The 72,089-nt window shown below is 36.0% G+C and overlaps 1 protein-coding gene across 1 annotated transcript; it reads right to left on the reverse strand.

Annotated features, from left to right (window-relative positions):
• Positions 1-11,711: 11,711 nt before the first annotated feature.
• On the reverse strand, positions 11,712-44,612 carry LOC103998396 (uncharacterized). The gene is made up of 12 exons (XM_065083501.1): positions 44,316-44,612; positions 44,123-44,207; positions 42,627-42,678; positions 42,525-42,545; positions 42,379-42,432; positions 26,870-26,920; positions 25,210-25,272; positions 24,391-24,456; positions 24,198-24,236; positions 21,996-22,118; positions 21,722-21,814; positions 11,712-12,119 (listed from the first exon to the last, which is right to left on the reverse strand). Exons 1-12 carry the CDS (start codon positions 44,407-44,409, stop codon positions 11,898-11,900), a joined length of 963 nt encoding a protein of 320 aa, XP_064939573.1. The 5' UTR covers positions 44,410-44,612; the 3' UTR covers positions 11,712-11,897.
• Between the last annotated feature and the right edge of the window lie 27,477 nt (positions 44,613-72,089).

Raw genomic sequence — 72,089 nt, forward strand, 5'->3', positions numbered from 1 at the left:
TGACCTGAGGAGATGTAGTAGTGGAAAGAATTCCATCGGAAGATAACATTGCAGATCCACTGATAAAGCCGTTGTCTCAAATTGTCTTTAAGCATCACAGGGGTCTGATGGGAATCAAACACATAAGTGATTGACTTTAGGTCAAGTGGGAGATTGCTAGTCATAGGTGCCCAATAAGCCAATCATGTGAGTGATGGCATGTGTGACTTGACACGGAATCTTTTTGCTTATTATATTTTGGCATTTATCATTTTATATTAACTATTGCATATATGCATGTATATATCGTGATGTCCTTGGATCTGTGCAATGGGAATCGGATCGTGATGAGATCACGATAATGAGATCGATTTACCTTTAAACACAGATCCTAAATAATCCCGGTTATAAGTTACTCGAGAGGGACATCGTGATAACAGGACAAACTGGTGTGCTATATACCCGTCCATATGATTGATGCAGTTGGTCTCATAGCTACTTGTGTGGGGATACAGTACAGGTGCTCATTGGAGAATGAGTTCACTGATTAATTCGCTTACGGAATGCTGGATGGTTGATGATGCCTTATTGTCAGATAGTGATTCCGTAGTCCTAGTGGTGTATCTGGTTCTTAGACTTGAGACACCAAGGATATCTTGTATGAGTGCTCTACTCTTTGATACTAGGCTTATAGGTTTAGATGTCCTAGATCTAGTACAGCTAGACATTAGGAGTGATAGTCGACCTTACGAGGGCTATTGAGTGTCGATAGAGGATCATCCACTCTCGATATTATGAGAGGAATATCTCATGTATTATTGCTCAAACAAATCCCTTGCCAGGGTCATTCGGATTGAGAGAGAAAGAGTTCTCCAGGAGAATCCAATTAGAGCGAGACTCGAGAAGAAACCATATGGGTATGATAGCACCATGCCCAATATACGGTCTCTGGGATATTAGATGGATGAGGAACTATAGGTATATGGTAACTGAGGACAGATAGGTCTAATAGATTGGATTCCCCTGTATCGTCTAGGGATTACAGCATAGTGGTCTAGTACATCGATAGTTGATGAGTCGAGTGAATTATTATAAAGATAATAATTCACTAAGTTAGAAGGAGTTCTGATAAGTATGACTCACGGCCAGTTCGATATTGGGCCTAGAGTGTCACACACATATGGTAGGCATTGCGATGAGTAGAGGTTCAGATATGAGATATCCGCCGGAGCCCCTATCTTATTGGATATCCAATAAGTCCCTGAATTATTGGATCTCATGGACGAGATCCAATAAGAGCCCATTAGAGATTATTGGATAGAGATCTACTAATCTAAAAAGCTTAGGTAATTGGATGCAGATCTAATACCCACTAGGGGAGGATCCATTAGGGTTTGATAGGGTACCTCTATAAATAGGAGGGATTCAGTGGTTCATAGGCTAGAGCCTTTGCTTGCCTCTCCTATTCTCCACCTCCTCTCCACCTTAGAGCAGGCTTGGAGTTTTGAGGAGCGTCATCATAGCCATATTATGTGGATCACCACTGGAGAAGAGGATGCTTGACCTCCTTCACCCTCTCCTAGAGATCTGCAAAGAAATAGGGATATACGATCTCCCTAGGTAACACAATCTATTCTATACGCAGTTTGTTTCATAAATTTGTGCACACCAATCTTTGCACGACGACGAACATCTTTTTGGAAAATTGAGGATTTTGTTTTCTTGTTCTTCCACTGTGCATGTGATGTCGCCCCCAAGATTTTCCAACATGCGCAACGGCCATTCGTGATAGAACGTCCGAACTTCCGACGAACTCTCAAACTCCCAACGAAATCTCAATCTTTACTTTGGCACTTTGTTTTGCTTTATGCCTTGATTTCTCTCTTAGTTAATCCTATACACTTTTCTTAACATATATATTTGATCAAATAATTTATCAATTGATTTCATTATCAAAATCCGAGATTCAATAATCTCTTCCTTTTTTGTGATGATAATTAATTGATGACAGAGTTAATCTTAACTCCCCCTATCTATATGACATATTTGAGAAAAAACACTCTTGAATTCAAGGCCTTTGAATTCAAGCATCAAACTAATAAGTTATATTCATTTAAACTTATCAACATGTACATCATGATACTTATCATGATTTACCAATTCAAAATATGATACTACGTATTTATCAATAAAAATGATATCAAGGCATGACATCCATTTTCAAGTCTAATATAGAGAGATGATAAACAATCATCATTTTCGAGTATGATACAAATTTTAAATATGAAATTTAGTAAAATTTAAATTTTAAAAATGATAATTCATCAATATAAGGCATGATATCAATTGTAAGTAGAAATTAAAGCTCATGATACCTTATCATAATGATAGATAATTATCAAGCATTTATAAAACATTTCAAGTATATATGATGCATATGAAATATATTTTGATATATTTAAAGTATTTGCGATGTGTTGTGATGTATTTGACGATTCCAATCATATTTTAAGCATTCACAAAGCATTTATAATAAGATACATTTTACACATTTATTTCAAACATTCATAAAGCCAATTTATCATCAATTTGTCACATTTTCTCCCTCTTTGTCATCAACAAAAAGAAGAACATTTAATAAGGCAAGTGTTTAAAAAACACTATTCAAGTAAGTTCAACATCAATTTATCCAAGTTAGCAAAAATGAGAAGTTAAGCAAAAACTTTGCATGATAACTTCTTTTGGATAAGCTAACATTTTTACTTTAGATGTACAAAAGCTTTTGGTTCTTCTTGATACGTGGAAGTTTCTTTCTTCCTTTGTCATAAAAAATAAGAAGAAGAGGAAGAAGAGAAAGGGAGGAATTTATCAAGAACCAAATTCATGAAAAGATTTGAACCAAGTCAAATCCAAAACAACAAATGAGTTTCATCAAATCAAGCTTCTTTTTTAACAAAGAGAAAGGATTCATTAAAAGGATCAAGATGTCCATACAAAATCAAATTCTTATTCTTGCAAGTGATCGCCACATCCATAAAAATTCTTCTTTCATGAGAAGAGTAAGGAAGAATTCATGGGAAAGGAGCATCAAATGAAAGATCAAAAATTCACGAATGAAATCCATGAGAAATGTATTTGTCAATGTAATCCATGAGTGAAGGGACTAAATATATCAAAAATCATTATGTGATGGAGCAAGAGTATGAAGCAAATTTGATACCAATTAAATTAATATTCCAGATTTCATGAAAGCTTTATTTATGAAATAAAATAATCTCATGAAAGCTTTATTTAAAAAAATCAAGAAAAGTTCGAAAAGGATATACAATAAAATTATATATTCAGACAATTTAACATCCCTAACTCTCTTCTAATAAAATCAAATTGTTCTTCATTTAAAGGTTTTGTGAAGATATCAATTAATTGATGTTTCATATTAATAAATTCTAAAGATATGTCATGGTTATTAATATGATCTCTTATGAAATGATGCTTAATTTCTATATGTTTAATTCTAGAGTATTGAATAGGATTTTTTGTTAAACATATTGCATTTGTGTTATTACATTTTATAGGAATATTCTTAAGGTGAATCTTATAATCTTCTAATGTATTTTTCATTCATACAATTTGTGCACAACATGCACCAGCTACTATATACTCAACTTCGATTGTAGATAATGCAACTGAGTTTTGTTTCTTAGAAGATCAAGAGACAAGCGCATGACCTAAGAATTGATATATTTCGGATGTGTTTTTTCTATCTTTTCTATATCCAACAAAATCTGCATCAGCATAAGTAATTAATTCAAAGTTTTCAGATTTTGGATATCATAAGCCTAGATTAGAAGTTCCTTTAAGATATCTAAGAATTCTTTTAACGACTTTAAGATGAGATAGTTTAGGACTAAATTGAAACCTAGCACAAAGTCCTATGCTAAACATGATGTCCGGTCTAGTTGCGATGAGGTATAGTAAACTACCTATCATACCCCTATAAATTTTTTTTATCAAAGCTTTCTCCACCTTTGTCCATGTCTAACTTAATGGAGGTACTCATAGGAGTATTGATGACCTTTGAACCATCCATATTAAATCATTTTAGCAATTCTAATGCATATTTGGTTTGATTAAGAAAAATGTCATTACTAAGTTGTTTGATTTGTAAGCCTAAAAGGAAGGTTAGTTCACCCATTAAACTCATTTCAAACTCTTGGCTCATACTCTTGGCAAACGATTCGCATAATGATTCATTTGTAGAATCAAAAATAATATCATTAATATAAATTTGAGCAAAAAAAAATTTATTTTTAAAATTTTTAATAAACAATGTAGTATCGATCTTACCTTTAGAGAAATTATTTTGGATAAGAAATAAGCTAAGTCTCTTATACCAAGCCCTCGGGACTTGTTTTAATCCATAGAGAGCTTTAGTTAACTTAAACACATGATTAGGAAAAAAAGAGTTCTCAAATCCGGGTGGTTGTTTAACATACACTTCTTCGGAAATAAAGTCATTTAGGAAAGCAATTTTAACATCCATTTGAAATAACTTAAAATTATTACTACTAGCATAGACAAGGAGCATCCTTATGTCTTCTAATCTTGCCATAGGAACAAAGGTTTCTTCATAATCGATACATTCTTCTTAGTTGAAACCCTTGGCCACTAATCTAGCCTTGTTTCTAACCACGATACCAAATTCATCTTGCTTGTTTCTAAAGACCTATTTAGTATCATTAACTAAATAGTCACTAGGTCTTGAAACAAGCTTCCACACCTCATTTCTCTCAAATTGGTTCAACTCTTCTTGCATTGTAATAACTCATGAATCATCTTTCAAGGCTTCATCAGTACATTTTAGTTCAATTTGAGAAAAAAAACGATGTTGGTACAAAAATTTTTAAAAGAAGAATGAGTTTGAACCCCCTTTGATGTGTCTCCTATAATTAGCTCCTTGGGATGAGTATCTATATACTTATATTCCTTAGGTAAGGATATTTCGAAAGAAGATATATCTAAGTTGTTAGTTGGAGGAGAGGGTTCATTTAAATTCAAAACATCAAAATTAAGATCATCATCAAAATCATTTTTCTTAAATTCGGAGACTTCATTAAAGACAACATGAATAGACTCTTCTATGACCAAAGTTCTTTTATAAAAGACGCAAAAGACTTTGGAATAGAAGAATAATTAAAAAAATACTTTTATCGGATTTTGCATCAAATTTTCCTAAGGCATATTTTTTATTTAAGATAAAACATTTACAACCGAAGACTTTAAAGTATAAAACATTAGGTTTTTTGTCATTCTACAATTCATAAGGAGTTTTGAAAAGTAATGGTCTTACTAGAATCCTATTCATGATAAAGCATGCTATATTAACGGTTTTAGCCCAAAAATATTTGGGTAGGCTATATTCATTCAACATTGTTCTTACCATTTCTTATAAATTCCTATTTTTTTCTTTCTACTACTCCATTTTGTTGAGGATTTCGAGGAGTAGAGAAATTATGGTTGTATTCATTATATTAACAAAAATTTTAGAAATCATGGTTTTGAAATTCGCTATCGTGATCACTCCGAATTGATGAAATCATAATACTTTTTTTATTTTGAACAAGTTTACAAAACTTAGAAAAATACCTAAAGCAATCACTTTTGTGTGCCAAGAAGTATGTCCAAGTGTATCTACTATAATCGTCTACAATTATAAAGGCGTATTTGCTACCTTCTAGGCTTGCTGTGTCAATTGGTTCAAATAAATCCATATGAATCAATTGCAATGGTCTAGAGATGCTTATTTGATTCTTTAATTTGAAACTATATTTTATTTATTTTCCTAGTTGACATGCATGGTACACATTATCTTTAACAAACTTAATGTTAGGAATACCTCTTACTAGTTCTTTGGATGGGACTTGAGAGATTAGTTTTATGCTAGCATGATCTAATCTCCTATGCCAAAGCCAAGCATTATCATTTAAAACCGAAAAATATATTTCATTAGAAAGATCATGAATGTCAATAGTGTATATATTATTTTATTTTAGGATAACCATAGATTTGTTTTTGTATGGTTATTCAATAATGTAAGCATTGGATTCAAATCTAAAGATATATCCTTTATCACATAATTGACTAATGCTCAAAAGATTATACTTTAATCCATCAACCAATAACACATCTTTAATCAAAAAGTTGGATTTGTTACCTATGGTTCCCTTGCCAATGATTTTACCCTTGTTGTTGTCTTAGAAGGTGATCTACCCTTCGTCTAGGCTAGTGAGTTTAGAGAATTTCGATGGATCTTCGGTCATATGCCTTGAGTATCCACTATCAATGTACCATCTTTTGCTCCTAGCTTGTAATGGTAAATATTTCTATAAAAAAGGGTGATTTTTAGGCAACCATTTGACCTTGGGTACCTAAAAAATCGATCTACTCAACTTATCGTTTTGCATAGATTTCTTTATGGTTCTTTAGGAACTCAAATCAATTTGTATGGATTATATCTCTTAAGTAGACATTTATAAGCAATATGTCCGAGTTTGCAACAAAAGTTGCATTTAGTGCGGGGTGATATATGCAAGGTAGAGCCTTTAACAAAGGTGGTTGGATTTTGGTGAGAACTACTCACAAATCCGATTTTGCCTCTTCTATGAATGTGACTCTTATTAGCAAGAATTATGTTCAAGGACTTGCTACCAATCTCAAATTTTTTTAAAGTTTCTTTGAGTAGCAAGTTTTCCTTCTCAAGTGTCTTTAAGTATTCACACTTAGTGCATGAAGGCAAGGAAGGATTATCATGCTTAAAATTTTCAAAATCAATATTTAGAAGGGCATGCTCCTTTTTTAAAGAATTATACTTTTTACTCAACATTCTACATTCATCAAATAATTCATAAAAAGCACTTAAAAGCTCATTGAAAGATAAATTTGTATCTAATGAACTACTTACCTCATCTCCGATAGCAATTAGTGTGTAGTTGGCGATCTCCTTGTTGCTTTATTTTTTGCCTCCGGAATTGCTCGAGTCATCCTACGTCACTTTGAGCGCCTTCTTCTTCTTTGGTTGCTTCTTCTTTACTTGGGGACATTCGCTTTTGAAATATCCCAACTTCTTGCATTCGTAGTATATAACTTATTCTTTCTTGGGTTCAATTTTATTTTTAGTGTCATTTTTAGATTTATTTCTTTTTATGAATTTTTTGAACTTTCTTGTCAAGAGTGCCAAGTCATCATCATAGTCCTCATCACTTGAATTTTCTTTCAAGTGGTCTTCATGAGTTCTTAGTGTCATATCATTCTTATTTTTTAGAAGATTGTTTTAAAGCTCTTCATGAGCATTGGAAGTCATTTCGTAAGTCATCAAAGACCCAATAAGTTCTTCGAGCAAAAAGTTGTTCAAGTCCTTGGCTTCTTGAATTCCCATTACTTTAGGATCCTAACTCTTTGGGAGAGATCTTAATATTTTATTAACAAGTTCGAAATTAAAAAAAATTTTACTAAGTCCTTTTAGACCATTGACGATATTTGTAAACCGGGTGTATATGTCTCCAATAGTCTCACTTGATTTCATCCGAAATAATTCATAAGTATGGACTAAAAGATTAATTTTGAACTCTTTTACTCTACTAGTGTCCTCGTGAGTGATTTCGAGTGTATGCCAAATATTGAAAGTCGTTTCATAAATAGACACTCGATTGAACTTATTTTTATCTGAAGTGCAAAACAAGACATTCATAGCCTTGACATTTAAAGCGAAAGTCTTCTTCTCCAACTCATTCCCAATTGTTTATTAGAAGTGAATACTTTTGAAAGTCATTTTCTACAATGTTCCATAACTCAAAATCCATAGAAATTAAAAAAATCCTCATTCTAGTTTTTCAATAGGTGTAATCCATCCCATTGAACATGGGTGGACGTGTGATTGAGTGACCCTCTTAGTTATCGACAAATATCATCTCTTATAGTTTTTAAATCAAAATAAGTCTGATCTTGCTCTGATATCAATTGTTAGGATCAAGAACGGCACTAATAGGAGAGGGGGGGGTGTCTTGGGGGTGGGTGAATTAGTACAATGAATAAATTACATCGATTTGAAAATCTTCATATGATAAAATTTGATTCCGACGAAAACCATTTCAATTTTATTAAGTGAGTAGAGAAGAGGGGATTGGACAGTTTATAATGAAATAAAGTTAAATGCAGTAAAGAGATTAAATAATAAGAAATGAACATACTAGAAGTTATAGTGGTTCGGTCGTTGTGACCTATATCCACTTCTGATTCCTCCTCCATCAAGGTCACCAACGTCCACTAATGATTTTCCTTCAATAGGTAAAGACCAACCACCTCTTTACAGTGCTTTCTCCTTTTCACAGGTTTAGGAGATAACCCTTACAAGCCTCACATCTCTTCTTGAATGATTACAAAGCTGAAAAGAGGGAGGAGGACTCTTCTCACTTTTACAACACTTTTAACACCCCAATACTTAGAATTTTTTTTCACACTTTGATTGCACTTTGTTGCTCTTTCATACAGAAAAGAGTGGAGTATTTATAGGCCCCAATAGTATCAAAATTAGAGTCAAAAAGTGTCTCATCCCGGATTTTTGAGATACTAGGGGTACCACCGCCAATATTGGGCAGTACCACTACCTGACACTCTGACATTGGGTGGTACCATCACCTGACAGAGTCTCGGATACTGAGCTTTGGCAGTACCATTGCCTGATAAGGTGTTACCACCGCTTGACAGGTAATAACTACCGATAGTACCATTGCTTATTCTGGGTGGTACCACCGCCCAAACCACTTGGACGACTGTTCCCTAGGTAGTTCCACCACTAGACAAGGTCCAGCAACCTGGTTAGGCCTTGAATCAAGCCCAAATTAGTCCAATTACGGGCCTAGTTGGCCCCTAACTGAGTTAGTGGGATTACATCCCAAACCTAACCCTAATTACGTGCTTACTACAATTCTTAAGGCATACACTAAGCAAAACAAGTCTGATTAGTTTAAGTTTCTTCCGATGAGCTTTCGGCGATCTTCTGGTAAACTTTTGATGATCTCTCGATAATATTCCAATGGACTCCCGGTAAGCTCTTGGACTTCACGACGATCTTCTTGGCGAGTTCCGACGAGCTTCTTTGACAAACTCCTGGACTTCTTGGTCAATTCCGACAGAACTTTCGACGAATGTCCGGACTTCCGACGAACTCTTGAACTCCTAATGAAATCCCGATCTTTACTCCGGCACTTTGTTTTGATTTATACCTTGATTACTATCGTAGTTAATGTTGCACATTTTTTGATCAAATAATTTATCAATTGATTTCATCGTCAAAATCTGATATTCAATATTTGATTCTTGATTAAAGAGTGAAAATACCTAGTATTTTTATCTCTACTCTCTATCCAAGTAATGTTAACCTTATTCCATAAGAAGAGATGCTATTGTCTATAAAGGATTTCTATCCTATTGTAGAGATTTTATAGAGTGATTGATTCATTCTCGGATATGAGACTCTCACTCTCTTTACTTTTCAGCTTTTAGATGCCCTGAAGGGTGTTCTTGATAGCATGGTTTAGGTCACCACCCCCTTTCCTATTCCATCTACTCAAAGCCAGTCCTACTCTATTCAATTTTCCACTCACAATAGTACAGGGATCAATATAGGCCACTTCCTCCCCCTAGATCTTGCTGACTAGATCCAGCTTTTCTATAGTCAAGCTAATGAAGTTCAAAACAAAACCTCTTCATCTTGGACATCCTAGGAGTACCAATCAATAGAGGGTCATGGTCCAAAGCAACTCTCAGAAGGTGTTGGACCACTTAGAAGGAGAAGCAATCACACCATAAAGGATTTGTATAAGATCTAACAAAGGTGAGCAAGAATACGGATAGTCCCCTTCCTCTTATTAGTCTAAGTAAACTTAAGCCTTTTGAATTCTAGGTTAATCAATTTAGATCTAAAAATAAAATATCAAAAAAGAGTGACAAAGTTATTGAGAGTAAAGGTCTATTACTTAATTTGTCCTTAGGATTATAAATGATATTAAAATAATTGCATATTAACTAAGGAATATCACGTAGATTAAGTTTAGAAAGCTAAGGTCACAAAGCATTCAGACAAGTATGAGCCTAAACAATAGTTAAAAGCCAGTGAGGTGTACCTGATCCTTTAATAACTAGAGATATCAGTTGGGGCAATTTGCATATTATCGTGACATGGTAAAGAGATGTCTTTCATGTAAGAGCGATGCTTTATATCTAACTTCAGATTTGCAATAATCTACTAGCTAGTATTTCCCCAGCTTCTTTTTTAATTTTTCATATTCTTCCGACCGTAGATGAGTTTCCAATAGCAACAACATCAAGAGATTAGATTGCCTCAGGAGAGAGAAGAGGCTTTCGTTGTTATTGTTGTATTTCCTAAGTCCTCTCTGATACCACAATAGACAATTCATAAGTTTGTAAAATTTGGATCCCTTCCCGCCTCTATGGCCATTGTCAACCTTCCTCTACCCTCGCACTTTTTTTTTTGTTACAGTGCTAGAGATTCTTTAGAAATATTTGAAGACTTTCCTAAATAGGAGTCCTTTTGGTCTTGAGTCTCTTCTCATTATTCCTCTTTGTCCACTCCTCATCTGCCTAATCGATGAGGAAGCACTCATCCTGCTCTTCCACCATTGTCACGACCACTTGGAATGCCTTTTCTGCCTTTTTAACATTTTGGTCAATCTCCTAGGTTTACCCTCGGTTCGCCCCTTTTGCTTGCTAGCCTCAAAGATGAATGATGCATCATCTCTACTCAATTCTAACTCTTGTTCCTCATTCTCCTCTATGTCATAGAGTATAGCAAAGGGGTTGGAGAGCAAGACACCTTTAGAAAGATACCTTTCACACACCTGAGGAGCCCCTTCTTTCTTAACGGAAACAAGGACTCGGCTAATTGTGAAATACCTATCACTAGATCTTGCTCAATGGCCCATTGCAGCAACCACGTCACCAATCTCTTCTACCCTTGAAAGTACCTCCCTATCTTATGGGCTTCTACCATGGTGCCTCCTCGAGACAAACCTTGCCTTTGACACATCTCTTATAACTATAGAAGAAATGGAACCCTAGAATCATCCTGTTGGCCCATTAGATGCTGAGGTCCTAGTACTATTAGCATTAACATATCCTTTCATGGAAAGTGGCATAAAGAATATTGAATCCAATCCTAAATGTGACCGTAACCCATGGTTCAAACCCATCATAGGGCTCGAGGTCCTTGGTTGAATCAAACTAGGTGGGTCAGGACCTATTCCAAGCTCAAGTACAATCATTCCCCGTGCCACACCCTTTCCCCTAGCTTGGTTAACTAGATCCATCTTGGTGGGCCTAGCCCATGATTTCCTTTGGACCTAGAGGAAACAAACATTCCAATACTCTTGTTTGTTCCTTTCTTACTCTAAAGTCGCAAGAGAGAGATGTTTGTTTTATTATTATATGTACAAATATAAGTAAGGATGAGAAATCACATATATATATATATATATATATATATATATATTTCAAAGTTTTCCAAATTTCAGATGAAGCAACCATGTACTGATCCCCAATCAACTAAAACAACGTATTAAAACCTGCAACTCTTTCAAAGTAGAAAGCTAAAGTTATCTATATAATTATATATATATATATATATATATATATATATATATATATATATATATATATATATATATATATATATATATATATATATATATCCCATACTCCACAATAATTATCTACAACCGCTTTGCACTGGAAAGCGAAAGCAATACAAGTGCATTTTTTATAATATAGCTAAAGGCTTTCACCACGGTAACCCTTAAAACAACTACTACGACTGTATAGTACTTTCAGCTGCTCATCTTGATTTATTTCCCAGGATCCATGGTGAAGGCAAGTAGTCCAGTGTCAACTGAAGATTTCTGTCGCAGAAGTTTCGATGGTTTGTCATCCACCAAGAAAGGAACTATGTACTTTTTTATGTCATCCTCAGAGATTCTAAGATGGTTCCCCTGAACACTGATGAATTTGACTCGTCCAGCATCATCCAGAGCTTTTAGACCGATCCAGTCTTCCGTGTATAGAGTCGTCTGCAATTTCATTTCTTTGGTTAAAAGAAGCATTAAGCTTGAAGAAAGAAGACAAAACTAACAATCAAGATTGATTGATTTCTGTGTCTTTCCAGATAAGGCGACTGTGATCATGACTCACTCGTATTAAATATTTGTGACAGGAGAATACACAATATAAATAAATAAATAAAAAAGAAACTCGTAGGGCAATTAACAAGTCATTGTGATGGTCATCATAGTCCTTCACAACAAAATGTGGTCACAGCATATTATTATTCAAGGAACAACACTAACATTTTAATACATTTTCCAGTAGCTCTTGAAAATAACAGTAAAATTTACAAGTGCGAAGGACAACCTGATACCAACCTGACAGACTCGACACACTCAAGATGACTGACATAAATATCTGAGCTCATGGAACGTTGAGACTAAAAATTTGAGTGTGTCAGTGGGTTGCATTCTTCAGCGTGTGTGAGTGTGAGGCCTTCTTTGATATCTCATCTGACAAATTCTTGGAAGATGTAATAACTCATCTGACAAATTCTTGGAAGATGTAATAACTCATTCGACAAATTCTTACAAGGTGTTTGGTAACCTATACAGTAAAGAATTTTAGACTGTCGAATGTTTTATCTCAAACTTCCCGATCTATCTATCTAAACCAATCAACTAAATTCAACATCTTATACTCAAGGTTTCAAAGATTGGTCTGACTGGTATGTAACGACCAATATTTATCCGACCAAAGACCAACTATGGTTTGGTACATTTCAGATTATTTATTTGTTTTTTTAATAATACCACACCGACATTTCAATCTTGCTTGCACTTACCATTTAAATTCAGGACATTAGGACAAATTGAGCAATGACATCCTGCACTAGGCTTTTGAAGCTATGCTATTCAGAATGTCCACAATCAGCAGTCCTTTCTACAACGGATGGACTGATTTAAAGGCAATTATTTCAATGTTTTAATATTTTAACACAAACGAAAACTGAAAATAAGAGTAATTTTTATAATGCAGCTTTGTGTGTAGTCTTTAACAACATTTAAAATAGCAAACCTAATCAACCAACTTACTGTCATCATGATTTCCAACCAGTTATGTACCGTCACAATCGATTGTCACAATGTTCTCCCATAATATCCTCATCATCATCATCGGCATAACCCAATTATCATGTCAGTGATAATTGGGTGAATAAAATCTTTTTCTCATAACTGAATTACTCAATTGATATCTAGAAGATCAAACTGTGTGCGGACTAAAAAACCTCTTTACATATCTAAATAATATATAAATATATTTTAAAAACATTAACACATCTCTTACAACAATGACAAATTAACAAATCCATTTTCACCTCCGATAGTCCTTTACTTCTAACTTTTGATACCACATTAGCTTCAAGTTTCATCTGTAGGTTTTTTTTTTAAAGCACAAATGCCCGTAGAGTTCATATGCAGAATCAATATTAACAAATGTAAAAGCCTATGCCATGTAAGAGTAGAGGATCAAGAAAAATGACAAACAGATTAACAAGAAATACTCACAACACTATCATATCTTGCTCCTATATTGGTATAACAAAGATCATATCGACCATGCATGATGCCTACTTATTCATGCATTTACTTCAATTATATTTTATATGTCATGGAGTAATACCATTTTAATAAGGGATATATCATGTTTAATACATATCACATAACAAGTTATGGATTAAATTCTTCTTACATATCATACATCTTTCCCTATTTTTTTTCCTTTTATCTTATTTTCATATCACATCATATTGAGTATATATTATGGAAAATCTCATAATTAAGCGATTTTCAATCCTATAATTAAGGGTTTCTATAATCCCATAATTAAAAAAATCTATCTCCTATATTGGATCACTCAATTTAACCATATCAGTCTATATTATAAGAAATAAATTTAAATGAAATATTATACAGAATCAATTTTCTTAGTTGTATAGTTTATTATCAGCCTATATATATCTTACTTTTTATACCAAAAAGAGGATAAATGAAAAAAATCATATTCTTTTATGTTTTTGGTATCAGGGCTTGGCTCCTATAGGAATAGTTTTTCTTCTTTCTCTCAACCTTAATTGCTGTTATGTCACTTTTCGAATTAACCCCAACTATTTTCTCTTTATTGTTTGCTTGTGAGAAACTTACGCTACTATGTCTAAATGAGAACATGAAACCAATGCTTCCATCTCCAACAAACAACTTAGATGACAATCCATCATTATTAATTACTATGCATAAACTCAATGGATAAAACTTTCTTTGTTGATCTCAATCCATAAAATTATATATTCGAGGAAGAGCAAAGATCAACTATTTGACCAAATCAACAATGAAACTTGTAGAGGATGATCACAAGTTCGAAGCATGAAATTATGAAAATTTCATGATCATATCATGGTTGATAAACTCTATGAAACCCGAAATTGACCAAACATATATATATTTTTACCAATAGCAAAGGAGTTATGGGATGCTATGGTCGAGACATATTTAAAAATAAAAAAATTCAGCTTAAGTATTTAAGATTACAAATAAGATCAGAGAGCTTAAACAAGGTGATACTAGTCTTATAAAATACTTAAATACCTTGAAGACACTTTGATAAGAGCTTGATTATTTTTTATGATTTTGAGTAGTCATGTGTTGCTAATAGTGCTTGATAAATAAAAATCCTTGAGAGGGATCAAGCCTTTTAATTTTTGGTAGGTTTAAATAAAAAACTAGATGAAGTTCATGGATAGATATTGGGGAATGATTCATTAACATCTCTCTAAGCTATATTCTCCAAAGTTATGAGAGAGAAAAATGGAAGACAAGTTATGAAGGGATCTTCTACTCCATCTATCGTTGCAGAAAATTATACGCTTATTATGATAGCTAAAATTAATTCTTTTGTTAATGTTGTGCAATATAATCAAAGATAGGGAGTTGATAAAAATAAACCAAGACACACAAGAGAAACTTACTAGAAGATACATAGAAAACCAGAGCAATCGAGTTTCAGATAAGGCTAATACCCAAGGCTTTCAAGTAGGCCATCAATCTGCCACCACCACTAAAAGAGCTGAAACGCCTTTATTCAGTAAGGAACAAATTGAGCAATAGTTTAAAATTCTGATCCAGTCTCAAAATCCTAATCCTTCTCCTTCATCATCTTGCTCTTTGGTCAAGAAAGGTAATTGCTTCACAACTTTGTTTACTTCTTTTGATCTCAAGGCTCCTTGGTTCATAGATTTAAGCATAACAGACCATAACAGACCTTGGTTCATACTTGTTTTTCTCTTACACATCTTGTCCTTAAAACTCTAAAATAAAAGTTGCCAATGGATCACTTTCTTCTACATCAGGAAAAAGGCAGAATTGTACTTTGCATTAAATTCTTTACTTCATGTTTCCAACTTATCTTGTAACTTATTGTCTATTATCAAACTCACAAAGGATTTGCATTGTATTGCAAATGTCACAATTGTATTGCTGAATTTGAGGACCTGTATTCAGGGAGGACAATTGATAGTGCTAAAGAGAGTGAAGGATTTTATTATCTTGAACAGATGCTACTTGAAATGGACAATCTTAGTTGACAATAAATAGTAACACTCTATACTAGTAGTGAAATAATATTGTGGTACTATAGCCTACACCAGCTAAGCTTTTCTTATTTGTAAAAGCATGTACCTTAATTATTCAGAAACAATAACAGTTCTCTATTTTAGTGTGAAATAAATCATTTTGCTAAACAACATCACACTATTTCTCCTTCTCAACCATACAAAAAATCAAAACCATTTAATCTTACACAGTGACATTTGGAGACCTAAAGTGATAAATATGTTTAGAACCAAGTGATTTATAATATTTATAGATAATCATACAAGAGTATGTTGGGTACCTCTTAAAAGAAAAATCTAATTATTGAAAATCATCCAAAATCAATTCCAAGCAAAAATATAAAATTTGAGAACTAACAATTATAGAGAATACTTTAATACTATTTTCAATTCCTACTTGTTAGAGCATGGAATACTCTATCAATTTTCATGTGTTGATAGCCCCTAAAAAAATAGTATTACAAAACAAAAAAAATAGACACCTACTTGAAGTAGTATGCTCTTTTTTATTTACCACTTATATTAATAAATATCTTTAGGAAATGCTATTCTTACTACTTAATATTTGATTAACCGAATGCCTACTAGAATATTTAATTTTCAAATACCTCTTGATCGTTTATCCACCATTTATCCACATGTAAAACTATTTAACCCTCTTTCACCAAAGGTATTTGGGTGCATTGTATTTGTCTATATTCATAATTATCATTGAAGTAAAGTTGAACTTTGTGCATTTAAAGTGTGTTCAATGGCTACTCCATGACTCAAAAGGGCTAGAAATGTTATGATCCTATATCGAAACAAATATTTATCACTATAGATATTACATTCTTTGAAAACAAAATATATTTTTAAAAAAACTCCTCTTCGAGGGGAGAATTCTACCTAGAAAGATTGCTTTTGGGAACTGTCTCTACCAATCCCTATTTTCTAGTCAAATTCATTAACTACTTTCACTCTATCAAACTTATCTAGCCAACAACTAACTAGTTCTATTGATACTCCTAAACCCAAATCTTCGACACCATAACATGCTATTGAATAGTTTAGTTCAGGGGGAGATATCACTATTATTAAACATTAGCTTTATGTTTATTCAAGATAGAAAACTTTAGAAAAAGGTCAATATTTACTCTCCTTAGTACAATCAAAAGTCTTAACCAATAACAGATCCAAAGACAAGTAACCCTAATCCTTCCTTAGTTCTTGATATTTTTATTACCATTAGAAAATGAATTGAATCCTATATCTAAATGTGTTATATTATAAATTGTCTCTAGCTAAGAATACCCATTGAAACTCCTATGAGATTATACTATGATATTAAGGCTGCTATTAATATTACCCATAATTCAGTGCACCATGATTAAATAAGGCATGTCTAAGTAGATAGACATTTCATAAAGGAGAAAATTAAAGAATGAATTATTTGCATGTGTTGTAATCCTACAAAGAAGCAATTGATAGATATTCTTACCAAAGAGCTTCCAAAATTTTCTTATGAGGATCTAACTAGCAAGTTGGGATTGATTGACATTTTTGAGTTAGCTTGAGAGGGAGTGTGAAAAATCTCATGATTAAGAGATTTTGAATCCGATAATTAAAGGAATCTATCTCCTATTTGGGCCACTCAATTAGGACTAAATAAGCCTATATTATAGGAAATAGATTAGAATAAAATATTGTATAAAATTAATTTTCTTAGTTATATAGTTAGTAATCAACCTATATATATATATATATATATATATATATATATATATATATATATATATATAGTTCCTTTGTATACAAAAAAGATGATGAATGAGAAAAATTATATTCTCTTATGTTCATATCACATCATATTAAATATATATAGAATCTCTTATTCATAAAAGAAAATAAAAATGTAATCTCTTTTCTCCGTGGATAACATCCTTATGGATTTAAACACCATAGCATGTATTGGTTAATAGATTTACTATCTAATGGCACATTTCTTATAGGATGCTAGCGAGTCACCACTGTTCACATAATATTCATAAAAATTAATTCATTTTAGTAAAAGTATTTTTTTTACTAAAATAAATTAATATTATAAATTTTTTTTTATTTCATATCATATCATTTTTACTATGTACTAGACCTATAGGAAGTAACCCTATCTTATAGATAACTTCCTTGGTGGACTTAAATGCTTTCACACATATCGTGCCATGGGTTTAATATCTAAGGGCACATTTCTCATAAGATAACACATCACTTTTGTTCACTTAATATTCATAAAATAATCTATTTTAGTAAAAATAATTTTTTAATCCTTTTACTAAGACTACTATTGGTTATAATTTATACTATCCCATCATCTCCACCTTGATGAACTTGAATACCATCCCTTCGTCAGTTTGGAGGTTTACTATCACTGGAATCTATAATGGTATATAAGCCTATGGTAAAATAATTATTAAGAGCCTAACTTGAAATTAAAATTTTATATAATAAATACAAAATACTCAATCATAATTACCTCGTATCAACACAACATACTTATACATTTTTAAGAAACACTAAATCATGATTCTTGATTTTTTTTAACATGATAATAAATTAAATAATTAATTATTTAACTATCTAATAACTTAGATGATATAAATATTTATTATATCACGTATCAAATAAAATAAAATTAATATTTTAAACACGAGATTCAATTTATTCAAATGACTCATCGGATATATGCTTAACAAAAAATTAATACCAGGATGTCAACATGGTATGAAATTAATAATTGATCACGTTGGATGTCATAACAAATTAAATATGAATATTTATTACTTTATAGAACAAGATTAATATTTCAAGAATAATAAATTTTTATACAATGAAATATATATGCTCAAACATTATGCTTAAAATGACTAAGAGTTAAATATTGCTGGAGCCTATGTTTCTATTTCATTTAGACACTTTAAGCATTACCCAAGAACCTGTGCAACTTATTCTAATTTAGTCCTTTATTTCCTGTTTCATCCAATTATATGGATTATAAATACTCTTTCAAATAAATCAAGTATTGCTTGCATGTCATTGGCAGACTCTTAGTTTAATTTATCAAAATCACCCTTTTAAACACCATTGAAGCCTAATTTTAGTATATGATTTTTTTGTCTCTTAATAAGGATGTTCACATAAATTAAGGATTTTTTGAATATTTTTTGTCTCTTATCATAGGAGTTTTAAAGTTAGCTTGTTGTTGGACTCCTTATGGGTAGAAACTGTGTTAGCTCATCAGTCCAACGTACACTAGACCACATGGTTGGCTAACATTCAATGAACTAGGTCAATCAATGCTTATGGACCAATTCCCTGAGCCGATGAGTATCTATCGATTGATATGTGTAGTTGTAAGTTAACTGTGTTTTAGTTACTTGGTTTCAGATATATTAGGTTTATCGTAACTCAACTAATGTTTTTTGTTTCCCTATAACAACTTCACTGTGACTATTTTCACAAATAAGTCTATTATAGATTGCTTATTTTATTGAGTATTCTAACTAGGAACCTCCTACTCCATTCATTTAGCATATAATAACATGCAAAATGATTCCCTAAAAAATTGTTTATTGTCTAATGTCTCTAATTAATCTAAGTGAACTTTTAAAAAATTATATTACACTAGCTAAAATTGTCTAAATTATTTTTCGATGCAATATTATAGAAGTAAAATGTACCTTTGAATCCATTCATCAGCCATTACCTTTCTTCCTGTTATTTGCTTATCCAGCTAACTTTACTTAATTTTATGTTTATGCTAAGAAGAAGTGCATCAAGATAACTGAATTCTTTAAGATCATGTATATATAGCTGAATTAATAAAAGATGGATATTTTATGAAATTAAATAACTGTTATCGTGAAATTCTAAAGCTAATTCATAGAAGGTCAAATTACAAAATCAATAAGCTCTTGAGGGTTACAATAATAACAAACATATATCGTAAATTTTAAAAGGAATCTGACAGTATCTAGATCCTTAAATTTGGATTCGAAATGGGAAAAGATATAATTTGATTTGTAAATCAGTCCTTAAAAACTCCAAGTGGATCCTCAAAACCTTACAGATTAGTCCCTGAATATTATGAATCAATCCTCGAATATTATAAATTTGTTCTTATGATAATACAAATCATTCTTGACATAATTTGGATAAATTTCCAACATTTAACAATTCTTTTGAATTAGATTGGCATTTAATTGATTTGAATAAGTTTAGTACTTAATATAAGTCTTTCAATTAAATAAATCAATTTGTGTTGTCAAACTTACAAGGACTATGCTAACTTCCACATATGACTAATAGAAACTAGGATAAAGAGTTGCCTCACCAGCTGTAGAAACTCTTAGACTAGTAATAAAAATTAATTCAAATATCTTATGTTCTAAAATCCAAAATAGATTTATTTTTAAGAAATAGATATGTTCATACATAATCTTAGTTTTACACCAATATCCACAATCAGCAGCAAAATCAAAGATAAACTTCTACATATAACTTATGTGTACATTAAATAATAATATCGATTCGTGGAATGTATTTATATCGATCATAGTAAATAATATAAGCATCCACAAATTGAAGAAGAAAATTTTAAAAAGATTAATATCAAGGAGATAGAAAGGAATAACAAGGTATTAAAGAGATGATCCCTATTGCTTCTACCTAACTGTGATAGAGAGTCATGCTCTCTATCACAGTTAGGGAGAAGCAATAGTGGCAATAAGTAAAAAGGGAGAGGTTAACCCTAATCCTAGGCTTCACTTATGAAATCCGATTACAATAGTACCCCTAATTAAAAAAATTAGGGTTTTTCAAAATTCCAAATAGCAGACCTAATCAAATCAACCATTTTACTGTCTCCATGATTTTCAACCAGTTATGTGCCCTCACATTCGATTGTCATGACTTTCCCCATAACATCATAGGGGCAGAACCAATCATCATAAGCATCAAAGTTCTGACAGGTCTAATGTCTTTTCAACATTTGAAGTAACCGATGCGCGAAAGTTTTTCTAAAGGATAAAATGGACATCGGGTCCTTTTTCTGATTCTAAGTTTGTTGTTTGGCAGTTGGCACCAAGTTGAATAGCAAGAGAGAAAAGAATTGAACTGAATTCCAATGGGGGTTGCACCTCATTGGACTGAAATTAAAGGACACCAGCTGCTTACTATATTGTCTCAGCTAACGAGCAAATGAAAAGATGGACTTAGCAGTATTAGAGAGATGCGGGTGAGAGAGAGAGAGAGAGAGACGAAAGAAGGGGAGACAAGAATATTACTTTTCATGAAAGATAAAGAATAAGCAGATAATAGAGCGACAGGATGTAAAGTCAAATAGATCTTTCTACTTTTCTTTTCTAATTTTCCTATCGTACAACTTTATAACTGTAGCTATATACCTTCAATTAGGCAAAATTCTACTCAAACAAGATACCTATAAGCATAAAAATAAATTGGTTGATAACCAAGATCAAAAGATATAGGCAACTACTTATAAAAAGTTAATTCGACTTAGAGCTCCTAGAAGAGTAAACACAACAAATGATGAAACCTAAAAGAAAATTTCTCAAACACAGCCTAAGATTCATCTAAGAGAATGCTTCTAGAATAACATAAGATATAGCAGTTCTGTATCTACTAGAGACTCATTGTGGAAAGGATCAGTTTTTAGTAATTACTCAATCCCAAGAAGGACAATTATAGTTTGCATGTCAAATGCAGTAACAGAAACATAGCCAATAGTTGTGTAAAATAATCAATTTGAAGAAACCATGACGAAGAACCAAATTATTGCAAGTGCGTTCACCAGTGTTAGATATCTACTATACATACTCTTATAGTAAAAATTTGTCCAGAGATCTGTCAGCAGCTTATCAAACAACATGGCAGATATTAAAAGATAAAACATAAAACATATACCTGCTGTGGAGGCAAAACAGCACTGAAGGCACCATCTGGATAATACCCAAACCAAGATGTCTCTGGGGGAATCAAAATTGTGTCATGTTCAAACTGCAAAGAAATTGAGGACAAGTGAGATTTACAGTACCATTTAGAGATCAATATGCAAAATAAAGAACAATTCCATTTAACTAGATATTCAGGAGCACCATATTGGATAGTCCTAACCAATGAGAAATACACCGATCAAAATAGAAAGCGAACAGGACAACTGAAGATTTTCTAAACTCACCATTATCAGAACCAAATTCTGTAAGCTACTAAATCTTTCCTTGTATGTAGAATTCCGTTCGGTGGGCAGTTCATTGTTAAGCTTAGGAAGAAACTTGCATCCTTCCAAATACTCTTGGATATCCTTGAAAAAATGAGATGCAGATTTTCAGAAATGAAAGGCAATTAATTGATGGTTGCTATATGAGTACTATCAAGGCAAAACAAAGAAACTGCATGACAGAAAATTATAACTAAAATAAATTAGTGAATATCAAAAGCCACATGCGTTTGGGTTCAGTCTCAATCTACTTGTGCACCTTAATCCGATGGCAACTTCAAAAAGTTGTCACTGACAAAAAGTGAATTCTTATTGACGAAATAGATCTAAAAAATGGTTCCTTTAAGTTCCATGCTATATAGCTTGTATCAGGTATGACAAAATTCAGATTTTAGCAAATGACATGTTTAATATTCTAAGGCTATAAGGATATGAGGCCAATCTTGATGCCACGACAGGATTACTCCCTTGTGACCTGTCTAACTATAATTCAAAATTCATCTTATTTTCAGGATGCAGGACATAATCATCCTGTTTTTTGAAAATGGTATGCGGATGTGAGCAAAAATTATAAAGATAAATATATGAATATTTCTAGATACAGCCTAAAAGAATTAATATATTTAAACACTTTGACCTTTATAGTTATTCTTTTATCTTTAGAAACAAACTTAACTATTTTTAAAATTATTTTAATGCTAAAAATTAACAAAATATTTAAAATAAAATATTCTCTTTTCATAGTGATGAAGATTATGTTTGATCCCAGCTGAGTCCAATTAGGGTAAGTTTGAGTATATAAGTTCGTTGAGTTCAAAATACTGTTCTAGTCTAAATTCAATTAAATTCTACCAGGTGTAGTTTGAGCCAAATTTTGTTTGTTCTGTCTCAGTAAGATTCAATTTTAGTCCATCTTGAAGTTGTACTAAGGGTCCTATAACTGAAGGATTCTTAGTAGCAATATATAGTTTGGATGGGTGAGAAAGTTAGATAACTTGTGTTAGAACCCAGGTTTTGATTAGCTGAAGCCCAATGTGTCATTTTGTTAAAAAGAATCCTACTGGGACTTAAAATCTCTGTTGCAAAAGGAGGATAAAAGGCATTTAGAAGAGTACCAAATGTTCAAGGTGCATCGTTTAGATTGTGACACTCTTTAGCAGTAGACTCATCTCAGGTTAAAAAGGCTTGTGCAGGACTTACCCTGACAATGGAAGCTTCAGATCAGTGATGGTTTTCTCCTGATGATGCTCCAACCTTAGGAGATTCTACCATTATGCATGTCCATATGGTAGAAATTCAACCACAATTGAGGCTTCCTTGCACCTACTCGCATTCCACTTGCTTAGCATCACAATTGAGGTTTTCTCCTGAGATGTGGGCTTCCATACTAGTAGTAAAATCAATTTCTCCCTCAGGAGATCAATAATACATAGGGGCAAGGATTAGAATACCGAATTCCATGCCAGTGTCAACTTGGCATGGCAACAACTCATTCTATAGCATGCCCCTAGTGCCATATGAAGTAACATGTCAGGGCCCCTCAAAGTGATGTTAATTGCTAAAGGTTCTCCATGCATCAGCATCTCACAGTATCCTGATGGAATGATAAACATGATATAGAAGCTTCTATGGTACACACTCTGTAAGGGTAGATACTGTTTTTTTTCTCAAATTCATGCATGGAAGAGATCATTTAGTATGGGTAACAATTCCAGTTTATAACACGTATAATACATGGTAGACTTGCTACATTCAACATGACTCCTATTGATTAGAAGCAAAACAATGTCCATGTTCAGCAAATGTATAAGGCTTCAAAGTTGTCAAGTTTTGATGAAAAGATGAAAGGGCAACATATTTATGAGAAGAAATTTAAACATCTTACAGAATTACAAGTTAGCAGTTTGGAAATCCCAACAAAGAGATCAGATCAAAGCATGCGGAACAGCACTTCAAATCAAATAAAAGGCCATAAAAGGCTCAATAATTTTTGTTTTCCTAACAAGAACAAGTTTGGTATATGTATAATTTTTCTCTAGAATAATAAAAGTACATAATGAGATAGTCTCAGATACAAATATTTTTCATGCTTAGTGTGGATTACTAGAAGATCAATGTGACAGAATCTTATAGGTCCAGTGAAAAAAAAAAAGCAATACTCACAGTTGGAATTTTGAGATACCCGCTAGGAGCCAGATGGGCCTGCAATTGATTAATCAGAAGTTAGAGGTACCAAAATATACTTGTACTAAGACATTCAGGATCATTTTACTTTAGAAATGTTGATATGGAGGAAAACTTAAGTCACCATCTAAATTGATAGCTGTGGCTTCAAAACACCAAAGTGGCAAAATACCTGCACATAGTCAGAATAGACTTTTGATTTGATGAGGTCATCCACAAGCATGCAGATAATCCCAGACTGCAATAGATAAACATTGCAAGAACAACATTAGCCTTACAATTAAAGCACAACTCCTCATACTACTATCGCAATTTTCACTTCTGTGAGGAACTTAATTGTTCTTCACCATCTAACTTTTAAATTCCAATTTTTCAAACCCTTCAGGAAGGATACATCTGATTGTATTTTCTGAGTCTGACCATCCTAAAGCTGATGGAATTTGTGACAAGATAGTGTTCAATAAATAAAATATTAGTCATTGCAAATGTGAAATTTAACTACTACACTTACTGTCTTGTTTGATTCTCTCCATGAAATCAAGAGGGAGAGAAACACAGTTTATGATTCACCTTAAATGCTAGGTCTTTTTTATAAATGAACGAATCCTTTTATCAGAAGTAATCATGTAGTATCAACTCAAGAGTGATTAGGATAAATGAAGTTCCCAATAAGTTCAAAACTCTAATCGTTGGTTTATCAATAAAGAAATGTCTCCAGGAGTAGAAAATGAGAACATGACACCATTATAAATATAAATCAATGAATCAGAATATTGTTTGGCTAAGTAAAGAGATATAAGCATGATGGAAAGAAATATCAATTTGACAAAATTTTTCAGGTTATAGCTTTGATTTCTCCACATGTTTAATTCTGTAATAGCAGGTTTCTAAGTTACACATCTATGCTGATTTGACTAATTGGTTAAACTATCATGGACATTGACCACATATGCCAGAATAAGCATGAAAAGATTGATTCCAGGACACTTACACCACATAGCGGTACAGAAGCAGTACCAGCATGAGGTCCGCCTAGTGAGATAAAATTTTTTACCTGTTATATGTTGATCATAAGAAAACCTTCCATAAGGAAATGTTCATTGATTACTGGTAACTGATACAGAATCTCTAAAACATAGCTAGAAAAACAAATACATATAAATTTATGAAAACCTTCATAAATTAATTAATCTAATGGATGAGAAATCAACTAAAGAAGTCAATTTAAAAATTATTAAATAATAGCGTAGATATGATTTATGAGTGTGGAGGGCAATTTTGGTACTGGAAGTGACTTTCTTCTAAAAGAAACAATTTATCTTTCTGTACAAAATCCATCGCTCATAATTAATGTGATTGAAAAATGAAGTTGCTGATTCGTTAAATGCAAGTCCAGTTCTAGCATATGTAGTTTACAGTGCATCACATTCTTCTAGTTTAAATCTACAAGAAAATTCTTTCCTAAAAAATTAAATTAAAAAAAGTACCTTGCCGGATTTGTGAAGGCACTTACTTTTCCTAGCTTCATATTTGCAGTTACTCTCCTCTTTTATGGAAAATTTTTGGAAATTTTCTTACAGATTAGTGGCTGAAACAACTAAAAATTTGACTTACAATACAATAATGCTCCTCATAACCCAATTATTGGGACCAATATATAACCAATCTCAAAATTAACACTCATGGCTATCATATATCATTAATTTTCTGCAAACATCTGGAAGAAAAGTCAACTTTTGACCAAAGTTAAGTTTTTAGGTTTTCCTATCCACTTCATTTCCTCCAAAGAAACTAATTTTTCACTAGAATAGACGAATTCAGGCTGAATTGCATTTGCAACTAGTTTGACAGTTAATAATGCTGATAACAGAATAAGCAGAGTAATCTAGCATCACTTTGTTAATGTGCCATATTGAGAAAATTCAATTTGTGGACCATGCATGTTGACAAGAAACAGCAATTTGATCATAAGTGATGAGATTAATGCAAATAAAGAAAACACAACTACAAGTAGTCAACTGTGATGGATCTAGTGGCAAAGAAATGGATGGGGTTGTTGGTTTTGTAATCAGTGGATCTAATGGACAATGTACTTATGTTAGTTGCAGGTATCCACAAGACAAAGCCATCCTATGCTGTGAAGCCAATGCCATTTTGGAAGGTCTTCAAGCTGCTATGCACATGCGAGTTCAGCTGATTATTGTTGATTCTAACTGACAGACATTTTGATTAACAGAACTACTATACCATAAATATTTCTCAGTTATTATACTTTTTTGAAGCCTTCTCTATTATTCATGTTTCTAGGGAAAGTAATAGGTCTGCAAGCTGACTGGCTAAATTTGCCAGAACAAACAAATCAGAGCATACTTTACTATGCTTTGATTTTTTGGGGAACAGTGTAATGCCTGGGATTAAGTAATAATTATTTTTCCACTTTTTGGAAAAGAAAAAGTAGTTAAGTTATCACTATGATGATAATCACTGCATTGAGTGAAAAGAAAACACCTAATGTCTGTATTTCCAAGTAGTGAGTAGCTTGTACAATCATGTAAGCTTATATCAGTGCCTTTTGACAAATCCTGAGGATAAAAGAACAAAAGCAACAAAAATGTGTTTCTTTAAAACATTATATGAATTTTATGTCTTACAGGAGGTCCATTATCGCAGAATTCAATAACTGCTCGACCAATTAAGTTTCCCTGCAAACAACAGTCAAGAAAAACCCTGTTGATTAATTCAAATGATGACATGAGAAAGGGAATATTTAGCATGCAGTATCTGACTCCACTACAACTACAATAACCAAACATAACAAGTTCAATGTAGGTAGTGCGGAACAAAAAAAAAAGGGTAGGAATATCCAAATGATCAGGTGTGTGGGCTTTGTTGTCATCATCATTGTTGGTGCTGCTAGTGGCTACGAAATTTAAGTTAAAGTTTTCTTTGAACTCTATTATACAACAGTGTATAACGAACTTACAGACCCACCATTGACAACATTCCTGACGTTCCCTAAGGACAGCCAAGTTACTGATTGCTAATTGCTAAGGTTGTAATTTGCAAAGAAAAAACCGCCTATTACCAGGTGCAACATGGAAGCACTAAGATTGATATTGACCGCAACCAGAGAGACACGGTGTACACATACAGAATGGCATACTGGCACTCGATAATATTTTGAACTGATCAGTATCATCTAGACCAGAGAAAAGGGGAGGAGCAGGAGGAGAACAACGAGATATTCCAACAGGTGGAGGCAGTGATTCAAATGAGGAGGCGGTGGCGATGCAGCAGGGTGAAGAATGTGACAGGAAGGAGGAAGAGACGATGGCATCGATGTGAAGGAGAGAGAGAGAGAGAGAGAGAGAGATGACACGAGAGAAGAAGAAGAAGAAGAATAAGAAAGCATCAAGAAGTTGTCAAGCCTCATTTTGGATTAAATGCATCTTGATTGATAGTCAGACTAAATGTTGATCCTTATTCACCAACGTAGCAGAGTTTTAAGTCGCACCATACATGACACTTAGTATATCAAAAGGGTCAAACATTCAGTGCTTAGGAACTTGAATCGGGATATGGAGCAATCTATTTCGGGTGGTCTGGGTTGGTTTTCTAAGGGACAACAGTCTTAGGAAAAAATTGGTTTCTCTTTCGCCTTCTTCTCTTCTCTCCCATTTCTTTTACTACTCCCCCTCTTCTTTTGTTTTTTCGGTAGAATGGAGCAAGATCGACCATCTCCTGCTAACTTTGGTTGACTCTTGATCAATTCCATCTGATTTTGTCAATAAAATTTAGAAATGGTGCAAAACGGGATTAACCATGGTTGTGTTGGGTCCGGTCTACACGTGAAGTTGGACAATTGTGCCTTTCCAGCTCAAATCATTAATTAAAAAAAATAAAAGAGATATAAGACAGCAAAGGTGAGAGAGAGAGAGAGGACAACGTGTAGTGAGAGAATGATTAGGATATGATGATCAGTGGTCAAACGGTATCAGTTTTAGTTCAAATTTTATATAGAGAATTCTTACAGCAAGCTTTATAATTCTAATGGTGTTGATATACAGTTTATCCTCTCCGAGATACTTTCTTGCTATATCTACTTTGTGAGATCTAGAATTCTCTTTTGATGAGATCCATCTATATGATGATGATATGTTATTCTTGAGTCAAGATATATGTTCTTGATATTATTATGATCCTCTGGTTATTCTAGAGAAGATTTACTGTAAACCTGTTATCATTACTATTGATAGTGAAAGTTTAAGATGGACTACGGCCCCATGGTTTTTCTCACATTAGGTTTTTCACGTTAAAAATTTGGTCTCATTGTGTGATTGATTTATTGCTCTATTGTTTATGCTATGATGGTTGATATTTGTATTTTGATATCAAGTTGGTATTTTGATTAGGAACCCATTTCGATACACAAAGAGAAAAAAGAATTATTCCGCTTTAACAAGTTTTTCCCAACAAGTGGTATCAGAGCAAGTTGTTTTTGGGTGCTAGTTTTCTTGTATTATTGAAATGGAGCAGTCAGATAGTATGATTAAATTGAACTTATCAAATTATTCCACTTTGAGGTGTATGATGGAAGATTTACTTTATTGCAAAGATTTGTATAAGCCTATCAAGGTTAAAGATAAACATTCTACTATGGACGATAAAGAATGAGAAGTTCAACATAGAAAAGCTATTGCATATATTAAAAGATGGATGGATATAAACTTGCATGAGTATATTTCTAATGAAACCAGAGCTTATATTTTTTTGCAAAAGTTAGAAAATCTCTTTGCGAAAAAAATAGTAGGAAATAGAATTTCTCTCCTAAGAAGGCTTATAAATTTGAAGTATAAAGATGGTGGTAATATTGTTGAGCATATAAGCCTATTTCATAGTTTTACAAATAAGTTGGTTACTATGAAAATAAATATAGATGATGAGATGCAAGGATTATTACTTCTCAGCTCTTTACCAAAAAATTGAGAAACGTATGTGGTGACAATTTGTTACTTCACGCTAGAGGGGACTCTAACTATAGATATTGTTAAAGACAGTTTGCTAAATGAAGATGCTAGAAGGAAAGAACAGGGTGAATCTTCTTTTGGTGCATTTGTTACTAAAAAACAAAAAAAACGTGGAAGAAGTCATAGCAGAAATCCACATAGTTATAGAGGAAGTGTTAGGATCGAGAGCACTAAGAGGGGGGGGGGTGAATTAGTGCAGCGAAAATCTTTCAGCGATTAAAAACGAAAACTGCGTTCGTTCGATAAAAACTATTTTGATGCAAAAGCCAATTCTAAGATTACTTATGATTAAGTGCAGTTTATGTCTAAACACAGTTTGCGTCTAAGCGCAATTTATGCAGTTTGCAGTTTGCGTCTAAATGCAGATTGCGTCTAAGCGCAGTTTGCATCTAAGCGCAGTTTGCGTCTAAGCTCAGATTGCATTTAAGCGCAGTTTGCGTCTAAGCGCAGTTTACGTCTAAACTCAGATTGCGTCTAAGCGCAGTTTGCGTCTAAGCGCAGATTGCGTTTAAGCGCAGTGCAGTTTGTGTCTAAACGCAGTTTTACGTCTAAACACAGTTTTACGTCTAAACGTAGTTTTACGTCTAAACGCAGTTTGCGTCTAAACGCAGTTTTACGTCTAAACGTAGTTTTACGTCTAAACGCAATTTACGTCTAAACGCAGTTTTACGTCTAAACGTAGTTTTACGTTTAAAAGTAGTTTACGTCTAAAACACAGTTTTACGTCTAAACAGAATCAAGACGTAAACGTAAACTGCAAAGAAACTTGTTCGCAGAAATCAGTTTGCAGTTATAAACAGAATCAAGACGTAAACGTAAACTGCAAAGAAACTCGTTCACAGAAATCAGTTTGCAGTTATAAACAGACTCAAGACGTAAACGTAAACTACAAAGAAACTCGTTCGTAAAAGCGCAGAAGACAGTTTACAGTTATAAATAGAATCAAAATGTAAGTGTAAACCGCAATGTAGAGATCGTACGAAAACAACGATTTACGTCTGAATGCAGATTTGAAAAGAACAGAACTTAGAAACTTGTTCGTAAAAGCGCAGAGAGCAGTAGCTATGTAGGAGGTTTGCAGTAATGATAAAGTGCTCAAAATGAAAGCAAACCAGAGATTTAGAGTGGTTCGGTCAGTCTTGACCTACTCCACTTTTGGCTTCCTCCACCGACGAGGTCACCGACGTCAACTAGAAGCCTTCCTTCAATAGGCGAAGGCCAACTACCCTCTTATAGATTTACTCCTTTTGACGGGCTTAGGAGACAACCCTTACAGAAGTTTTCTCTCCTCTCTTTACAACTTAAACTTGAAGAATAGAAAGAGGAGAACTAGCAGTTTTGAGCTCTAAGAAACACAGAAAGATAGCAAGATTTCGAGTGTGTGTTCTGTGCTTTTAGTGCTGAATGGGTGGGGTATTTATAGGCCCCAACCCAGTTCAAATTTGGAGCTCAAAACGATCAAATCCCGGAATTCCGGGATCAGGCGGTTGTACCTCTTGACTGGAGAGGTTGCACCGCCTGGCAGAGCTCGAAGACTGAGCCCAGGCGGTGCCACCTCTTGATTGAGGCGGTTGCACCTCTCTGCCAGAGCTCGAAGACCGAGCTCAGGCGGTGCCACCTCTCTGTCAGGGAGGTTGCACCGCCCAGTCTTGCTCGAAGACTGAGCTTAGGCGGTGCCACCTCCTGGCTGGGGAGGTTGCACCACCCAGTCTCACTGGGAGGCTTAGCCCAGGCGGTGCCACCTCCTGGCTGGGGCGGTGCCACCTCTTTCACTATTACAGCTCACTTGGTTTGGCTCCAAACTTAGCCCAAACCAGTCCGAACTTGGGCCTAATTGGCCCCTACTTGGGTTATAGGATTAACACCTAATCCTAACCCTAATTAATATGCTAACTATGATTTTAAAGACATTTTCTAAGCTATTACAAAGTCCGCAAGTCAAGACTTCTTCTGGCGAGCTTCCGGCAAACTTCCGACGGTCTTCCGATGAACTCTCGGAAACCATTCTGCGGACTCCCGGCAAGCTCCTAGACTTCACGATTTGTTCTTAGCGAGTTCCAACAAGCTTCTTCGGCAAGCTCCGATCTTTCTCGGCGAGCTCCGCGAACTCCCAACGAACCTTCCGGCGAGCTTCCGAAAAACCCTTCGGCAAGCTCCCAACTCATTCTCGGCTAGTTCCGGTAGCATTCCCGATGAACCTTCGGACTTTCGTCGAACTCTCGAACTCGCAACAAATCCTTCGCGCTTGACTCCGACACTTTGTTTCGCTTTATGTCTTCATCGTTATCATAGTTAATCCTGCACAATTAAAACAAAACTTCGATCGAGACAATTAATCCTAAGCAATTAACCAAGTTGTCCGGCATGTCATTGGTCCCTCGACGCTTCGTCTGATTCTTCGGCGCATCGTCCTCTCCTGCGGCCTATTGCCCAATCGGCCAGTTGAATCCGCAACTCCGATATCCTTGGCACAATAACCGCTCTTCTTGGCCCGATGCCCGAGTCCACTGCCCGAAGCCTTCTGTCGATACGTCGACCGATCTACCGTCCCGACGTCCAATCTTCTGACATGTTCCTCCGGCACAACATGATTTTCCTGCTTTAATTGTCTCATCCTGATCAAAGCATCCTGCGTCACTCAAAACGCAGATTAAATCATAAACATATATCAAGTAGTTTCATCATCAAAATACGAGATTCAACAATCTCCCCCTTTTTGATGATGACAACCACTTGATGACGGAGTTAAACCTAACTCCCGGAGTTTAAACAAACTCCCCCTATCAATATGCCATATTGATAGAAACTCTTAGATTCAAAAATCTAAGCAACATGTCATCATAAACGGAGTTAACCTTAACTCCCAGAGTTTAAACAAACTCCCCCTATCAATATGTCATATTGATAGAACCTTGAATTCAAACTGAATTCAAGTCATTGCAATATTCATCATGAATACTTGCAACACGTTATCATGATCTTATGCATAAACTTATGCATGTCATGTCATCAAATACTTCTCCCCCTTTGTCATCAACAAAAAGGAGAAGTACCACAATCAAGTGTTTGTGATATTGGTTCAACTTATTGCATGAAAAACATAATATCAAGTTTTATCATCATGCAGTTTTGAAGCCGAAAAATTTAGCAAATGTTACATCATGCTTAGAACATTCAAGCTATCAAGTTTTAGATATGCAAGTTTTACAGCATACAAGATAGCACTTTTATAACATGCAAGCTAGCAATGTTGCAACATTTTAGAACTTGCAAGCTATCAATTTAGAGATGTTCAAGAAGGCAACTCTTGCTTCTTGAAATATGCAAGTTGCAAGCTAGCAAATTTTTACGATATGCAAGTTTTGCTTCTTGAGATAGGCAAGATAGCACTTTTGCAATTTTTGTTTGGCAAGCTTGTGATGTTCAAGATAACAAGCTCTTTCTTCTCTTTTGAGAAGTGTCATTTTTGCTTTCGTTGCAAAGTGCAAGCTAGCAAAATGCCAAACTAGCAAGAGATAATGTTTTACATGAGGCAAGCAAACAATTTGGCAAGTGTTACATTTGCATCTTCTCTTTAGATGTGCAAGAAAATAAACAAGTTTTTGCATTTTCTTGACATTTCAAGCTAGCAATTATCGGTGATGTTCAAGATAGCAATTTCTTCTATTTTGTAATTTTTGCCTTTTTCTTGAATTGTGCTAGCAATCTATCTCCCCCTTTGTCATTGTCAAAAAGAAGGGAAAAACCCTTTACATCAATTTCTAAATTATGACAAAGGTAAGTAATCATTCTTATTTGTGCATCATTATAGTTTCAATGCACAAATTCATTAACATTACATTTCATTTTTTTATGCATGATACCGAAAAATCAATCATCATCATGAGCATATCAAACATGATATTCAAGCATTCATGATATATCATTTTGGCAACATAATCATGGATATTCAAACGATGGTATCTAAATGTCAGAATTCATTACATCCTATTATGCATGATCATTGACTCCTCATTTGTATTTCATGCATTATTTCATTTCATCTCATAAGCAATATCAAGAAGAGTTATTGGATGATGAGATAAATATTTTATGAATACACGGAATATATAAGTGTTTCATGTATTCATATTATCACATGAAGCATATTATCATTTTTAAGATTCATAACATGAATAACGTTATTACTATTTCATCAAAATCAATTTTGAGATTCACACAATATCATGAAATCATTAATCTCGATAAGATGGGAAAAGCATTTTCTTTTTAAGTGATTCTTTTAACACATCATAAAAAAAACTCATTCATAATTCAAGTGATTTACAAGATATCATAAATGAATTTATCACTTGTATTTCATCAAAATCGAGAACTCTAGAGATAGAAAATGATTGAAGCATTTAACATGATTGATGCATGATTCATATTTAAAGTGTATCTTATGTCGTAAATACGAATCAAGCATTTGTCAAATCTGAAATCATCCTCAAAATTACATTCAATAAATTCATGTATGACAAGCATAGATTTATTGAAAAATCAATAAGATAGAGGATTACATTTCAAGTGTTCATCAATTGTAGCATTTCATCATATGGTAAGATATCAATGCGTAAGACTGTGAAGCAAGATTTTGTTTGATATCTTGATACAGGGCATGATGTACACATTTCGAATATTTTAGCAAGTGTAGCATTGCATCACATGGTAAGATATCAGCTCGTATGATGCAAATTTTTGTTTGATATCTTGATACAGGGCATATAGCAATGATAGCAATCATATATTTCTTGGTGATGCAAGCATAGGATAATCATAGCATAGTATTTATAGCATCAATTCATATATTTCTCCCCCTTTTTTTTTAAGTGTTTCATCTTAAGTGATCGATTTCATGTTAGCATGCCTTTTCATTTATGTCAAATGAAAACATGCATCAATGTTTAGGATCGTGAAATGAATTTCATCATAAAACCGTCAATCACAAAAATCATCATGTATAACTTTAAAATCTCAAATCTTTATTCTTATGTCAAAATCATACATTATATTTAACAAACAAAGACAATGAAAAATATCAAGCCTTCCAGACAAAAGCCATGTATCGTCATTGAAAAGCAATATGAAAATCATCAAAATATACATTCTTGCTTCTCAAGCACATAAATAAGATTTAATCTCACTAGGTGTACAATCATTAGATTTCTATCTTACATTAACATAAGACATGCAATTTTCATTATCATTTTCAAAATTACAAGCATGATCATATTTTTGTATTTTCATTATCAAATTATTAAAAATGTAATTTTCAAGAAAATTTAAAGAAAAAAAAAATGCATCATGAAAAACATCATGTAATTTCGAAGTAAATTAAAGGCATTTTGATTACCTCAGCGTCGAAAGGCGTAAAGGCGTAGTTTGCCACCTTGCCTTTGTTGATTTTCTCCTCGTCTTCAGAGGAGCTCGATTCATCTCAATTTTTGTTCTTCTTCTTGCGTTCAAAGCAAGTAGTTCCGTTCTTTTTACTTTTTAATTTTTGTTTCATTTGTAGTTTAAGTTCACCATCACTTGAGCTTATGCTCGAGTGGTCTTCAAATGTTCTATGTCCCAAATCCTTCCTGTTCTTTGGAAGGTGGTTCTCAAGTTCTTCACGTGCATTGCACGTCATTTCATATGTGATCAATGAACCAATTAGTTCTTCAAGTGGAAATTGGTTCAAGTTTTTCGATTCTTGAATAGCAGTTACTTTTGAATCTCAAGTTTTAGAAAGTGAGCGCAAAACTTTGTTAACGAGTTCAAAATCCGAAAAGCTTTTACCAAGTGATTTTAAACCATTGACGACATCCGTAAAACGGGTGTACATGTCAACAACGGTTTCGCTTGGTTTCATATGAAAAAGCTCGAAATCATGCAGTAAAATATTAACTTTCGAGTCTTTGACTCTACTAGTTCCCTCGTGCGTGATTTCAAGAGCGCGCCAAATATCGAAAGCCGTTTCGCACAAAGAAACCCGATTGAACTCATTTTTGTCCAAAGCGCAAAATAAGGCATTCATAGCCTTTGCGTTTAAAGAAAAATACTTCTTCTCTAAATCCGTCCATTCGTTCATCGGTTTAGAGGGAAGTTGAAAACCGTTTTCAACGATATTCCATAAATCCAGATTTAGAGAAATCAATAAAACTCTCATTCAAGTTTTCCAATAAGTGTAGTCCAATCCGTTAAAGAACGGTGGACGAAAGACCGAAAAGCCCTCTTGAAAGCTATGAAGAGCCATTTCTCTCGGGTGTAAATCCGAAATGAGAAAAACCCCGCTCTGATACCAATTGTTAGGATCGAGAGCACTAAGAGGGGGGGGGGGGTGAATTAGTGCAGCGGAAATCTTTCAGCGATTAAAAATGAAAGCTGCGTTCGTTCGATAAAAACTATTTTGATGCAAAAGCCAATTCTAAGATTACTTATGATTAAGTGCAGTTTATGTCTAAACACAGTTTGCGTCTAAGCGCAATTTATGCAGTTTGCAGTTTGCGTCTAAATGCAGATTGCGTCTAAGCGCAGTTTGCATCTAAGCGCAGTTTGCGTCTAAGCTCAGATTGCGTTTAAGCGTAGTTTGCGTCTAAGCGCAGTTTACGTCTAAACTCAGATTGCGTCTAAGCGCAGTTTGCATCTAAGCGCAGATTGCGTTTAAGCGCAGTGCAGTTTGCATCTAAACGCAGTTTTACGTCTAAACACAGTTTTACGTCTAAACGTAGTTTTACGTCTAAACGCAGTTTGCGTCTAAACGCAGTTTTACGTCTAAACGTAGTTTTACGTCTAAACGCAGTTTACGTCTAAACGTAGTTTTACGTCTAAACGTAGTTTTACGTTTAAAAGTAGTTTACATCTAAAACACAGTTTTACGTCTAAACAGAATCAAGACGTAAACATAAACTGCAAAGAAACTTGTTCGCAGAAATCAGTTTGCAGTTATAAACAGAATCAAGACGTAAACGTAAACTGCAAAGAAACTCGTTCACAGAAATCAGTTTGCAGTTATAAACAGACTCAAGACGTAAACGTAAACTGCAAAGAAACTCGTTCGTAAAAGCGCAGAAGACAGTTTACAGTTATAAATAGAATCAAAATGTAAGTGTAAACCGCAATGTAGAGATCGTACGAAAACACCGATTTACGTCTGAATGCAGATTTGAAAAGAACAGAACTTAGAAACTTGTTCGTAAAAGCGCAGAGAGCAGTAGCTATGTAGGAGGTTTGCAGTAATGATAAAGTGCTCAAAATGAAAGCAAACCAGAGATTTAGAGTGGTTCGGTCAGTCTTGACCTACTCCACTTTTGGCTTCCTCCACCGACGAGGTCACCGACGTCAACTAGAAGCCTTCCTTCAATAGGCGAAGGCCAACTACCCTCTTACAGATTCACTCTTTTTGACGGGCTTAGGAGACAACCCTTACAGAAGTTTTCTCTCCTCTCTTTACAACTCAAACTTGAAGAATAGAAAGAGGAGAACTAGCAGTTTTGAGCTCTAAGAAACACAGAAAGATAGCAAGATTTCGAGTGTGTGTTCTGTGCTTTTAGTGCTGAATGGGTGGGGTATTTATAGGCCCCAACCCAGTTCAAATTTGGAGCTCAAAACGATCAAATCCCGAAATTCCGGGATCAGGCGGTTGTACCTCTTGACTGGAGAGGTTGCACCGCCTGGTAGAGCTCGAAGACTGAGCCCAGGCGGTGCCACCTCTTGACTGAGGCGGTTGCACCTCTCTGCCAGAGCTCGAAGACCGAGCTCAGGCGGTGCCACCTCTCTGTCAGGGAGGTTGCACCGCCCAGTCTTGCTCAAAGACTGAGCTCAGGCGGTGCCACCTCCTGGCTGGGGAGGTTGCACTGCCCAGTCTCGCTGGGAGGCTTAGCCCAGGCGGTGCCACCTCCTGGCTGGGGCGGTGCCACCTCTTTCACTATTTCAGCTCACTTGGTTTGGCTCCAAACTTGGCCCAAACCAGTTCGAACTTGGGCCTAATTGGCCCCTACTTGCGTTATAGGATTAACACCTAATCCTAACCCTAATTAATGTGCTAACTATGATTTTAAAGACATTTTCTAAGCTATTACAAAGTCCGCAAGTCAAGACTTCTTCTAGCGAGCTTCCGGCAAACTTCCGGCGGTCTTCCGATGAACTCTCGGAAACCATTCTGCGGACTCCCGGCAAGCTCCTAGACTTCACGATTTGTTCTTAGCGAGTTCCAACAAGCTTCTTCGGCAAGCTCCGATCTTTCTCGGCGAGCTCCGCGAACTCCCAACGAACCTTCCGGCGAGCTTCCGAAAAACCCTTCGGCAAGCTCCCAACTCATTCTCGGCTAGTTCCGGTAGCATTCCCGATGAACCTTCGGACTTTCGTCGAACTCTCGAACTCGCAACAAATCCTTCGCGCTTGACTCCGACACTTTGTTTCGCTTTATGTCTTCATCGTTATCATAGTTAATCCTGCACAATTAAAACAAAACTTCGATCGAGACAATTAATCCTAAGCAATTAACCAAGTTGTCCGGCATGTCATTGGTCCCTCGACGCTTCGTCTGATTCTTCGGCGCATCGTCCTCTCCTGCGGCCTATTGCCCAATCGGCCAGTTGACTCCGCAACTCCGATATCCTTGGCACAATAACCGCTCTTCTTGGCCCGATGCCCGAGTCCACTGCCCGAAGCCTTCTGTCGATACGTCGACCGATCTACCGTACCGACGTCCAATCTTCTGACATGTTCCTCCGGCACAACATGATTTTCCTGCTTTAATTGTCTCATCCTGATCAAAGCATCCTGCGTCACTCAAAACGCAGATTAAATCATAAACATATATCAAGTAGTTTCATCATCAAAATACGAGATTCAATAGGAAGATCCAAGTCTAAAAGAGATATCAAATGTTTTCACTGTAATAGGCCAGGTCACATGAAGAAAGAGTGTAGGTTTTGAAAGTGAGAACAGAATGAAAGGAAGAAAAATGAGAAAGAGACCAATACAGTTGCTGTTGAAGATGATATCATTATTGTTTGTGATGACGGTTGTGTCAGTCTTGCAGCTCAAGACAGTAATTGGGTAATTGACTCTGGTGCTTCATTTCATGTTACTTCTCATGGTGATTTCTTCAGATCTTACACTGCTGGTGATTTTGGTAATGTCAGAATGGGAAACAGTGGTATATCTAATATTGTAGGTATTGGAGATATTTGCTTAGAGATCAGTATTGGGAGCAAATTGATACTTAAAGATGTAAAGCATATTTCAGATATTCGTCTTAACTTAATATTTATAAGCAGACTTGATGATGAGGGCTTTGCATATTATTTTAGTGAAAGCAAATGAAAACTCACTAACGGTTCTCTAATTGTGGCAAGAGAAAAGAAGCTTAACTCTTTTTATGTCATGGAAGCTAAGCTGCACAAAGGAGAGATTAATGCAATTCTGAAAGGTGAAAGTATAGATCTTTGGCACAAGAGGCTTGGTCATATCAACGAGAAGAGACTTCAAACTCTTGCTAGAAAGCAGTTCTTACTAGAGTTGCAAGGTACATCTCTTAAATCTTGTGATCATTGCTTAGTTGGAAAAACACATAGAATTGTATTTCATATATATCCATCATCTAGAAGATAAGATGTTATTGATTTAGTTCATACTAATGTTTGTACTATGCAAACTAGGACTCTAGGAGATGCTCTTTAATTTGTTACTTTTATTGATGACCATTCTAGAAATGTTTGGGCTTTTGCTTTGCAATTTAAAGACCAGGTACTTGATGTTTTCAAAGAGTTTCATATCAATGTTTAAAGAGAAACTGACAGAAAGCCAAAGTGTGTTCGATCAGATAATGGTGGCGAGTACAGGGGTCCTTTTAAGAATTATTGTAGATTCCATGGAATCAGGCTTGAGAAAACAGTTCCTAAAACTCCTCAGCAGAATGGTGTGGTAGAAAGGATGAATAGAACTATTGAAGAAAGGATTAGGTGTATGCTTTCTTACGCCAAGTTACTGAAGTCATTTTGGTGGGAGGCTATGAGAACTACAGTTGACCTGATAAATCTTTCTTCATCAGTTCCTCTAAAAGGTGATGTTCCAAAAAGAGTATGGAAAGGAAAAGATATATCTTATAATCACTTGAGAGTCTTTGGGTATAAAGCATTTATTCATATTCCCAAAGATGAGAGGTCTAAGCTTGATAATAAGGCAAAAGCATGTATCTTCTTGGGATATGGTCATGAAGAGTTTGGGTATAGATTATGGGATCCAGTGAACAAAAAGATTATTAGAAGCAGAAATGTTATATTTCTTAAAGACCAATTGTTTGATGATGATGATAATATTGAGAAGTCAGAAATCTCTATTTATATTCCTTGGAGTTTGGGTCCAGTTCCTTCACTTATAGTTCATGATGATCATGAGGGTGATGAACAAGAAGATTGTAGTGAGAATGTAAGTGATGATACTCCTACAGTTGATGATGTTGAACCAACTGAACAAGCACCTCTACCACCAGTTGAGATTTCATTGAGAAGATCCACTAGAGAGCAATAACCATCTACCAAATATCCTTCATATGTGTTATGCTTACTGATGGGGGAGAGACAGAAACTTACCAAGAAGCTATTTTACATGAGCATAAGAATGAGTGGGTTAATGTCATGCAAGAAGAGATGAGATCCTTGCTTGAGAACCACACCTATGACTTAGTAAAGTTACCTAAAGAGAAGAAAGCTCCAAAAAATAAATGGATTTACAAATTGAAGTTTGAAAATAATAGCTCACAACAAAGATACAAGACACGACTAGTTATGAAAGGATTCAGTTAGAAGAAAGGTATTGACTTTGAAGAAATATTTTCTCCTGTGATGAAAATGTCCTCTATCTGAGTTGTTCTTGGTTTAGCTGCCCGCTTGAATTTAGAAGTTGAGCAACTTGATATGAAAACAGTATTTCTTCATAGTGACTTAGAAGAAGATATTTACATGGAGCAACCAAAAGGTTTCAAAGTCAAGGGAAAATAAAATATGGTGTGTAAGCTTAGGAAAAGCTTATATGGACTCAAACAAGCACCTAAACAGTGGTACAAGAAGTTTGATTCCTTTATGATGAGCCAAGAGTATGATAGAACCACATCTGATTATTGTGTGTTTATGAAAAAATTTTCAAATGATGATTTCATTATTCTCCTACTATATGATGATGAAATGCTGATTGTTGGTCATGGTGCTCGTAAAATTGAAAAGCTTAAAAAAAAGCTAAGTAAGTCTTTTGCCATAAAAGACTTGGGATCGGTGAAACAAATACTTGGCATGAAGATTTTTTATGATAGGAAAAAAAAGAAAGATTTGGCTATCTCAAGAGACCTACATTGAAAAAGTTCTTGAAAGATTCAATATGAGCAAAGTCAAAGTAGTTTGTTCTCCATTTGCAGGTTATTTCAAGCTTAGTTCGAAACAATATCCTACAAGTGATAAAGAAAAAGAAGAAATATTTAGAGTACCTTACTCATCTGCAGTATTGATGTATATTATGGTTTATACTAGACCATGCAGTTGGAGTTATCAATCGATTTCTCTCTAATCTTGGAAAGGAACATTGGGCAGCAATGAAATATATATTAAGATATCTAAGAGGTACTTCCAGGTTATGTTTATGTTTTGGTAATGATAAACCTGTGTTATAAGGCTATACAGATATAGACATGGTAGGTGATACTGATTCCAGGAAGTCCACTTCGAGGTTTTTGATAACATTTACAAGGGGAGCAGTCTCTTGGCAGTGTAAGTTATAGCATTGTGTTGCTCTATCAACCACAGAAGCAGAATATATAGTAATTACTGAAGCTTGTAAGGAAACTTTATGAATGAAAAGGTTTCTACAGGAATTGGGCTTGAAACAGGAAGGATATACTATTTACTGTGATAGTCAAAGCGTCATTCACCTCTCTAAGAATTCAACATATCATTCTAGATCCAAGCATAGATGTAAGATGTCACTGGATTCGTGATGTGCTTGAGATGAAAGAATTATAGTTAGAAAAAGTGTATACCAATGAGAATAGCTTAGATATGTTGACAAAGTCTTTGCTTAAGGAGAAGCTTAAAGCATGACAATTGGGCCTTTGGAGCTCAAATCATTAATTAAAAGGTAAAAGAAATATAGGGCAGCAAAGGTGAGAGAGAGGGGCAACGAGCGTGCAGTGAACGCGTGCAGCGAGGGGCCAATGTAGAGAAAGAAAATGAGAGAGAAAGATTAGGATCTTGAGTTTTATGCTTGACGATCAGTGGCCAAACGGTGTTAGTTTTGGCCCAAATTTTATACAGAGAATCCTTGCAGCAAGCTCTACAATCCTAACGGTGTTGATCTATAGTTTATCCTCTTCGAGGTACTTTCCTGCTATATTCAGTTTGTAGGACTTAGAATTCTCTTTTGATGAGATCTATCTATATGATGATATGTTATTCTTGAGGCTAGGCCTATGTTTTTTATATTATTGTGATCATTTGGTTATTATAGAGAAGATTTACTGTAAATCTATTATCATTACTATTGATAATGAAAGTTTGAGGTGGACTACGGTCCCATGATTTTTTTCACATTTGATTTTTCATATTAAAAATTTGATTTATTACTCTATTATTTATTTATATTTTGATTTATTCCACTTTTAACATATTTTTCCCGACAAGTTGATTATGATATTAATCAAATAAACATAATAGAGTTGACCAATACAGAAAACTTGAAAGGATGAGCAAAATAGCCTATTATAATATTTTAGTAGCAAAACTTTTTATTGTGGTATTCAGACAAATGTGGACGAGGTTCTTGTATTATTTCTTTCTATATCTAAATGAGAAGGGTCTAGGATGCACAATCATTCAGGCATGAATGTGCCTTATCACAAATTGCAACTACATTATCTAATAGTTTGACTTGCTTTTAAGCATTTATCCTGATCTACGAACAGTCTATTCAGATACAACTGTTATGACTGATGCCTCAGCACAGAAATAAAGATCTATCAAAGAAAAGATTGCAGCTTTTACCTAGCATTTGCATATTATACGTACTCAAGAGTTTATGCATAGAACTAAAATTACGCAACAAGTGAATATTATTACCTGGGAAAGACCAACAATATTGTAGCCCATGCTGAATTCCTTCATTTCCGTTACCTGTTGTTAAGTGAGAGTAATGTCTCAAGTCAATGTCCCAAGATTTTACTTCTATCAGAAAAGAATTATTAGTAACGAAGCCATTGTACCACCTTCTCACAGACGACATTAGCCTGTAACCACAACAGACATAATAATTAGAACAATGTCCCAAAAGAATTCGACTCAAGTCGTAACCTGAAAAATGAAAAGACCTGCTCTACGAGGGGCATAAGCCACGAGTCCCACGTTCCATCTCCAATTTCTCTGACAACAGTAGTCAATTATGTCACACAAGACATTTTCACGAAAGCATTGTCATAATTAAGCATCAAGGAACATGGTCTTCAATAACAAACAGGTAAAAGCATATTGGTCACAGATTAAACAATAAAAAAAAAATCCACTTACACTTGTAATTGACAGATTCTAATCATTTTGTTTGGAACAAATACACCATGATTATAAAACAGATCTATTGCCATTATGAATACTAATCAAACTTAAGGCAGACGTCCATGTAAATATTGTGTGAATTAGATAATAGATATGTTGTCACTAAATAACTAAAGCATTATCAGAATTATCAAGAATATTACTATCATAGGAAGATTGAGAACAAATGTGAAAAAAGAAAAAAAAAGAATAACAAGAAAAGAAAACATATGAAAAATATAACAATGATATCTTAGGCTGATATTTTTATATTTTAAAATATTTATATATACAGATAATAAAAGAAATCAACCCATATTTATATCCATTTGGAAGATTTCTCGAAGCAACATAACAATATAAAAAATCTATATGTAACAAGTGCATATTTAGGAAAAATATCTGGCTGCAACTAGTTATGAAATGGATTTAGATGAATATCATCTGACCAACAGGGAAGTTAATTTATTCACCTTGCTTCAATCAGAATAAAATGACACTCAAGACAAAATAACCAAGCCTTGTTCAACTACATTAACTTCCTCGTTGGTGATATCTAGGCAGGATTTGAGTCATGTGAACAACCTTTTCAAAGGGGTTAAGTCTCCAGACATATGACCCTCGTAAGAGCCCGTAATAGGTTGTCAACAAAGCCATTCTTTTTTTTATTGGAACGTTTGAAAAAAAAAATAAAAAGATCTAAGAGTTGGAGCTCAGAGTGACGTGAATCACAATGATTAGGCAAACAATTAGTCGCCAAATGCTTAGGAAATCACAATGACGTGAATGCTTTATGACGGCTCATTAAAGCAGACATGGTTTCTGGAGAACGAAATTAAATCTTTATATCATCCTTCATACCATGGCAAACAAAAAGACAAAAGCATGTCCAGGAAACAGAAATCTTAAGAGGCAAACAATAGGCAAGGTGACGAACGCTAAGACTAACACTGCTCTACAAGCCCACCAGAAAGAGAAGGAAGAAACAAAAGACTTGCTTTATGCTTGTGAACCAATATGCACAACAATTTTTCGAAAACAGATCCAAAACATGGCAGTGGGACAAAATGAGAAGCATGAAAGGTCTCAAATTAGGCACAGAACAGGATGGCAGATCGTTGCTGGATCTAATCGTGTGAAGGGCCTCGTACGAGCATCAATCACAAAAAACAAACTCAAAACTTTTTCCCGATTAAAAAGGTGTACAGTGCGCACTAAGTCCAAAAAGATGGAAACTATTACTAAAGAATAAGAATAGCAAGCATAAGAAACGCACATGCAATGTCCTTCGGATCCAGACCAACTGCTCAAGAACTCAGTGAACTCCGTTACCCCTTGGTTCTCGCACTGGTCGCCGATTCCTTGAATCCAACATCAAACACCAAACTTGGAGTTGGGAGATCTTCGTGTACGAGGCAAAGAAGTCGAGACTCAAAAGCAGAAAACGAAGGGGGATCGAGGACTTTTACCGTGCAAGACGATGAAGGGAGTAGAAGACGAAGCCAGGAGGGCGGAGGTGAGGATGAGAACGGTGAGAACAACGACGAAGCCCAAGAGAGCCATTTTGCCGACCGGTGGGGTTTGGGATTTAGAACGCGAGGAATAAATCCTGGCGAGCAACAGGAGACGAGGATGAGGCCGTCGCGCGCTCGAACGAGGTCAGTAATGTGCGGTTGCTTCTATCTTGCTCCGTAGCCACATCGTTAGAGATACCGTCAGCGCCGTTGTTGGGAACGCAAGGTTCGGTCCCCTGCAATAATTGACGGTTTATTGCTGCGCACCGGCTGAGATGTGAAGATTAGGATTTCACATAAAAGCAAGGAGCCTCCTTGAGGACGGTCCCATCGAGGCCACCAGGTCCGGTACGACCGCGAACTACCTCACCGGCAGTGATGGCACTCCTTGAGAGCAACGTTTTACGGTATCAAATACGTTAGACGGTGATGCATCGTAGACGCTTTGCATGGCGATGCTTTAAGATCCTCGTGAATGCGGATTTGAGTACCCGTACAAAGGTGGTTTTTCCACGTCAACTATATTTTAAACTGTTCCGATTTTAAGGACGATTTCCCTTTTTTTTTTTAATATCCATTGTATTTGCCAATTGATATCTTTTATTTTATTTTTTAAATAATACCCCTAATTTAAAAATATCTAAAGTATCACTAAAAAACTTTCTCGCCTGTCATAGTATTTTTGGCCTGTTATGATGTTTTACCATTATAATAAAAACACTATAAAATCTATTTGAAAATATTATAAATATATTAAATAAAATTAAAACACACTAGAAATCATTTGATATATCTTATTAGAATTTAAATATGTATTTATAATAGTTTAGGAACTATATCATCTAAATTGAAATAAAAAATAACTTATTGTAATATTTTTATCATAATAATAAAAAGGACATAAAGCCTCCTCGAAAAATACTATAGAAGATCTAAATGACTCCTTACCTCAACCAATCAATTACAAGCTTAAAAATATGGCATTGTGATAGTCTACTAGTAATAATAATAATAATGAGTATAATATTATGTCACTTATAATATTTTTTAATAACATTTGTAGTATTTTTAGTACTTCAATAAAATACTATAAACACTATTAAAAAAACATTGTGAACGAGACAAATAAAAACACTATAAAAATTGATAAAAAAAATAGGTTAAAAAATTTGATGAAAAAATTTTGAGAGGTATTTTAGGTATTTTTTAAATTATGGGTACTATTTGGGAAAAAAATGAAAGAAGTGGTTTCCCTTGGAAAATACCCAAAAAATGAATATTTTCGATGAAAATTAATAAAAAAAATTTATTTTGAAAAGAAATTCTTGTTTTAAAAATTTTCAAATAGTATCTGTTTTTAAATAATATCTAAAATACTCCTCGCTAGTCTCAAGGGTATATTCCTATCAATTATAATGTTTTACCCTGTAATAATATTTTAACCATCATAACAAAAACAATATCAAGCCTAAAAAATTGATATTGTAATGATGTATGAATAATGACAATAAGATTTAAAAACAATATCTCCCAAATATGGATTAAAAATTGATTTATCATGGTGTTTTTGGCCACCATAATAATAATACTATAAATCCTACTTGAAAACACTATAAATAATCCAGTTGAACTTCTAACATTAACCGGACCAACTAATGCCTAAGATTATAATATCGTAATAATCTACAAGTAATGATAATAAAAAAAAAATGACGTCACTATATTATAGTTTTATGTGTCTTTAGTAAAAAAATAAAAATATTATAATGCTATTAAAAAATATTATAAATGAGCCAAATAAAAACCCATGAAAAAAATAAAGAAGAAACTAATGAAAAAAGGACCACTGTGGTTGGTGAGGAATATGTTTTATTTAAATTAGTGGACACCATTTAGTAAAAAATAAAACAAGGGTGTCTTTTGGGGAAAATAGAAAAGGAGTGCCTTCCAAAGAAAATCGCCCTTGATTTAATGGATTTTTGATTTAATATATTTAATGATTCAAAAAATTAATTTAATATTTTTTTAACAGTATAATTGGATAATCATAATTTAAGGATGGATGAAAGCCCAAATGGAAATATGAACACAAATATTTTTAATTAAATAATATAAAATTTAAAATTTCCAAAAGCTTAAAAGGTTAGGAATGACTGAATATATGTTTTAACAGATCGAAAGAATCGATTAAATAATAAGGATGAATTATGTATTTATTTATATTTTTTTAATCTTTTCCCAGATGGTGTCCTTACCTTGCTCAGACAAAAGTGTCCTCAATTAGTTTGTTATTCTTTTTTTTTTTTGTCTCTTCAAATTTACTCAATTGAGTCAACCTATATAATTGAATTTGATTTAACCAACCCAAAACTTATATCTATCAAAAATACTTAACAACCAATAATATTAAGATATATATACTTATATTAATAAAAAAATAAATATAAACATAAATATAAAACTAATCTTAAAATTATAAATTTAAATATTGTCAAAAAATTATAAAAATAAAAAAATGAAATCAAATTATTGAATATAAAGTAAAACATAATATAATAATAATATTAAATATTTTAAATAAACAATTATAAAATCAAAAAATTTTACCCAATAAATGTCAAATATTAGCTAGAACTTATGTCATTATAGTGATAGATCAAATAATAAAATATTATATTTTGTAACTAATATTTTTAAATAATTAATTAAAAAATTAAAAAATAATCATTATTTATAAATATCTTATGCAGTAATTTTCAAAATAGAATATATATATTAATCTCACTAAAAAATTCTCATCCAATTGCGTTATGAGGTCCATATAAAACATGTGGTACATTTTATCCTTGAGAGATTCTTTGCTAACTTTATGGAGAGTTGCTTCACGACGACTGACTCAGACAAATATATTAATCCGACTTAAAAATGACTCTAAATTTGCTCCAAACCTATCTACCAAATCAAATTTTGGTTCTATGTTGAATAATTGTGTATATATATATATATATATATATATATATATATATATAATTTTTTTTCTTCTCCCATCCGTGTCCATTCTTAAACCCGATCGTGATATCCTAATCTAACCGATGCTGCAATCCCGCCGGTCACTTCAAGCATCCGCTGCGTACAAGACAGACGATAACATTTAATCAACTGTCCAAAAAAAAACGAAGGAAAACAACATTTAATTATGTGTCACCGGATCCCTACACAAAGAGAGGGACAAGGACAAGTATTCCTTATAAATAGGTAGGGCCAGGTCTTAATGCAGCACTTGTTTATCTCTCTAATCTCTCCCTCCATAAATCTATGACGACAAGATAAAAGCATGCAAACCGTAGTAAAAACCAACGTGAATTAGTTGGATGTTCAGAACACAAGTGTTATGCTTCCGCTCCAACTTGGGAACACCTACGTTGGTTTTGGAAACTCGAGCAATGGTGCCATCTTCAATGGACTTTCTATGGCCATCGGCCTGTCCTTCCTTGCTGTTCTCATAATATTTATTGCAACATAAATAAAAACATTTAAGACAAACAATCGTTTCAGGCAGTATATCTCAAAGTTCAAAAAAGAAAAAAAAAAGAGGACAATTCAGTCTGGAGCTTCAGCATTCGACAAAAGATACCTTAGTGATTGATTATTAAGCCACACCGTGCACAGTTTGAGTTAGTACATACATTACGTAATAGTTGAATGAAAGAAGAAAAATTAAAAATTAAAAAAAAAAGTTACAGATGATCGGTCACATATAATAATAGTATCCGGTGTCCGGATGGTTCAGTGTACGTAATGGTAAGTGCTTCAATGGTGAAATAAATTCACTTAATGCGCTTCGATGGGAACGTGAAACCACAGAAAACACGACACATAATATCTAAAGGAAGAGCCACGATTGTTTGTCAGTAGTATGTGCAAAGCTTCTGTTTGTTGTTAGAATGTCGTTGTCATCATCTTCCTCGTCACTTTCATTTGCGGCAAAGAAAGCAATGAATCTCGACATTTAACCAAAGAAGTCAGAGATAGTTAACAAAGCACTTCCTCTTTTTCTTGGTGGATGTTAAATTCTATCACCTCTGTGGAACTTTCGAAAGGATGGAAAACAACAACGAGGCAACAACAAAAGAAAATTCTACTTAAAAGAATGAAACAGAGTTCGTTGTTCCCCATTCACGACATATGATGATTTATATCAGTGGTTTAAGGTATCCAATCTTCTAATTACCAAGAATTGATAGGTAAACCTGTGTCAGGGTCAAAGTAATGAGCAGCTAAGAATATTATTTATTCGAATAGCAAGAGGAAGTGAGTGAAGGTTTAATCGAGGAAGGATATTATTGGATAATATAAAATCAAGGGATAATATAGTGCACAAGATTGCCGTTTATATAAGAACAAGAACTGAGATGGATGAATGTATATAATCTTATCTTTGTAAATAAAATAATTATTTTATTTACTCAAACCACGCTGATCTGATTAGGTGGCAAAGCAGAAATCTTTGGTTGCTGCTAAAGCTCATCCTCATATTATAGGATGGTGTAGCTTAAAATAGCAATACTATTGAGAATAACAATCCTATTTAAATCGAAGTCTACTATGTTGGAGAAAATTCAATCTGCATTTCCTTATTTTTGAAATCCATTAGCTATTCATGATTAAACTAAATTAGAATTGAATAAGTGTAATTCATGGTGGGCCTAGTGATATCACTTAAAAGATTAAACAAATTTAGCAATTAGATACTTTACAAAATAGAACTTGAATATGTTAAGATTTTAATGGTACTAAGGGAGCGAGCGGGTGAATTAGTATAATAGTATTTTTAATCTATTTTAAAAATCGATAGATAAATTTGTTGAATCTCAAATTTTGATGATGAAATCAATTATAAATTATTTGATCTAATCTATATGTTAAGAACATTGTACATGATTAACTACAATAGCGATAAGATATAAAGTAAATATTGTGCCGGAGTCAAGATCGAGACTTCGTTGCGAGTTCGAGAGTTCGTCGAAAGTTCGGACGTTCGTCGAAAGTTCTATCGGAACTAACCGAGAAGTCCAGGAGCTTGCCAAGGAAGCTCGCCATAACTCGCCAAGAAGATCATCATAAAGTCCATGAGCTTGACGAGAGTCCGCCGAAACATTGCCGAGAAATAGTCGGAAGTTCGTTGGAAGACTGTCGGAAGCTCGTCGAAAGAACAATTGACATACCGGAACAAAAATACTTTGTTAGATATCTTAATTATTATAGTTAGAACTTAAGTTGAATTAGGATTGGAAAGTAATCCCACTAACTCAATTAGGGGTCAATTGGGCTCTTAACAAGGCTGAATTGGACCGGTTGCAACAGCCCATTCAGCACTTGAAGTCACAGCCAACAGTGGCACCACCAGGGTTGGCGGTGGCACCGCATGGTGACCTAGTCTCCCAAGTGGTTTGGGCGATGATACCGTCGACAGTAAATGTTGCTAGTGGTGGTACCGCCCCTTTCAAGCGGTGGTACCACTAGAGCTTGGTCTTCAAGCTCTGTCAAGCGATGGTACCGCCCAGATTGGGTGGTGGTACCACCCAAACTGAGTAGTGGTACCGCTCAGACTGAGTAGTGGTACCGCTTAGTGTTAGAGTGTCAGGCGGTGGTACCACCTAATACTAATGGTGGTACTGCCAATACCCTAAAAATCCGGGATGAGATACTTTTTGGCTCCAATTTTGAAGCCATTAGGGCCTATAAATACCCCACCATTTTCTGCATGAAAGGGTAACAAGTGCAATCAAAAGTGTAAAAAATCTTAAGTGTTGGGGTGTTAAAAGTATTGTAAAAGTGAGAAGAGTCCTCCTCCTCCTTCTCTTAGCTTTATAATCATCCAAGAAAGAGGAGTGAGGCTTGTAAGAGATATCTCCTAAACTTATGAAAAGGAGAAAGTGTTGAAAAGAGGTGGTTGGTCTTCGCCTATTGAAGGAGGACCATTAGTAGATGCCGGTGACCTCGACAGAGGAGGAATCAAAAGTGGATATAGGTCACAATGACCGAACTACTATAAATTCTGGTGTGTTCTTTCCTTACTACAAATTCTCTTTACTGCATTCAACTTTACTACATTGCAAACTGCCCAACCTTTTATTCTCTACTTATTCAAAGTGAAACAGATGATTTGAGTCGAAACCGATTTTTATCTACGAAGGCTTTCGAATCGACGTAATTTTTTCGCTGCACTAATTCACCCCCCTCCTTTTAGTGCCGCTCTAGATCTTAACAATTGGTATCAGAGCGAGGTCACTCTCGTTTGGTTTAAAACCCAAGAAAGATAACATTTATCGGTAACCAAGAGGGTTATTCAATTATACGTCCATCCATGTTCAATGGGACAGATTGTACATATTGGAAGACTAGAATGAGGATCTTTCTAATTTTAATAGATTTTGAGTTATGGAACATTGTAGAAAATGGCTTTCAAAAGTCTTCTCTTCCAATGTACGATTGTAATGAGTTGGAGAAGAAGACTTTCACTTTAATTACCAAGGCTATGAATGCCTTATTTTGTGCTTTAGATAAAAACGAGTTAAATCGAGTGTCTATTTGTAAAACGACTTTTGACATTTGGCACACACTCGAAATCACTCATGAAGGTACTAGTAGAGTAAAGGAGTCGAAGATAAATCTTTTAGTTCATACTTATGAATTGTTTTAGATGAAGCCAAGCGAGACTATTGTCGATATGTATACCCGTTTTACGAATGTCGTCAATAGTTTAAAAGCTCTTGGCAAATATTTTTCGAACTTTGAGCTTGTTAATAAAATATTGAGATCTTTTCCAAAGAATTAGGACCCTAAAATAACGACCATTCAAGAGGCCAAAGATTTAAATAACTTTTCTCTTGACGAACTTATTGGGTTACTAATGACCTATGAGATGACTTGCAACGCTCATGAAGAGCTTGAGAACAACCTTCCAAAGAACAGGAAGGATATGACACTAAGAACTCAAGAAGATCATTTGAAAGAAAATTCAAGTGATGAGGACTATGATGATGACTTTGCACTCTTGACAAGAAAGTTTAAAAAATTCATAAAAAAGAATAAATTTAAAAATAACACTAAAAATAAATTTAAACCCAAGAAAGAATAAGTTATATGCTACGAATACAAGAAGCCGGGACATTTCAAATGCGAATGTCCCAAGCAAAAAAGAAGCAACCAAAGAAGAAGAAGACTCTTAAAGTAACATGAGACGACTCAAGTGCATCCGAAGAAGAGGAGCCAACTAACACAGAGCAAGTTGCTCACTATGCACTAATGGCTATCATGTTGAATCTCAAATTTTGATGATGAAATTAATTAGTAAATTGTTTGATCAAATCTATATGTTGATAAGAGTATATAGGATTAACTACGATAGTGGTAAGACATAAAGCAAATATTGTGTTAGAGTCAAGATCGAGACTTCGTTTGGAGATCGAGAGTTCGTCAGAAGTCTAGATGTTCTGTCACGAACGGTCATCGCGCATTCACAACAACTGTTGAATCTTGGATTTTGATGATGTAATCAATTGGTGGGTTAATTAATCTAATCCATATTATTGAGTTAAGTGTGCAGGATTAACTACGATAACCAGAAAACATAAAGCAAGGATACCGGAGTCGAGCTCGATGGACGTTTAAGAGACCGAAGAATCATCGGAGATGCTACCGGAACCATCCGAGAAGAAATCGGGAACGTGTCGGAAGTTCGCCGAAGAAATCGTCGGAGGCTCGCGGAGATCACCAAGAAGGCTCGGCTACTCGTTAAAGTCATCACAAAGATTGGGAGCTTGCAGGGAGTCCGTCGGAAGAAGTTCGTCGGAAAGCTCGCCGGAACAAGACTCGACATTCGCGGTTAAAAAAAACTTGCTTAGGATGTTTTTTTTGTGTTATGTAGTTTACCTATAATTAGGATTAGGATTAAGAAATAATCCTATATCCTGGTTAGGGGCCAACTGGGCCCAAAGTCAGATTTGGTTTGGGCTAAAATTAAGCCAAACAAATGAATTGGAGAGCCAGGCGGTGGCACAGCCTGGCTGGGCGGTGGAACCGCCAGCACCGGGAACCCTAAGAGAATTCAAATTTTGGAGCCCAAAATTTGAATCCTCTTGAGGCCTATAAATACCCCTCAAATCTCATCTGAGGTTACAACTTTTGAGAAGCATTTTGATTGAGAGAAAAGTCTTAGAAAGTCTTAGCAAGTCTTGTTTTCAATTTGCTAGAGAGTTCTCCTCCTTCTTTCTTATTGAAAATTTGTAAGAGGTTGAGCTGCTTGTAAAAGGTTGTAAGAGGGGTGTTTACCCTTCCATTTCAAGAGACTTGCTAGTGGAAGGTGGGAGCCTCATCGAAGAGGGGCCTCGCAAGTGGAGTAGGTCATTTGACCGAACCACTCTAAAAATCGGCGTAATCTCTGGTTTGCTTTTTATTATTGTCATTTACATTACTGCAAATCTTCTTACTGCTTTAGTTCCTTATTACTTTTGCTGCGCAACTTTAAGAATACGCCTTCAAGTTAAATTTCTTAAGTTTCGTTCTTAACGTACGAAAGATTTTGTTAAAATCGAAGTTTTAATCCGCTGCACTAATTCACCCCCCCCTCTTAGTGCCGCTCCGATCCTAACAAGTGGTATCAGAGCCAGGTTATCTCTCATATTTGGTTTAATACCCAAGAGAGATGGCTTACTCCGGCATGCAAGAGGGCCATTCTATTGCACGACCACCTTTGTTTAATGGGTCGGATTACACATATTGGAAGACTCGCATGAGAATCTTCCTCATTTCTATGGACTTTGAGCTTTGGTCTATTGTCGAGAATGGATTTCAAAAATCTTCTCTTCCGATGAGCGAATGGAATGAATCGGAGAAGAAGGTTTTTGCTTTAAATGCAAAGGCTATGAATGCCTTGTTTTGTGCATTAGACAAAAACGAATTTAATCGTGTTTCAATGTGTGATTCGGCTTTTGATATTTGGAGAACTCTTGAGGTCACTCATGAAGGCACTAACTGAGTGAAAGAGTCCAAAATCAACATCCTTGTGCACTCTTATGAACTTTTCCGAATGAAACCAAGTGAGTCCATCGGAGACATGTACACCCGGTTTACGGATGTCATCAATGGACTCAAAGCTCTTGGTAAAGATTTTACTAACTTTGAACTAGTAACTAAAATCTTAAGATCCCTCCCTAAAAGTTGGGATCCAAAAGTTACGGCCATTCAAGAGGCCAAAGACCTTAAAGCATTCCCTCTTGAAGAACTCATTGGGTCTCTAATGACCTACGAAATGACATGTCAAGCTCATGACGAGCTCGAGAACCCCCTTCCAAAGAATAGGAAGGATATTGCACTCAAATCACAAGAAGACCACTTGAAAGGAACATCAAGTGATGAGGACAGTGACAATGACATTGCACTTTTGACTCAAAAATTTAAAAAATATTTAAGAAAGAACAAACTTAAAAATAATGTAAAAAATAAATCTGAACAAAAGAAGGACCAAGTGATTTGCTATGAATGCAAAAAACCGGGACACTACAAGAACGATTGTCCTCAAGCCAAAAAGAGGACATCAAAGAAGAAGGCGTTCAAGGCAACGTGGGATGATTCAAGCGCATCTGAAGAAGAGGAGTCCAACACCGAGCAAGTTGCTCATTACGCGCTAATGGCGTTAGGAGAAAAGGTATGTGATTTATTTAATGAAGATTTATCTTTTGAAGAACTATCTATCGCTTTTCATGAATTATTTGATAAATGTAGAACTGTTAGCAAGAAGTTAAGTATCTTAAAGAAAGAGCATGCTTTGCTACAAGATAAGTTTGATAGTCTTCAAACTCCTCCATGCTCTAAGTGTGAGCACTTAGAAGTAATAAAAAATGAAAATTTGCTTCTTAAGGAAACCTTAAACAAGTTTAAGGTTGGTAGCAAAGGATTAGATATGATCCTTGCACACAAAGGTCACATCGCAAATAGAAATGGAATTGGATTTGTAAAAGGATTACATCAAAATCCTACCACTTTCATAAAAGGACCTACATTACATGTTTCCTCTTATATGAAATGCAACTTTTGTTGCAAATCCGGACATATTGCCTACAAATGCCCATTTAGGAAAATTAGTTCACAAAAATTAATATGGGTTCCTAAAGGAACTATAAAGAATTCAATCATAAATAACAAAGTTAGTGGGTCAATTTTTGAGGCACCCAAAATCAAATGGGTACCTAAAAATCATCCTCTTTTGTAGACAAACCCACAAGCTAGGAGCAAGAGATGGTATCTCGATAGTGGATGCTCAAGACATATGACTGGAGATCCATCTCATTTCTCTATGCTCACTAGCAAAGAAGAAGGGTACGTTACCTTCGGAGACAACAACAAGGGCAAAATCATTGGCAAGGGAACTATTGGTAACAAATTTAATTTTTCCATTGATGATGTCTTACTAGTTGATGGATTGAAACATAATCTCTTGAGTATTAGTCAACTATGCGATAAAGGTTACATCGTTAGATTTGAATCAAATATGTGCATTATTGAAAAACCAAATCATAACATGACTATGATTGCTTTAAAACAAAATAATGTCTATACCATCAATCTTGATGAACTAAGTAATGAAATGTGCTTCTCCGTCGTAAATGATGATGCTTGGCTTCGGCATAGGAGATTAGGCCATGCAAGCATGAAAACAATATCTAAGATCTCATCTCAAGAATTAGTACGAGGAATTCCAAATATAAAGTTTATTAAGGACAAAGTATGCGATGCATGTCAACTAGGCAAACAAATAAAAACAAGCTTCAAACCAAAAAATCAAATTAGCACTACTAGACCATTATAATTGATCCATTTGGACTTATTTGGACCAATTGATACAACAAGTCTAGGTGGAAGCAAATATGCTTTTGTGATTGTGGATGACTACTCTAGATACACTTGGACCTATTTCTTAGCTCACAAAAGTGATTGCTTCAAGTGTTTCTCTAAATTTTGTAAACTCACTCAAAACGAAAAAGGCTTCATGATTTCATCAATTCGGAGTGATCACGGTGGTGAATTCCAAAACCGTGACTTTCAAAATTTTTGCGAAAGTAATGGGTACAATCACAACTTCTCAACTCCAAGAAATCCTCAACAAAATGGAGTAGTTGAAAGGAAAAATAGAAACCTACAAGAAATGACAAGAACTATGTTGAATGAACATAGTTTACCTAAGTACTTTTGGGCCGAAGCCGTAAATACGGCTTGCTACATCATGAATAGAGTCCTAATAAGACCATCCTTATCCAAAACTCCCTATGAATTATGGAATAACAAAAAACCAAACATCTCCTATTTTAAAGTTTTTGGTTGTAAATGCTTTATTTTAAATGAAAGGGATGCTTTAGGAAAATTTGATGCTAAATCCGATGAAGGCATCTTTCTTGGTTACTCTTCCGTTTCTAAAGCTTTTCGGGTTTTTAATAAAAGAACTTTAGTAATTGAAGAGTCTATTCATGTAGTTTTTAATGAAATTTTCGATTTAAAAAAAAATGATTTTGATGAAGATCTTGGTTTTGATAATTTGAATTTAAATGAACCCTCTCCTCAAAATAGCCATTTGAATGCATCTTCTTCCGAAATTTCTTTACCAAAAGAATGGAAGTATGTAGATGCTCATCCAAAAGAGCAAATTAGAGGAGATACATCAAAAGGGGTTCAAACTCGTTCTTCTTTCAAAAATTTCTGTGCTAACGCCGCTTTCCTTTCTCAAATTGAACCTAAATGCATTGACGAAGCCTTAAAAGATGATTTTTGGATCATTGCAATGCAAGAAGTGTTGAATCTCGTATTTTGATGATGAAACTACTTGATATATGTTTATGATTTAATCTGCGTTTTGAGTGACGCAGGATGCTTTGATCAGGATGAGACAATTAAAGTAGGAAAATCATGTTGTGCCGGAGGAACATGTCAGAAGATTGGACGTCGGGCCGGTGGATCGGTCGACGTATCGACAGAAGGCTTCGGGCCGTGGACTCGGGCATCGGGCCAAGTAGAGCGGGTATTGTGCCAAGGATATCGGAGTTGCGGAGTCAACTGGCCGATTGGGCAATAGGCCGCAGGAGAGGACGATGCGCCGAAGAATCAGACGAAGAGTCGAGGGACCAATGACATGCCGGACAACTTGGTTAATTGCTTAGGATTAATTGTCTCGATTGAAGTTTTGTTTTAAGTGTGCAGGATTAACTACGATGAAAGATAGACAAGCAGCAGGAGTTGCGCCGGAGTCAAGTTCATGATCACGTTGGGAGTTCGAGAGTTCGACGGAAGTACGGACGGTCGTCGGAGGTTCTGCGAGAACAGATCCGAGAAGTCCAGAAGCTTGCCAAGCGAAGCTCGTCGGAACTCGCCAAGTGGATCGTCGCAAAGTCTAGGAGTTCGCCGGAAGTCCGCAGAAGCATCACCGAGGGTTCATCGGATGATCGACGGAAGTTCGCCGGAAACTCGCCGGAAGAAGCGATTGACGTACCGAAGCAAAGTTGCAGAAATTGTCTTAGATTTAATCGTAGTTAGCACGGTGATTAAGTTAGAAATGGGAGGTGATCCCATTAGCTTAATCCTGGGGCAATTGGGCCCCTGAAGAACTCAAGTTGGGTCGAATGGTTCAACCCATTCGAACCTAAGTAGCTGTGGGAGGTGCAACCGCCCAGGCAGGGAGGTGCCACCGCCCAGGCTAAGTCTCCCAGCGAGACTGGGCGGTGCAACCGCCCCAGCCAAGAGGTGCAACCGCCCAGGGCTCAGTCTCCAAGCGAGACTGGGCGGTGCAACCTCCTCTGTCGAGAGGTAGCACTGCCAGAGCTCAAGTTCCGAGCTCTGGCAGGCGATGCAACCACCGAGCTCGGTCTTCGAGCTCTAGCAGAGAGCTGCAACCTCTCTGGACAGGAGATGCACCGCCTGAGCTCGGTCTTCGAGCTCTGGCAGAGTGGTGCAACCACCTCTGGCAGAGAGGTGCAACCACCTCTGGCAGAGAAGAGAAACTTCTCTGGTCAGGAGATGCACCGCCTGAGCTCGGTCTTCGAGCTCTGGCAGGAAGGTGCAACCACCCCTGATAGAGAAGGTGGAACCGTCCAAGCTCAGTCTTCGAGCTCTGCCAGGCGGTGCCACCTCTCCAGTCGAGAGGTGCAACCACCTGAGCTCAGACTTCGAGCTCTGCCAGGCGGTGCCACCTCTCCAGTCAAGAGGTGCAACCGCCTGATCCCGGAATTCCGGGATTTGATCGTTTTGAGCTCGAAATTTGAATTGGGTTGGGGCCTATAAATACCCCACCCATTCAGCACTGAAAAGATACAGACCTACACTGAAATCTTGATCTTTTCTGTGATTCTAAGAGCTCAAAAGTGTTGTAAAGCCTTTAAGTCTCCTCCTTCTGTTCTTCAAGTTTTCAGTTGTAAAGTGAGGAGAGAAAGGTCTGTAAAGGTTGTCTCCTGAGCCTGTCAAAAGGAGAGAAACTGTAAAAGGGAAGTTTGGCCTTCGCTTATTGAAGGAAGGCCCCTAGTTGACGTCGGCAACCTCGTCGGTGGAGGAAGCCAAAAGTGGAGTAGGTCAAGGCTGACCGAACCACTCTAAATCTCTGGTTTGCGTTTATTTTTGAGCACTTTATCATTACTGCAAACCTCCTCCATTACTACTGCTCTCTGCGCTTTCACGAACAAGTTCTAAGTGCTATTCTTCCGAATCTGCATTCAGACGTAAATTCGTATTTTCGTACATTACAGTTTACGTTTACGTTTGATTCTGCAGAACTGTCTTCGGTGCTTTTACGAAAGAGTTTCTTTGCAGTTTACACTTACATTTTGATCCTATTGATAACTGCAAACTGTCCTCTACAATTTTACGAACGAGTTTCAACATTTAGACGTAAAACTGCATTTAGACGTAAATCGGCTTTCCTCTCACAATCATCAGTTCTCAGTTCACGTTTACATCTTGATTTCAACTGCATACTGCTTTCTGCGAGTATACAAACGAGTTTCAAAGTTTAGACGTAAATCTGCGTCTAGACGTAAAACAGCGTTTAGACGTAAATCTGAGTTTAGACGTAAAACTGCGTTTAGACGTAAATCTGAGTTTAGACGTAAACTGCGCTTAGACGTAAAACTGCGCTTAGACGCAAACTGTGTTTAGACGCAAACTGCGCTTAGACGCAAACTGTGTTTAGACGCAAACTGCGCTTAGACGCAATCTGCGCTTAGACGCAAACTGCACTTAGATACAAACTGAGAATTAGCTTTTGCATCATAATAGTTTTTTTTTTATTATTGAACGAACGCAGCTTTTGGTTTTTAATCGCTGTAAAATTTCCGCTGCACTAATTCACCCCCCCCTCTTAGTGCTCTCGATCCTAACAATTGGTATCAGAGCGGGGTATTTCTCATTTCGGATTTACACCCGAGAGAAATGGCTCTTCAAGAGGGCTTATCGGTTGTTCGTCTACCGTTCTTTAACGGATTGGACTACACTTATTGGAAAACTCGAATGAGAGTTTTCTTGATTTCTCTGAATTTGTATTTATGGAATATTGTTGAAAACGGTTTTCAACTTCCCTCCAAACCGATGAACGAATGGTCGGATTTGGAGAAGAAGTATTTTTCTTTAAACGCAAAGGCTATGAATGCCTTATTTTGCGCTTTGGACAAAAATGAGTTCAATCGGGTTTCTTTGTGCGAAACGGCTTTCGATATTTGGCGCACTCTTGAAATCACGCACGAGGGAACTAGTAGAGTCAAAGACTCGAAAGTTAATATTTTACTGCATGATTTCGAGCTTTTTCATATGAAACCAAGCGAAACCGTTGTTGACATGTACACCCGTTTTACGGATGTCGTCAATGGTTTAAAATCACTTGGTAAAAGCTTTTCGGATTTTGAACTCGTTAACAAAGTTTTGCGCTCACTTTCTAAAACTTGGGATTCAAAAGTAACTGCTATTCAAGAAGCTAAAAACCTAAACAACTTACCACTTGAAGAACTAATTGGTTCATTGATGACATATGAAATGGTGCACAATGCACATGATGAACATGTTGAACACAATCACCTTCCAAAGAACAGGAAGGATTTGGAACTCTGGACAAATGAATGCCACTTGAGCGATGACTCAAGTGATGAGGACAATGATGAACAAAACAACCTTCCAAAGAACAGGAAGGATTTGGGACATAGAACATTTGAAGACCACTCGAGCATAAGCTCAAGTGATGGTGAACTTAAACTACAAATGAAACAAAAATTAAAAAGCAAAAAGAATCAAACTACTTGCTTTAAACGCAAGAAGAAGAACAAAAATTGGGATGAATCGAGCTCCTCCGAAGAAGAGAAAGTCAACAAAAGCAAGGCGGCAAACTACGCCTTAACAGCCTACAATGATGAGGTAATCGAAATCCCCCTAATTTATTTTGAAATTACTTGATGCTTTCATGATGTATTTTTCTCTTTTAGTTTAGAATTAATTTTCTTAAAAATTACATGTTTAAAAAAAGGGGAAAAATTATTATGATCATACTAAGTAATTTCGAAAATGATAATATTGCATATTTTATGATAAACAAATAAAATGATCGTGATTGAAAATATGAAATCATGGTTAAGAAGTAATAATGTGTATTACGTTGATTTCCATTGTTATTTCTCGATTTTGATTAAAGATCATGTTTGATTTGAAGAAATGCATAATGATGAAATTAAATATTTTGATTAACAATTTTATGCATGAGATTTTAAGCCGATGATAAGCATGTGTTATTCTCATGAGTATATTTGAAAAACTATGGCAAAAATGTGTCCGAATACTTAAACTAGTTAAAATTATTTTTCGGACTATATTGAATGATCAAATCACTTGATTGCCATGTTTCTATGATTATATGTGAAAATCTATAGCAAAATCTTATCCGAATGCATGAAAGTACTAATTTCATTTTCGGATTCACTTAACAATTGGTATCCTAACAATCGGATTTTCTCATACACTTATGAAAAATATTTTTCTAAAATGGATTTGATGAAATGATTCCTGCTTATAAATTCCATCTTGAAATATGAATGATAGTGTCTTTGCTTGCAAAGATTTGTTTCACATACATATCTCCTATGATTCATGTGCAGAAAAAGAATTTATAAATCATCATACAATGAGATTTCTTATGCAAAAATAAAGTGCTTTTGTGATTCTTTGCTAAATAGAATAATTATTAAAATCATGATCTTGATAATTATAACATGAAGCTCTTTATAAATCAAGATCGTTCATTATGCTCCCTACATTTATCAAAAAGAAGTTCTTCAAATGAAATGCAACTTGTCTTTTGATTTCATGATATTTTGTGAATTTCGAAATTAATTTTAATGACTTCGATTATGAGTTTCAAGTTGACGATTTGATTTGAATAAGTTATGTCTAAATCATAATCATGATCTTGCAAAATTGAAATCACAAATAATATCTTTTGGTATTCATGAATTGATACTCACAATATGAAAGTATTGGTATTCATGACTTGATTGAAACATTACATGCTTAAATTAATCATTCTCCTATGTTTTAAAAATTCCTTAAATGCCTTATGTGATGATTGAAAACTAACTTGCTTTATGATGAATCACGAATCATAACTTGATCTATGATGCCTTGAAATGATTAAAATATTTAATACTTTTATGCTCTACCCCCTACTTTCTTCTTGTTTTCAATGATAAAATGGGGAGAAGTTTTGATCATGCATGGTAGGATATAATTTGACAAAATTGATACCATCATGATATGAAACATTTATGATGTGCAATTATGCATGCAATACTTGCTTTCTAATTATGATGTGATGTATTGCATATGATATAAATCATGATCTAAAATGCTATGAGTGCCAAGTTACACATTTTGAGAAGAAATTGCTATATTGAAACATTAATGTAATTATGAATGGTGATATGATATCATGCATGTAATACTTCAACTTATGATAATGATGCATGCAATGATAAAATATTCATGATGAAAAATTGTCTTGACATTCATAACTTGATTATTCATCCTTTGTCATGATTTTGAAATCGTTGTAAAAGGAAAAAAGAAGTACAAAACTGTATTCTCTCTTCCTTTTTTACAATGACAAAGGGGGAGATAGCTAGCTTGTACAAGTCAAGAAGATGCAAAAACTTGACTGCTTGCTTGCCTATCTTAAGTAGCAAAGATTGCTAACTTGCTCATTTCAAGAAGAAAAATTGTCTTCTTGAACATCACTATCTTGAATATCTTAGTTGAAGCAAAACTTGCAATTTGCACATTGCAATAGGAAGCAAGAATCATGAGCTTACACAAGAAAGCTATCTTGTATTTGCTTTCGAAATTTTTGCTAGCTTATATATTGTGAAACTTGTATATCGTAAAAATTGCTAGCTTGTTGGTCTAAAGAGAAGCAAAAAGTTGCTATCTCAAAAGAGGCAAAAATGCTAACTTGCGCATCTAGCAAAGTGAGCAAAATTTTCAAGAAGCAAGAGTTGCCTTCTTGAACATCTCTAATTTGCTAGCTTACATGATGTAGAACTTGCTATCTTATATGCTATAAAACTTGCATATCTAAAACTTGATAGCATGAATGTTCTAAGCATGATGAAATACTTGCTAAATCTTCTAGCTCCAAAGATTGCATTATGATAAAACTTGATACTATGTTTTTCATGCAATGAATTGAACCAATATCACAAACACTTGATTGTGGTACTTCTCCTTTTTGTTGATGACAAAGGGGGAGAAGTATGTTGATGACATGACATGTGATGCATAAGTTTATGCATATGTTCATGTTGACGTGTTGCAAGTATTCATGATGAATATTGCAATGACTTGAATTCAGGTTGAATTCAAGGTTCTATCAATATGGCATATTGATAGGGGGAGTTTGTTTAAACTCCGGAAGTTAAGTTTAACTCCGTCATCAAGTGGTTGTCATCATCAAAAAGGGGGAGATTGTTGAATCTCGTATTTTGATGATGAAACTACTTGATATATGTTTATGATTTAATCTGCGTTTTGAGTGACGCAGGATGCTTTGATCAGGATGAGACAATTAAAGCAGGAAAATCATGTTGTGCCGGAGGAACATGTCAAAAGATTGGACGTCGGGCCGGTGGATCGGTCGACGTATCGACAGAAGGCTTCGGGCCGTGGACTCGGGCATCGGGCCAAGTAGAGCAGGTATTGTGCCAAGGATATTGGAGTTGCGGAGTCAACTGGCCGATTGGGCAATAGGCCGCAGGAGAGGACGATGCGCCGAAGAATCAGACGAAGCGTCGAGGGACCAATGACATGCCGGACAACTTGGTTAATTGCTTAGGATTAATTGTCTCGATAGAAGTTTTGTTTTAAGTGTGCAGGATTAACTATGATGAAAGATAGACAAGCAGCAGGAGTTGCGCCGGAGTCAAGTTCATGATCACGTTGGGAGTTCGAGAGTTTGACGGAAGTACGGACGGTCGTCGGAGGTTCTGCGAGAACAGATCCGAGAAGTCCAGAAGCTTGCCAAGCGAAGCTCGTCGGAACTCGCCAAGTGGATCGTCGCAAAGTCCAGGAGTTCGCCGGAAGTCCGCAGAAGCATCACCGAGGGTTCATCGGATGATCGACGGAAGTTCGCCGGAAACTCGCCGGAAGAAGCGATTGACGTACCGAAGCAAAGCTGCAGAAATTGTCTTAGATTTAATCGTAGTTAGCACGGTGATTAAGTTAGAAATGGGAGGTGATCCCATTAGCTTAATCCTGGGGCAATTGGGCCCCTGAAGAACTCAAGTTGGGTCGAATGGTTCAACCCATTCGAACCCAAGTAGCTGTGGGAGGTGCAACCGCCCAGGCAGGGAGGTGCCACCGCCCAGGCTAAGTCTCCCAGCGAGACTGGGCGGTGCAACCGCCCCAGCCAAGAGGTGCAACCGCCCAGGGCTCAGTCTCCAAGCGAGACTGGGCGGTGCAACCTCCTCTGTCGAGAGGTAGCACCGCCAGAGCTCAAGTTCCGAGCTCTGGCAGGCGATGCAACCACCGAGCTCGGTCTTCGAGCTCTAGTAGAGAGCTGCAACCTCTCTGGACAGGAGATGCACCACCTGAGCTTGGTCTTCGAGCTCTGGCAGAGTGGTGCAACCACCTCTGGCAGAGAGGTGCAACCACCTCTGGCAGAGAGGTGCAACCACCTCTGGTAGAGAAGAGAAACTTCTCTGGTCAGGAGATGCACCGCCTGAGCTCGGTCTTCGAGCTCTGGCAGGAAGGTGCAACCACCCCTGACAGAGAAGGTGGAACCGTCCGAGCTCAGTCTTCGAGCTCTGCCAGGCGGTGCCACCTCTCCAGTCGAGAGGTGCAACCGCCTGAGCTCAGACTTCGAGCTCTGCCAGGCGGTGCCACCTCTCCAGTCAAGAGGTGCAACCGCCTGATCCCGGAATTCCGGGATTTGATCGTTTTGAGCTCGAAATTTGAATTGGGTTGGGGCCTATAAATACCCCACCCATTCAGCACTGAAAAGATACAGACCTACACCGAAATCTTGATCTTTTCTGTGATTCTAAGAGCTCAAAAGTGTTGTAAAGCCTTTAAGTCTCCTCCTTCTGTTCTTCAAGTTTTCAGTTGTAAAGTGAGGAGAGAAAGGTCTGTAAAGGTTGTCTCCTGAGCCTGTCAAAAGGAGAGAAACTGTAAAAGGGAAGTTTGGCCTTCGCCTATTGAAGGAAGGCCCCTAGTTGACGTCGGCAACCTCGTCGGTGGAGGAAGCCAAAAGTGGAGTAGGTCAAGGCTGACCGAACCACTCTAAATCTCTGGTTTGCGTTTATTTTTGAGCACTTTATCATTACTGCAAACCTCCTCCATTACTACTGCTCTCTGCGCTTTCACGAACAAGTTCTAAGTGCTGTTCTTCCGAATCTGCATTCAAACGTAAATTTGTATTTTCGTACATTACAGTTTACGTTTACGTTTGATTCTGCAGAACTGTCTTCGGTGCTTTTACGAAAGAGTTTCTTTGCAGTTTACACTTACATTTTGATCCTATTGATAACTGCAAACTGTCCTCTACAATTTTACGAACGAGTTTCAACATTTAGACGTAAAACTGCATTTAGACGTAAATCGGCTTTCCTCTCACAATCATCAGTTCTCAGTTCACGTTTACGTCTTGATTTCAACTGCATACTGCTTTCTGCGAGTATACAAATGAGTTTCAAAGTTTAGACGTAAATCTGCGTCTAGACGTAAAACAGCGTTTAGACGTAAATCTGAGTTTAGACGTAAAACTGCGTTTAGACGTAAATTTGAGTTTAGACGTAAACTGCGCTTAGACGTAAAACTGCGCTTAGACGCAAACTGTGTTTAGACGCAAACTGCGCTTAGATGCAAACTGTGTTTAGACGCAAACTGCGCTTAGACGCAATCTGCGCTTAGACGCAAACTGCACTTAGATACAAACTGAGAATTAGCTTTTGCATCATAATAGTTTTTTTTTTATTATTGAACGAACGCAGCTTTTGGTTTTTAATCGCTGTAAAATTTCCGCTGCACTAATTCACCCCCCCCTCTTAGTGCTCTCGATCCTAACAAGAAGAATTGAACCAATTTGAGAGGAATGAGGTATGGAAGCTTGTTCCTAGACCAAGTGACCACTTAGTCATAGGTACTAAGTGGGTCTTTAGAAACAAGCAAGACGAAAATGGTATCGTGGTTAGAAACAAGGCTAGATTAGTGGCCAAAGGTTTCAACCAAGAAGAAGGTATCGATTACGAAGAAACCTTCGCTCCCGTGGCTCGATTAGAAGCCATAAGGATGCTCCTTGCCTATGCTAGTAGTAATAATTTTAAACTATTTCAAATGGATGTTAAAAGTGCTTTCTTGAATGACTTTATTTCCGAAGAAGTATTTGTCGAACAACCTCCTGGATTTGAAAATTCTCTTCTTCCTAATCATGTATTCAAATTGACTAAAGCTCTCTATGGCTTAAAACAAGCTCCTAGAGCTTGGTATGAAAGGCTTAGTTCCTTTCTTATTTTAAATAATTTTACCAAAGGCAAGGTTGATACTACATTGTTTATTAAACATTTTGAAAATAATTTTCTTATTGTGCAAATTTATGTTGACGATATTGTGTTTGGCTCTTCGGATGAATCACTATGTGAATCATTTGCCAAATGTATGAGTCTTGAATTTGAAATGAGTTTAATGGGTGAATTAACTTTCTTTTTGGGATTACAAATCAAACAACTTAGTGATGGTATATTTCTTAACCAATCCAAATATACATTAGAATTGTTAAAACGATTTAACATGGATAGTTCAAAAGCAATAAACACCCCTATGAGTACTGCGACTAAGTTAGATATGGATGAAAATGGTGAAAGTTTCGATCAAAAAATATATAGGGGAATGATAGGTAGTCTACTCTACCTCACTGCGACTAGACCGGATATTATGTTTAGTGTAGGACTTTGCGCTAGGTTTCAATCTAATCCTAAATTATGTCATCTTAAGAGTGTTAAAAGAATATTTAGATATCTTAAAGGAACTCCAAATTTAGGATTATGGTATCCAAAATCTGAAAAATTTGATTTAATAGCCTATGCGGATGCCGATTTTGGCGGATGCAGAATAGATAGAAAAAGTACATCCGGAACATGCCAATTTTTAGGACATGCACTTGTTTCTTGGACTTCCAAGAAACAAAATTCAGTCGCACTATCTACGGTGGAAGCCGAATACATTGCTGCAAGTGCATGTTGTGCACAAGTCATTTGGATGAAAAATACATTAGAAGACTATGGAATTCACTTTAAAAATATTCCCATAAAATGTGATAATACTAGTGCCATATGTCTTACTAAAAATCCAATTTAGCATTCTAGAACTAAGCACATCGACGTTAGGCATCATTTCATACGCGATCATGTCCTTAACAATAATGTTGTTCTAGAATTCATTGACACAAAGCATCAATTAGCAGATATATTCACAAAAGCCTTGAATGAAGACCAATTTGAATTCATTAGAAGGGAATTAGGTATGTTAAATTGTCCCTAAACAATAAACTTGTTTGATTGGATTTTCCGTAAAGTTTTTCATCTTCTTTCCGTCTCTCATTCTCCTTCAAATTCCATATGACATGTTATGAAATCTCGAAATCGACTTTGATGACTTGATTATGAATTTCAAGTTAGCGATTTGATTTAAATAAGTTTTATCTAAATCATAATCTTGATCTTGCAAAATTGGAATCACAAATAATATCTTTTAGCATTCATGAATTGATACTTACAAATATGAAAGTATTGGCATTCATGACTTGAATTTGATTGAAACATTGTATGCTTAAATTAATCATTCTCCTATGTTTCAAAAATTCTTTAAATGCCTTATGTGATGTTTAAAAAGTAATGTTGAGATTTTCATTAATTTGACGATTTGAATGAGTTTGTATTCGAATTATGATCTTGACTTCGTGAAATTACTACTTAAATTTTTTTTTTTCCCAATCTCTCTCTTATATACATCTACAATTTCTGTTATTCATAGAAAGAAGAGATTAGATAATATGAATGCATGCTGAATTTTCCTCTAAAATGAACTCTGTGTAAATATTTTTGCATACTTAATTTTCAATGATAAAATCGTTGTATGACAAAATATGTGCTTCAAGTCTCATTTTCCTTTTTGTTGATGACAAAGGGGGAGAAAAGTGATGACTTATATCATTCTTAATAGCATGACAAAATATGAATTGCAAAATCCTTGAGAAAAGTGATCAATCGATGATTATCTTATATGCCTTGCAAAATCCTTGAAAATATCGTAAGATTGATTGATCATATTGAATGCATGTCTAAAATGTATAATCATGCAATTCAAGTTGAAAATCTTTATCTCTTGTCATAGTAAAATTTATCTCTTATCTTTCGACTTGAAAAAGATTTTCATCAAAGTTTCGCATTTACATTATTGTTTAATGAGGATAACGATAAGTTCTACGATTAGAACTTATCGGGTTATGCTTGAATCCAATGGGATGGAATTCAAGTGTTTTTTATCTTCTCATAATATGGCATATAGATAGGGGGAGTTATGTTTAACTCCGTCATCAATTGATTGTCATCATCAAAAAGGGGGAGATTGTTGAATCTCGGATTTTGATGATGTAATCAATTGGTGGGTTAATTAATCTAATCCATATTATTGAGTTAAGTGTGTAGGATTAACTACGATAACCAGAAAACATAAAGCAAGGATACCGGAGTCGAGCTCGATGGACGTTTAAGAGACCGAAGAATCATCGGAGATGCTGCCGGAACCATCCGAGAAGAAATCGGGAACGTGTCGGAAGTTCACCGACGAAATCGTTGGAGGCTCGCGGAGATCACCAAGAAGGCTCGGCTACTCGTTAAAGTCATCACAAAGATTGGGAGCTTGCAGGGAGTCCGTCGGAAGAAGTTCGTCGGAAAGCTCGCCGGAACAAGACTCGACGTTCGCGGTTAAAAAAAACTTGCTTAGGATGTTTTTTTTTGTGTTATGTAGTTCACCTGTAATTAGGATTAGGATTAAGAAATAATCCTATATCCTGGTTAGGGGCCAACTGGGCCCAAAGTCAGATTTGGTTTGGGCTAAAATTAAGCCAAACAAATGAATTGGAGAGCCAGGCGGTGGCACCGCCTGGCTAGGCGGTGAAACCGCCCAGCACCCGAGTGCTGGGCGGTGACACCTCCTTGGCTGGGCGGTTGCACCGCCCAGCACCCGAGCGCTGGGCGGTGGCACCGCCTGGCTGGGCGGTGGAACCGCCAGCACCGGGAACCCTAAGAGAATTCAAATTTTGGAGCCCAAAATTTGAATCCTCTTGAGGCCTATAAATACCCCTCAAATCTCAGCTGAGGTTACAACTTTTGAGAAGCATTTTGATTGAGAGAAAAGTCTTAGAAAGTCTTAGCAAGTCTTGTTTTCAATTTGCTAGAGAGTTCTCCTCCTTCTTTCTTATTGAAAATTTGTAAGAGGTTGAGCTGCTTGTAAAAGGTTGTAAGAGGGGTGTTTACCCTTCCATTTCAAGAGACTTGCTAGTGGAAGGTGGGAGCCTCATCGAAGAGGGGCCTCACAAGTGGAGTAGGTCATTTGACCGAACCACTCTAAAAATCGGCGTAATCTCTGGTTTGCTTTTTATTATTGTCATTTACATTACTGCAAATCTTCTTACTGCTTTAGTTCCTTATTACTCTTGCTGCGCAACTTTAAGAATACGCCTTCAAGTTAAATTTCTCAAGTTTCGTTCTTAACATACGAAAGATTTTGTTAAAATCAAAGTTTTAATCCGCTGCACTAATTCACCCCCCCTCTTAGTGCCGCTCCGATCCTAACAACAACTTCATTCAACAAACCGTTCGTCACTTTTGCATGCTTAAACAAAGACATAGCAGCCTATTTTGCCTTAGTTTTGTATGTTTTTGCTTGTAAAAATACATGTTCAAACAGGTTGCAGCGCACAGTGCAACCACTCACTGTGCTAGGCCAAAAAGCCCCAAAATGGCTCTATTTTCGCGTGTCACGGGCTATTTTCTGCAGCCCGCTGCAATGCGTGAAATGTCAGCCATCTAAGGACCCTGAAAACCCCTAGGTAACATAGGGCTGGATGTGCTTCGGTATATTATCGGGCATTGAAAAATCTTCACAAGTTCGCACGTTGACTTGACGAGAACTTGCCTTCGTGCCCGGCATCCAGTGAGCAGTTGCTTGTGGATTTGTAACTGTTTGTTCTACCTTCTAAAGTCCTTGTTTTCCTCCTTTCTCTCTTTTCTCCTATGCACATAAGGTGCTTACTGAATTGCTTGTAAAGCTTCCCTCTTTGCGAGACGTCAGGACTTATTCGTCGCTCGTTTTTAATGTAATCAACTTTCTATTTTATAGGTCCTTCGGGACCTGTATGAGGTTGCAACTAGGCTGAACCTTTGTGGATGTATATGTCACAAGGACGCCTTAAGACTTAGGCAATCCTAATTAAGTTCGAGAAGTTGGCGAAAGGGTGCGTCACGACTTAGGCAACTCAAGCTAAGTTCGTAGCTTGGCCGCAAGGGTGCCTCACGACTTAGGCAATTCCAACTATGTCTGTGACATTGTAGTATCAGATCAGGCAAGCAATTCGAGCAAGCTACGAAGGAACTTCACAAATTTTCCATGGCAAAGCATCTTAGCGAATCAAGCAAGGCGGGGCAAGCCGGACCTTTGCCCTAAGCAACCGCAGGTGGGCTGCAAGTGCAAACTCGCTCTCATGTCATTGGAGCTGCTTTGGAGGATCGTGGTAGTGAACATGATGAGCGAGAAATTGGCTACATTCCGTGAGTAGAGGAGGCATAATCTAGAGCACCAAACGGGAAGAAGAACCATATGGAGAGATTCACAGCAGCGGAAACCCGCTTGGATGTTCTTGAAGCGAGCTTGGAGGAACTCTACTAAGGCTAGCGAAGACTTTTTGGGGTAGAGAGCTCGCAAGAAGAAGCTGAATCCCGAATCGATAAGGTTAAGACTCTAGTCGATCGATTGACGGATGATACTAAAGACTCTGTGCAACATTTGCATGAAGTCATGGCAGAACTCACTTATAAAGTGACAGCACTCACAAGGGCACTAAATGCGGGAGGGAGCAACACTCGTGTTGCACCACCACAAAATCTGAGGGCACCTGAGCCTCATTGCTATGGAGGTGCTAGGGATGCAAAAGAACTCGATAATTTCTTGTTTGACATAGAACAGTACTTTCGAGCTACAAGGCCTGATTCTAAAGATACTAAAGTTTCAATAGCAACCATGTATCTGAATGGGGATACAAAATTTTAGTGGCAAACCCATTGGGAGGAGATCCAACAAGGTTGATGTCGGGTGGACACATGGCAGGACTTAAAGCGGGAGTTGAGAACTTAGTTTTTACTTGAGAATACAGAGTTCATCGCAAGGAGGAAACTAAGACAACTCCACCAAAGTACTTCCATTCGAGACTACGTGAAGCAATTTTTTGTACTAATGTTAGACATATAGGACACTTCCAAGTAATTCTTGGGATGGAGTTTTTGCACGTAGCGAAATTGGTGCCAATGCTGTTCCTAAACTCTCTATGTATGATGGGAGGTAACGACCCTTGTGTGGTTCCCGTCTCCCGGAGAGGTGTTAGGATCAAGAGCACTAAGAGGGGGGGGGGGGGGGGGGGGGGTGAATTAGTGCAGCGGAAAACTTTCAACGATTAAAAAGGTGTTCGTACGATAAAAGCGATTTTGGTAGAAAAGCCGATTCGTAAATCTCTTTAACTTGTAATCAAGTAAGATGTAGTTAAAGGAAATCTATGAAGGCAGTTTGCAGTTATGATGAAAGTTAAAATGTAAGCGCAAACTGAAATATGATGTTTGTACGATAAAATTGATTTACGTCTAAACGCCGATTCGGAAAATACTAAACTTTAAAACACGATCGTAAATGTGCAGAAGGCAGTAAGCTATTGAGGAGGTTTGCAGTAAGGATAAGATGCTCAAAGTAAATCTTGACCTACATCCACTTTTGGCTTCCTCCACCGACGAGGTCACCGACGTCTACTAGAGGCCTTCCTTCAATAGGCGAAGGCCAACCACCCTTTTACAGTTTCACTCCTTTTGACGGGCTTAGGAGACAACCCTTACAGAATTTTCTCTCCTCTATTTAAAGATCAGAACTTGGAAGAAAAGAGGGAGAAGAACTTTTGACCTTTACAACAATTTTGAGCTCTAAAAATCACAGAATAAGATCAGGATTTTGGTGTGTTTTTGGTGCTCTTTCAGTGCTAAAAGGGTGGGGTATTTATAGGCCCTAACCCAATTTGAATTTCGAGCTCAAAACTATCAATTTCTAAAATTTTGGGATTTGGTGGTTGCATCGCCTGGCAGAGCTCGAAGACTGAGCCTCTAGGTGGTGCCACCTCCTGTCAGGGGCGGTTGCACCTCCTGCCAGAGGTCGAAGACCGAGCTCAGGCGGTGCCACCACCTGACTAAGGCGGTTGCACCTCCTGCCAGAGCTCAAAGACTGAGCTCAGGCGGTGCCACCTCCTGGCTGGGACGGTTCAACCGCCTGACAGAAATCAGGGTCCGAATGGGTTGATCCATTCGGCCTAATTTGGGTTTTTCAGGGGCCCAATTACCCCAAGATTAAGTTAATGGGATCACCTCCCATTTCCAACTTAATCATTGTGCTAACTACGATATTTCCTAAGACATTTACTGTAACTTGCTCTGGTGCGTCAATCGCTTCTTCCGGCGAGCTTCCATCGATCATCCGATGAACCCTCGGTGATGCTCCTGCGGACTTCCGGCAAACTCCTGGACTTGCGACGATCTGCTTGGCGAGTTCCGACGAGCTTCTTTGGTAAGCTTATGGACTTCTCGGATTTGTTCCCGCAGAACCTCCGACGACTGTCCGAACTTCCGTCGAACTCTCGAACTCCCAACGTGATCATTGTCTTGATTCCGACGCAACTCCTGCTGCATATCTTACTTTCATCGTAGTTAATCCTGCACACTTATCTCAACATATAGATTAGATAACAAATGACAATTGACTTCATCATCAAAATCCGAGATTCAACAATCTCCCCCTTTTTGATGATGACAATCAATTGATAATGGAGTTAACCTTAACTCCCTCTGTCTATAT

The sequence above is a fragment of the Musa acuminata genome, chromosome BXJ1-9 (assembly GCF_036884655.1).
Source record: "Musa acuminata AAA Group cultivar baxijiao chromosome BXJ1-9, Cavendish_Baxijiao_AAA, whole genome shotgun sequence".
Lineage (NCBI taxonomy): Eukaryota > Viridiplantae > Streptophyta > Magnoliopsida > Zingiberales > Musaceae > Musa > Musa acuminata.

Bases quoted from the DNA above. Each gene is read 5' to 3' on its own strand.
- LOC103998396 (XM_065083501.1), bottom strand. From the start codon at position 44,409: ATGGCTCTCTTGGGCTTCGTCGTTGTTCTCACCGTTCTCATCCTCACC. The intron at 44,208-44,315 runs GTAAAAGTCCTC...GTTGGATTCAAG, and splicing joins TCCCTTCATCGTCTTGCACG to GAATCGGCGACCAGTGCGAG. The intron at 24,237-24,390 runs GTATTTTGCCAC...AATCAATTGCAG, and splicing joins TCTATTCTGACTATGTGCAG to GCCCATCTGGCTCCTAGCGG.